The sequence below is a fragment of the Cetorhinus maximus genome, chromosome 32 (assembly GCF_964194155.1).
Source record: "Cetorhinus maximus chromosome 32, sCetMax3.hap1.1, whole genome shotgun sequence".
Lineage (NCBI taxonomy): Eukaryota > Metazoa > Chordata > Chondrichthyes > Lamniformes > Cetorhinidae > Cetorhinus > Cetorhinus maximus.
In genome coordinates this window covers 1,843,381-1,915,154 of record NC_135910.1, presented here as the reverse complement: position 1 = coordinate 1,915,154, position 71,774 = coordinate 1,843,381, and the positions used below count along the sequence as shown (strand labels likewise).

General features: G+C 45.2%; 2 protein-coding genes and 1 long non-coding RNA gene across 6 annotated transcripts; 2 read left to right on the top strand and 1 right to left on the bottom strand.

The window, feature by feature from the left end:
- Positions 1–2,427: 2,427 nt before the first annotated feature.
- LOC144671316 (uncharacterized) lies at positions 2,428–8,183 on the bottom strand. Of its 3 annotated transcripts, none has more exons than XM_078533140.1 (2): positions 8,036–8,183; positions 2,428–3,785 (listed from the first exon to the last, which is right to left on the bottom strand). In XM_078533140.1, the coding sequence occupies exon 2, from the start codon at positions 3,396–3,398 to the stop codon at positions 2,547–2,549; it is 852 nt and encodes a 283-aa protein (XP_078389266.1). In that variant the 5' UTR covers positions 3,399–3,785; positions 8,036–8,183; the 3' UTR covers positions 2,428–2,546. The 3 variants fall into 3 exon arrangements, with proteins under 3 accessions (XP_078389266.1, XP_078389265.1, XP_078389267.1); XM_078533139.1 differs by having other exon boundaries at positions 2,428–3,441; XM_078533141.1 differs by lacking the exon at positions 8,036–8,183 and adding an exon at positions 7,798–7,888 and having other exon boundaries at positions 2,428–3,441.
- Positions 8,150–19,980, top strand: LOC144671317 (uncharacterized). Its single transcript, XR_013573903.1, has 3 exons — positions 8,150–8,183; positions 8,712–8,884; positions 19,878–19,980. It is a non-coding gene; the product is annotated as an uncharacterized LOC144671317 (long non-coding RNA).
- A 16,804-nt stretch (positions 19,981–36,784) lies between these two features.
- LOC144671487 (uncharacterized) lies at positions 36,785–41,975 on the top strand. Of its 2 annotated transcripts, none has more exons than XM_078533431.1 (2): positions 36,785–37,653; positions 40,342–41,975. In XM_078533431.1, the coding sequence occupies exon 2, from the start codon at positions 40,567–40,569 to the stop codon at positions 41,155–41,157; it is 591 nt and encodes a 196-aa protein (XP_078389557.1). In that variant the 5' UTR covers positions 36,785–37,653; positions 40,342–40,566; the 3' UTR covers positions 41,158–41,975. The 2 variants fall into 2 exon arrangements, with proteins under 2 accessions (XP_078389557.1, XP_078389556.1); XM_078533430.1 differs by having other exon boundaries at positions 40,198–41,975.
- Positions 41,976–71,774: the final 29,799 nt, after the last annotated feature.

The following is a 71,774-nucleotide window of genomic DNA, read 5'->3' as shown; positions in this document are numbered from 1 at the left end:
AGAGAATACAGGCCCAGTTTCCTCAATCTCTCCTCGTAAAACAATCCCGCCATCCCAGGGATTAGTCTGGTGAACCTCCATTGCACTCCCTCTATGGCAAATATATCCTTAGAGAAGGAAACCAAAACTATACACAATACTCCAGATGCGATCTCACCAAGGGTCTTACAATTGCAGCAAGATATCTTTACTTTGGGCACTGCACCTCAGGAAGGATATGTTGGATAAACAATGGCCAGGACACCAAGGAGAACTGTTCCTCTCATCTCAGTAGAATTGCATGAGATTATTAGGTCCACCTAACAGGGCAGAGACGACATCCAGGGCTGTGATTTTTAACTTGCACCTGCACCAGGTCCCAACCCTGCCGGCAACACACTGCCAAGTCCTTCATTACCTGGAGATCGGAGGCTGGATTTTCATCTCCCAATGGGGGTGTGAAGTGGGTCAAGAAATGCTGAACTTTGTTCTTTTCAACAAGAAAAAGCTATTTTCCTTTGCCTCCCGACTCCACACCATTTTCCTGTGGCCTTGGGTCAGCAAGGTCTTGGGAGCAAAATCCACATCAGCACACACACCTCTCCCAGTGTCGCTTTCCCTATTGTGAGGATCACAGGAACATTGTATTTCCTCCCACACACTATTTTCATGTGCTGGTGTAAGTAACTGAACACACTTCCTTGGAGAGCTTGTGACCACTGGGAAGAGCCCGCTAAGGAGCTGGGAACATTGTGAAAGGCAAGTGTAAAATGGTTTGACACCTTCAAATGTGGATGTGTTTTTAATGCAGTGATTCATCATAGGGATCTGTCCCCAAAGATACCCTTACATTGACCAGCATTGTGTAAGTGTAACTTTCCATTGGAGAAAGTGACATGATGCGTTAAAAATGTAAAAAAATGAAGTCCTGTCAACCTCTCTTGTAATATTTTGTGATGCAATTCAAATCAACTGACACCATTGGCTGTTAAAAATACTTGCTTTTGAAAGTTGAAAGAAACTTCTGTACTTGCTCCCTTTCATTGACAAGCACTCTGCTTTGGCATGGAAATGGGACATCTGTTCTTGGTTTCAGGCAATGTAGCTGGAAGCTTTTGTTATGACAGCTGTGGCCATTATGAATGCTTGGCTACATCGCAAAAGCTAATTATGGCTTCAGCTCAGCAGGCAGTCTATTGATCCAAGAACAACTGAAACTCTTAAGAAGCCTTAAAACAAAATATGGCTTGATGTGACTTCTTGTCTGTTTACAAACCTAATAGGCACTTAAAGGATTACAATTTTCTTTGCACTAGCTTAGATTCTTCAGTATCAATGATGGTGTGTCTGAATTCAGGTTTTGTTTTAAGATGTTTAATTTTTCCCAATGATTTTAAAGTGTTTCCATTTGATATTGCATGGCTCCTGAGGGCTGTATATAGTGGATACTGGGTGAGTGGCTATGAAGGGCATGGTGATGGCATGACAATCTGAGGGGGCATGGACAATCTGAGGGGCACTGGGTGCCTTGGGGATGGTAAGGGAGCATTGAAGTGGCATGGGCGATCTGAGGTGGCATGGAGTGACATGAGGGGTGGCGGGGAGGTAAGGTTTAGGGGGCCTTTAAACGATTTTAGGAGCTGAGCTGCTGTCTTGGAGAACCGAGACAGGCTTTATTAGTGGCCCGCCTACGTACCAGACTCCTCACGTACTCCAGCGGCGCTTGCAAAATGCACTGCAAACCCAAACCAAGTGAAAAGACAGAAGTCCTGGGCAAAGTCACAGATGGGTCGGGGGTCGAGTTTTCCTGAGCCCACAGGAAAATCCGGGCCAAGGTATCTGTTGTATAATTGTACCAGCGGCTAACAGGCTCCTGTGAACTCATCTGCTACCTTAATGCAAACTTTAACCAATTTATCTTAAATGGGCTTATTTTAAATAAGTCAACTCCGGCCTTAGAGTGGTCGACTCGGGAGTGTCAAAAAACACGTTAAAACCGTCACAGAATAATTAACACAGTCATTTTCAGCCTGGAAAATTAAACATGTCGCTTCACTTTCAGCCAGGAACAGGTCACAGTTTTACACCAATTTCTGATTTCATGACACATTTCCAGTATTCATCACTGTTCTGACTCTAACTACAGTTGTAAAGGAGCCTTCAGTTACATGTCTGGGTGCTCTGAAACATGGAAGAGAGCGGCGGGGACACATTTCTTACATGCCTCAGGTATAACCTGCATGCAGACTATGCTGTCAGTGAAGACAGAGGAGAAAGACCAAAGTGCTGTTTCTCTAAGGGACTGCGTCCATGCTGAAGTTCAGTTTCTGCTGTATGACCTCCACCACCACCCCCCCAACCCACCAGGCTGTTCTTTCTGAGCTCTGGCCAGGTAATGCTGAACACCCAGATGGGAAAGACAACAATCTAAAACAATGTTTTCAAAACAGAGCTCGCTCATTTATTTAGAACATTAAATTCCAGCCCAGTTAAACAGGCCGTTAACAACAGCAGAAACAAACTTGGTTCAGTCTGGATGTGATCAACAGAGGATCCAACCCCTGCAGTTACAGGTGAAGTTGATGGTGTCTCAGCAGGTCGGAGGACTGAGTGAATCCTTTCCCACACAGGGAGCAGGAGAAGCGCCTCTCCCCAGTATGAGTTCGTTGGTGTTTCAGTAGATACCTTTTGCTTTTAAATTTCTTCTCACAGTCAGAACATTGAAAAGGTCTTTTATCAGTGTGAACAAGTTCGTGTTCAATCAGGTGGGAGGACTGTGTAAATCCCTTCCCACATCTGGAGCAGGTGAATGGCCTCTCCCCAGTGTGAATTTGCTGGTGTCTCAGTAGGTGGGACGAATCAATGAATCCCTTGGCACACACGCAGCAGGTGAACGGCCTCTCCCAAGTGTGAACTCGCTGATGTGTCAGCAAATCCTTTTTGCTTTTAAATCTCTTCTCACAGTCAGGACACTGAAATGGTCTCTTATCAGAGTGAATGAGTTTGTGTTCGCTGAGGTGGGGTGATTGAGTGAATCCCTTCCCACACACGGAGCAGACAAAGGGCCTCTCCCCAGTGTGAGCTCGCCGGTGTGTTAACAGGGCAGAGGACTGAGTAAATCCCTTCCCACATACAGAGCAGATGAATGGCCTCTCTCCAGTATGAATGCGCCGATGAGTTTCCAGCTCATAAGGGTAATTGAATTCCTTCTCGCAGTCCTTACATTTACATGGTTTATCTCCAGTGTGGCTACGCTCATGCCTGGTCAGGCTGGATGACTGACTAAAGCCGCGTCCACACACAGGACACATGTACGGTTTCTCTTTGCTGCGAGCAGGGCTCTTTGCTTCCATGTCCAAAGGACAATGACATTCAGCTCCTGAAGAACCAAGCGACTCTGTCAGATCCTGACGCGACATTTGGTTTGTGTTTTCTGCCGACAAATCCTCCCTTTCTAATACACTCTAAAATTGAATTAAAAACGGAGAAAAGGGAGCGTGAAAGAGAATCCACAAAAAAACACAAAGGCAGGTTTTGAAATTGAACTTAATCAATCTGCTCATTTGTGGAGTCAGCACTGGGAAAAAGTGACCATGAAAACTGCTTGATTGTTGTAAAAATTTAACTGGTTCACGAATGTCCTGCAGGGAAGGGAACCTGTCACCCAGTCTGGACCTACACAAGATTGTGGACTTGAGGAGTGAGAGAGAGAGGTGTGGGTCGAGCTTGTCAAGTATGAAGTCTTAACACATTTCTTTCTCAACCAGAATTTTGAGTGAGCCTCCCAAATCCATGGCTTTCAGCATCTGGAAAGGCAAGGGCAGCAGGTGAACAGAAACCATAGAACCATAGAAATGTTATGGTGCAGAAAGAGGCCATTCAGCCCATCATGTCTGTGCTGGCCAAAAAGAGAAAAAAGAAACTAGCCGCTCATTTTAATCCCACTTTCCAGCACCTGGTCCGCTACGGAAGTAGCCTTGCAGGTTACAGCACTTAAAATGCAGATCCAGGTACCTTATAAATGAGTTGAGCATTTCAGCCTCAACCACTAACTTAAGCACTGAATTCCAGACACCCACCACCCCCTGGGTGAAAAGGTTTTTCCTCATGTCCCCTCTAATCCTTCTTAAATCTATTCCCCCTGGTAATTGACCCCTCAGCTAGGGGAAACAAGTCTTTTCTGTCCACCCTATCTAGGCCCCTCATAATTCTGTACACCTTAATTAGATCACCCTTCAGCCTCCTCTGTTCTAAGGAAACAACCCTGGCCTGCCCAATCTCTCCTCATAGTTCCAATTTTCAAGCCTTGGCAATGTTCTTCTAAATCTCCTCTGCACTCTGTCCAGAGCAATTATGTCCTTCCTGTAATGTGGTGACCAGAACTGTACACAAAGTTCCAGTTGTGGCCTAACACCAACGTTTTATACAGTTCCATCATTACATCCCTGCTTTTGTATTTAATACCTCGCCCAATAAAGGGGAGCATTCCATATGTTTTCTTGACCACCTTGTCCAACTGTCCTGCCACCTTAAAGGACCCGTGGACATGCACTCCAAGGTCTCTCACTTGCTCAACCCCACTCAATAACTTCCCATTTATTGAGTATTCCCTTGCTTTGTTTGCCCTCCCCAAATGCATTACCTCACACTTTTCCTGATTGAATTCCATTTGCCACTTCTCCACCCACTCAACCAAACCAGTGAAATCATTCTGGAGTTGACAGCTATCCTCTTCACTATTAACTACACAGCCAATTTTTGTGTCATCTGCAAATCTCCCAATCATACTTTCCACATTTATGTCCAAATCATTAATATATAGAACAAACAGCAAGGGCCCAACACCGAGCCCTGTGGAACACCACTGGAAACCGTTTTCCATTCACAAAAACATTCATCAACCTTTACCCTTTGTTTTCTGTCACTGAGCCAATTTTGAATCCAACTCGCCACCTTCCCCTGTATCCCATGGGATCTCACTTTTCTGACCAGTCTGCCATGTGGGACCTGATCAAATGTCTTACTGAAATCCATGTAGACAACATCTACTGCACTACCCTCATCAATCCTCTTTGTTACTTCCTCAAAAAATTCTATTAAGTTAGTAAGACACGATCTTCCCCTAACAAAACCATGCTGACTGTCCCTGATCAGCCTTTTTAAGTGACAGTTATCCTGTCTCTCAGAATTGTTTCCAAGTATATTATGGTCACTATCTACAAAATGGTCCCCCACAGCTACTTCATCCACTTTCCCAGCTTCATTTCCTAAGATTAAATCGGGAATTGCACCCCCTCTTGTCGGGCTTGTTACGCGCTGGCTAAAAAAGTTCTCTTGAATGCAGTTCAAAAATTTTCTGCCCACTCTGCCCTTCACATTGTTTGTATCCCAATTGATATTAGGGTAGTTGAATTCCCCAATGATTAGTGCCCTATTGCTTTTGCACTCATAAATCTGTCTACATATTTGCTCTTCTAACACTCTTCCTTCCACACTATTTGGGGGTTTATATAGACTCCTAGCAGTGTGGCTGCCCCTTTTTATAACTTTTAGCTCAACCCATATGGCTTCATATGATGCTTCATTTATTATATCATCCTTCCTCACAGCTGTAATTGATTCTTTAACCAATAATGCTACACTCCCACCTTTTTATCCCACTCCCTATCCTGCCTGAAAACTCTATATCCAGGGATGTTGAGCTGCCATTTTTGCCCCTCCTTAAGCCAGGTTTCCGTTATAGCAACGATATCATGTTGCCATGTGTCTATCTGTGCCCTCAGCTCATTGGCTTTATTTGTTATACTCCTTGCATTTACACAAATAACTTTTAACACTGCCAAATTCCTGTACTGTGCACTTCTTAACCTGTGCTTCTTCTGTCTTTCAGAGTCACTCACTAATTCTCCATCTCCCGCTCCTTGCCCCAAATTTGCCCTCAGGTTCCCATTCCCCTGCCAATGTAGTTTAAACTCACCCTCCCCACCCCAAACAGCACTAGCAAATCTCCTTGTGAGGATATTCATCCCGGTTCTGTTCAGGTGCAGACTGTTTCCACCTACCCCAGAACCGGTCCCAATGCCGCAGAAATCTGATACCCTCCCTCCTACACCAGCTTTCCAGCCACATGTTTATTTGCTCAATTCTCCTATTTCTAATACTTGCACGTGGGACTGGGAGTAATCCTAAGATTACTGCTTTAGAGGTCCTGCTTTTCAATCTCCTTCCAAGCTCCCTAAAGTCTGCTTTCAGGACCTCATTCCCTTTCCTACCTAAGTCATTGGTACCAACGTGGACCATGACCTCTGGCTGATCACTCTCCCCCAGAAGAATGTCCTACAGCCATTCTGTGATAACCTTGGCCCTGGCACCAGGAGGCAACATACCATCCTGGAGTCACGTCTACGGCCACAGAAATGCCTGCCTGTTCCCCTAACGAATGAATCCCCTATCGCTACTGCTCTTCCCTTCTTCTTTCTCCCCTCCTGTACAGCAGAACTGCATGTGGTGTCACAAACTTGGCTCTGACTGTACTCCACCAGGGAACAAATGCCCTCACCAGTATCCAAAACTGAAAACCGATTGGTGAGCTGCAGCCCTGCACTATCTGCCTAATTTTCTTGGACTGCCTGGCGGTCACCCATTCCCTTTTTGCCCGCAGGCTCCTAAGCTGTGGTATGACCACCTCTCTGAACATGCTATCCATGTAGCTCTCAGCCTTGCAGATGCGCCACAGTGACACAGCCGCCGCTCGAGCTCTGAAACCTGGAGCTCGAGGTTCTGCAGCTGGTGACACTTCCTGCACATGTGGTCATCTAGGACAACGGTAGCGTCCATGACTTCCCACATATTACAAGACACGCATTCCACACGACCAAGCTGTCCTGCCATGGCTTCGATTTACTTCCCTTGCATTAACTTTATTTTTCTTTGGTTTACTTATGCAACTTTATTTTACCTGCCCTCAACTTAACTTTATTTCCCTATTACTTACGTTTCTTACTTAAATGTTTAGTAGTCCCTTCTTTTAAAAAGAAAGTGATTTTCTAATTCTCAGCTACTTGATGACACTCCCTTACAGCTGTTTCTCACCAACCAATGACCTTACGTTTCTCCTGAGATGTTAGGTGCTGCTGACTGCCTGGCCCATTAAAAAACCCATCAGGTTCACTAATGTCCCTTCGGGAAGAAAATCCTGACTCCAGACCCTTATTTGGCCTAGTAAGCCACTCAGTTCAAGGGCAGTTAGGGTGGCCCAGGTACGCAGAAGGCCAGGGACCGACTTCGGCATTCAACACCCACCCTGATTCAAACTGGCACTTAATCAATCCACCTGTGTTTCTGCACTCAATTCTGAGTGAAGCCAGCAATAAAACAAAAGTAAAATATCAACTGTAAAGTGAACACCAATCATGCTGCATGAGAAGAGAGTGCTGATTGGTAGAGGCATTGCCATGGAGAATGAATGGCTGGGTCTCTGGCCATCTCAAGCTTTTATTTAGTTGAAAAAGGTGCAATGCATGGACATGATCCTTTTGTCTGCAATGGATAGGGCCCTGTGTGTGGATATATGTAGCTTCTGGCACTTGTGAGTGAGCCACACTGTGAGCCAGACTGATAATCTTAAATTGGTTGTCAGTGTAATTCTTAGCACACAATCAGGTTTGTTTAGCATGTGCTGTCCAATCGTGGAATCACGTCTAATATCGGACACTTTGTTTTGAGTTTTGCAAGTATGGGCTGGTTGGGTAGTCAGTACTTTGCCTTTTGCAAACAGCCGAAGGGATGTGCAGTCATTGGGATGTGTAGTCTACATACCTGGCATCACACTGGCACTAAAATTCATATACTTGACAGCACATCTCTTTTTTCAGCAATAGTCAAGTTCTGTACTATCAAGCGATTAAAAGTAAAATACTGCGGTTGCTGGAAACCTGAAATTAGAAAATGAAAATGCTAAAAATACTCGGCAGGTCAGGAAGCATCCGTGAAGAGAGAAACTGAATTAACGTTTTCAGGTCGCTGACCTTCCGTCAGTCTGCAATTAAACACTTACCGACAGCTAATGAGTAATGGCGGCCACAATTCCCATAATCCCCCGCGTCCCAGAAACCGCTCCATCCAACGCGTTCATTTCCCCCAGCGCTGGCAGTGCGCATGCTCCAGAGTGCTAGCCGCGGGGCATTCTGGGCGGCTCCTTTCTTGTGAGTTGGACTCGGTGCAAACGGGAGAAGAAACTGGGAAGCGGCGGCTCGAACGGAATGGCGCTGCACCACCGCTTTAATGATGCCCCTCGCCCTCCCGGGACTCTCGCTGCACGTTCACCGAGACCCGCAGCTCTGATTCGGGCTCTTAGAGTCGATGAAACTCAACTTCACTCAGGCCGCCTTCGCTCCTGCTGAGGAGCGCGCATGCGCCGCGCAAACAGGCGGTCTCCAAGGGCGGGGCCATCCTGCTTTTGCGCACTGCGGCCCTTCTCATGGAGATAGGGCGTATTCTACCGCGCGAAGCATTCTGGGCTGGACCGCCATTTAATGTAATACAACCAAGAGGAAATTCATGGGTCATAATCGTAGAGAAATAAATTGGCAAAAACAGTGAACATTATCTACTCATTCCCACTGGTGTCACGCAAAATGAATATATTAATTACAAAGCATTTATTCGATTTGAATTTAAATACTTTAGTTGACAAACTGAACATGTTTCTTTTATTGTATTTTTCAACTCAGATTCATGGCCTCATTTTTTCTCTTTTTCTGAGCCTCTCAACTTCATCTGGCAGTAGTGATTCATTGTCTTGGGATCCAACAGGAAAGAACTCAGAGGCTGGAGGGCCAAGGGAGCAGCGTGTTCCGCAACCAATTGTGGTGTTTGAGCGGTGGAGCCTGAGTTGGCCAGTTAGGTGAGTCGGTGCAAACCCTTCGTAAATAATTCATCTTTTAAAAGTTCACTCAACATTTGTTTTCTCAACAAAATTGTTTAACATTTTTCAGTATTTGATTTTCCTGGAGTTCATGTTATGAGTTTGTGTCACTTCAGTGGCAAGTGGACCAGGTATTTAAAGGTCATTAATTTCTCTCTTTCCACATTACTGCTCCTTTTAAAGTTGCAGAGATTGATCTCCCCCTCAATCTGTATCTATTTGTGACATTTAGAGGGACAATGTTTCATCTTTCTGCACTTTCAGTAGTTAAGCTAACACCCTTTCCTGTTTAATAGTGAGTCAAATTCTGGTGGCTTCAGCATTTAAAATTCTCATCCATTTGTTCAAATCCTCCCATTTCTGTTACCACCTGCAGCCCTCCAAACTTCTGAGGTCTCTACGTTCCTCCAATGTGGCCTCTTGTGCCTAGGGCCAGGGAGAGAAATCATAGGCTCCAGTGCTTCTTCTGATTCTGAGCCCCTTATCCCCCTCCCATCTCTTTTAATCCTCTCTTTCACATCCTTCGGGTGCCCAGAATTGGGAACTATAGTCACAGTGGGGTTGAACTGTTTTATATAGGTTTAGCAAAATGTCTTGGCCTGTGTACTCTATGCTTCTATTTATGAAGCCCATTGAAAGCTCAGACTTTACAACCATGGCTTTGTCAGACAATTTCATACAACTTGCTCATATTAGGCAACCAGCTCTGCTTCTTTGAACCAGGCCCTATGCAATATACAGGCAGAAACATCCAAAGACTTGACCCTCACAAGCACCACAAACACCAATCCTATTTACAAATGAGAATATCTTCAACTAGTAGTGACATATTCTATTGGTGCATAACTCCTGGTTTCACTTCCAAGTTTAAAAATGGCAAAACCTTCCAGTAAGTTAGCACCAACCAATTCACCTCCAATAACTTGCTATTTCTATCTGCACAAGTGAGCTTTGTTAACATAAAAAGTACACTTTGCATTGAGTGATAAATATTTTCTAATTTTAAATTGAAACTAACCACTGCGCAGGCCAGGCAGCATCTGTGGATAGAGATAGAGTTAATGCTTCAGGTCCTTGATCTGCACTAGTTCTGACAAAGGGTCACTGACCTCTGTTTCTCTTTGCACAGATGTCACCTGATGTGCTGAGCATTTCCAACACTTGCCATTTTTATTGGACCAAAATAACCCCTTTTGCCAACCCTCCAAAAACCAACCGGACTTCTTGTCAGCTTCTCATTCCCTTTCAGCAAGTAACCCAGCAGCAGCTGCTTGAGATCTGGTTTGGCACATCATTAAACATGAAATGCAAAAAAAAATAGTTATGGTATGGGGAAAACATAAATAATTTTCTGAACAAAAAGAAATTCAAAACAAAAACAGAATTACCTGGAAAAACTCAGCAGGTCTGGCAGCATCGGTGGAGAAGAAAAGAGTCGACGTTTCGAGTCCTCACGACCCTTCAACAGAACTGAGTATAGTTAGGAGAGGGGTGAAATATAAGCTGGTTTAAGGTGGGCGGGGGGGAGAGAGAAGTTGAGGGGGGGTTTGGTTGTAGGAACAAGCAAGCAGTGATAGGAGCAGATAATCAAAAGATGTCACAGACAAAAGGATCAAAGAGGTGTTGAAGGTGGTGATATTATCTAAGAAAATGTGCTAATTAAGAATGGATGGCAGGACACTCAAGGTACGGCTGTAGTGGGGGTGGGGTGGAAAGACTGACAAGGTATTAGTTGTAGATTTTAAAATAATGGAAATAGGTGGGAAAAGAAAAATCTATATAAATTATTGAAAAAAACAAAAGGGAGGGGGAAGAAACGGGGTGGGGGTGGGGATGGGGGGAGGGAGTTTAAGATCTAAAGTTGTTGAATTCAATATTCAGCCCGGAAGGCTGTAAAGTGCCTAGTCGGAAGATGAGGTGCTGTTCCTCCAGTTTGCGTTGGGCTTCACTGGAACAATGCAGCAAGCCAAGGACAGACATGTCTGACACCTCTGACACCTTACGTCACATCAACAATTTCCAGTTCCCTGGCCCCAACCGCTTCCTCTTCACCATGGACGTCCAATCCCTCTACACCTCCATCCCCCACCAGGATGGTCTGAGGGCCCTTAGCTTCTTCCTTGAACAGAGGCCCAAACAATCCCCATCCACCACTACTCTCCTCCGTCTGGCTGAACTTGTTCTCACACTGAACAATTTCTCCTTTAACTCCTCTCACTTCCTCCAAATGAAAGGTGTGGCTATGGGTACCCGCATGGGCCCCAGCTATGCCTGTCTCTTTATGGGGTATGTGGAACATTCCTTGTTCCAGTCCTACTCTGGCCCCTTCCCACAACTCTTTCTCCGGTACATCGATGATTACTTCAGTGCTGCTTCATGCTCTTGTCGGGACCTGGAAAAATTTATTAATTTTGCTTCCAATCTCCACCCCTCCATCATTTTCACATGGTCCATCTCTGACACTTCCCTTCCCTTCCTTGACCTCTCTGTCTCAATTTCTGATGATAGACTGTCCACCAATATCATTACAAGCCTTCCAACTCCCACAGCTACCTCGACTACAGCTCCTCACACCCCGCTTCCTGTAAGGATTCCATCCCATTCTCTCAGTTCCTTCGCCTCCGTCGCATCTGTTCTGATGACGCTACCTTCAAAAACAGTTCCTCAGACATGTCCTCCTTCTTCCTTAACCGAGGTTTTCCACCCACGGTCGTTGACAGGGCCCTCAACCGTGTCTGGCCCATCTCCCGCGCATCCGCCCTCACGCCTTCTCCTCCCTCCCAGAAACATGATAGGGTCCCCCTTGTCCTCACTTATCACCCCACCAGCCTCCGCATTCAAATGATCATCCTCCACCATTTCCGCCAACTCCAGCATGATGCCACCACCAAACACATCTTCCCTTCACCCCCCCGGCGGCATTCCGTAGGGATCGTTCCCTCCGGGACACCCTGGTCCACTCCTCCATCACCCCCTACTCTTCAACTCGCACCTATGGCACCTCCCCATGCCCATGCAGAAGATGCAACACCTGCCCCTTTACTTCCTCTCTCCTCACCGTCCAAGGGCCAAAACACTCCTTTCAAGTGAAGCAGCATTTCACTTGCATTTCCCCTAACTTAGTCTACTGCATTCGTTGCTCCCAATGCGGTCTCCTCTACATTGGAGAGACCGAACAAAAACTGGGTGACCGCTTTGCAGAACACCTGCGGTCTGTCCACAAGAAAGACCCAAACCTCCCTGTCGCTTGCCATTTTAACACTCCACCCTGCTCTCTTGCCCACATGTCTGTCCTTGGCTTGCTGCATTGTTCCAGTGAAGCCCAACGCAAACTGGAGGAACAGCACCTCATCTTCCGACTAGGCACTTTACAGCCTTCCGGGCTGAATATTGAATTCAACAACTTTAGATCTTAAACTCCCTCCCCCCATCCCCACCCCGTTTCTTCCCCCTCCCTTTTGTTTTTTTCAATAATTTATATAGATTTTTCTTTTCCCACCTATTTCCATTATTTTAAAATCTACAACTAATACCTTGTCTTTCTTTCCACCCCACCCCCACTAGAGCCGTACCTTGAGTGTCCTGCCATCCATTCTTAATTAGCACATTTTCTTAGATAATATCACCACCTTCAACACCTCTTTGATCCTTTTGTCTGTGACATCTTTTGATTATCTGCTCCTATCACTGCTTGCTTGTTCCTACAACCAAACCCCCCCTCAACTTTTCTCTCCCCCCCCGCCCACCTTAAACCAGCTTATATTTCACCCCTCTCCTAACTATATTCAGTTCTGTTGAAGGGTTGTGAGGACTCGAAACGTCGACTCTTTTCTTCTGCACCGATGCTGCCAGACCTGCTGAGTTTTTCCAGGTATTTCTGTTTTTGTTTTGGATTTCCAGCATCCGCAGTAGTTTTTTGTTTTTCAAAACAAATTCAATGTCAAAGCAATAAATTGATAATTAAAAAAAATGTAATTAATAAAAATTACCATTAAAAAGTACCAAGCAGCAGAGCTAACTAATAAAACTGTTTTTGCCATTTCGCTTAAGAAACAGAGATAGAGATAGAGACTAGGCCCCAAGGCTTGATCACTGGGGAAGGGGACAGTGTCGAGCTAAGGAGTTGTGTTTAACTAACAACAACTTTGCATTTGCCCCTGCTTGTGCACATTCCAAGGTAGCCTCGGTGGAACTCAAATGAAAGTTGGGGTCAGAAGCAGGTTGGCTTTCAGTCTGGGTTATTCTCCTCTCCCTGCCTGCTATGTGGATAGGGTTTTGGGGAAGGAGAGGGGGAGGATGTGTATATGGCTGTGTGTGTCCAGTTCATTCCCAGTCTCAGGGTTCTCACTCTCACACTCATTATCAATGGAGGACCGAAGTTAGGAGGGAATATGGGAACATAGAAACCTTCGAAGAACACATTCAGAACCTGTGGAGGAAGTAAAGCCTGAGCCTGTATTGGAGAAGGAAGTTGCTGAAGACCCATAAGACCATAAGACATAGGAGCAGAAGTAGGTCATTTGGTCCATCGAGTCTGCTCAGCCATTCAATGAGATCATGGCTGATCTGATAATCCTCAACTCCACTTTGCTGCCTTTTCCCCATAACCCCTGATTCCCTTTCTGATTAAAAATCTGTCTATCTCAGCCTTGAATATACTTAAGATCCAGCTTCTACAGCCCTCTGTGGTAAAGAATTCCACAGATTGACTACCCTCTGAGAGAAGAAATTCCCTCTCATCTCTGCCTTAAATGGGTGATGCCTTACTCTGAGATTATGCCCTCTGGTCTTAGACTCTCCCACAAGGGGAAATAACCTCTCAGCATCTCATTCTTCTAAACTGCGATGAGTAGAGGCCCAACCTACTCAACCTCTCCTCATAAGAAAATCCTTCCATACCCAGGATTACCCTATTGAACCCCTGGGCTGCCTCCAATGCCAGTATATCCTTCCTTAGATAAGGGGACCAAAATTGTTCACAGTATTCCAGGTGTGGTCTAACTGGTGCCTTGAATAGTTTTAGCAAGACTTCCCTATTTTTATACTCCATTCCCTTTGAAATAAAGGCCAACCTTCCATTTACCTTCCCTATTACTTGCTGAACTTGTATGTTGGCTTTTTGTGATTCATGCATGAGGACCCCCAAATCCCTCTGTGCTGCAGCTTTCTGCAGTCTTTGTCCATTTAAATAATATTCAGCTCCTCTATTCTTCCTGCCAAAGTACATAACCTAAAATTTTCCCACATTATATTCCATCTGCCAAGTTTTTGCCCACTCACTTAACCTGTCTATATCCCTCTGTAGACTCTTTGTGTCATCCACAAACTTGGCGATAGTACATTCACTTCCCTCATCCAAGTTATTAATATATATTGTAAATAATTGTTGTCCCAGCACTGATCCCTGAAACATTCCACTAGTTACAGGTTGCCACTTTGAAAATGCCCTCCTTATCCCATCTCTCTGCCTTCTATTAGTTAGCCAATCCTCTATCCATGCTGAAAGCAAAATACTGCAAATGCTGGAAATCTGAAACAAAAACAGAAAATGCTGGAAAAACTCAGCAGGTCTAACAGCATCTGTGGAGAGAAAAACAGAGTTAACGTTTTGAGTCTGTATGACTCTTCTTCAGTCTTTATCCATGCTAATGTACTATCCCCAACACCTTGGGCTCTTATCTTATTATGTAGCCTTATGTGCAGTACCTTATTGAATGCCTTTTGGAAACCCAAATATATTACATCTATCCTGCTTGTTACCTCTTCAAAGAATTCTAATAACTTTGTCAGGCGTGATTTCCCCTTCATGAAGCCATGCAGACTCTGCTTGATTAGATTATGCATTTCTAAATGCTCTGCTATTACACCCTTTATAATAGACTCCAACATTTTTCCAATTACGGATGTTAAGCTAACTAGCCTTTAGTTACCTGCTTTTTGTATCTCTCCCTTTTTGAATCAGGGCATTACATTGGCAGTTTTCCAATCCTCTGGGAGTTTTCCAGAATCTAAGAATTCTTGGAAGATTCCTACCAGTGCATCTGTGTTTCCTGTACTTCCTTTAATATCCTAGGATTGAACCCATCAGGTCCCAGGGACTTATCGGCCTTTAGCCCCATTAGTTTCCCTAGTACTTTTTCTCTAGTGATAGTTATTGTATTTACTTCCTCCCCCCCCTTTTGCCCCTTGATTATTTACTATTTTTGGAAAGCTGTTAGTGTCTTCTATCGTGAAGACTGATGGAAAATATTTATTCAACTCTCCTGCCATTTCCTGATTCCCCATTATTATTTCTCCAGCCTCATTCTCATAGGGGCCTATGTTCACTTTGGCCTCTCTCTTCCTTTTTATATATTTAAAGAAGTTCTTACTGTCTGTTTTTATATTACTTGCTAGTTTAACCTCAAAGTTTATTTTCTCCCTCTTTATTTTTTTGGTCATCTTTCGTTGGTTTTTAAAACTTTCCCAATCCTCTGGTTTACCACTAATCTTTGTCACATTGTATGTTTTTTTTTCAATTTGATACTATCCTTAACTTCCTTGGTTAACCATGGTTGGTTTATCCCCTTCCTTGAATCCTTCTTCCTCACTGGGATATATCTTTGTTTGTGAGTCATGAACTATTTTCTTAAACGTCTGCTATTGTTCATCAACCATCCCAGTCCATTCCAGCCAATTCTGCCCTCATTCCTTTGTAATTACCCTTATTTAAGTTTAGCACAGTTGTTTCTGACTTAAGTTTCTCACTCTCAAACTGAATGCTACATATTATGGTCACTGTTTCCTAGGGCATCCTGTACTCTGAGATCATTTATTAAACCTGCCTCATTACACGTTACCAGATCCAAAATAACCTGATCCCTGGTTGGATCCACAACATATTGTTCTAGGAAACAGTCCTGAATACACTCTATGAATTCTTGCTCATGTCTACCCCTGCCCATTTGATTTTCTGATCTACATGAAGATTAAAGTCACCATGATTAATGTACTGCCTTTTTACAGGCCCTCTTATCTCCTGATTTATTCTCTGTCCGACAGAATAGCTACTGTCAGGGGGCCTATAGACTACTCCCACCAGTGTCTGCTTCCCCTAATGATGTCTTACCTCAGCCCATATGGATTCTACATCTTCCGATCCAAGATCATTTCTTGCTATCGTACTTATTCCATCTTTAACTAACAAAGCTACCCCACCACCTTGTCCTTCCTGCCTGTCCTTTCGAAAAGTCACATACCCCTGAATATTTAGTTCCCAGCTTTGATCTCCTTGTCACCATGTCTCTCTAATAGCCATAAGATCACACCCATTAACCTTTATTTGTACCGTTAATTCATTTATTCTGTTCAGAATACTACATGCATTTAAGAGCCATTAATTTTGCCTTTTTACCATTTTTTTCTCCCTTTGACCCAATTTGCTAATTTTTTAAATGTTTATACACTCTGTCCCTTCCTGTCACACTCTGAGTATTAAATATCTAAATAGCTGCCCTGCAATGCTGCCATATCCTATTGCTCTGTAAACCTACGTATCCCCTCTCCAGAACCCTCCCCCACTCTATTTGGTTTAAAGCCCTCTCTACAGCTTTAGTTATTTGATTCACCAGGACACGGGTCCCAGCACGGTTCAAATGAAGCCTGTCCCACTGGAACAGCTCCCTTCTACCCCAGTACTGGGCACCAGTGCCCCATGAACTGAAACCTATTCCTCCCACAGCAATCTTTGAGCCACGCATTTAACTCCTTGACTTTATTTACCCTTTGCCAGTTTGCCTGTGGCTCAGGTAGTAATCCTTAGATTATTATCTTGGAGGTTCTGTTTTTTAATTTAGCTCCTAACTGTGCAGATTCTTTCAGCAGAACCTCCTTTCTAGTCCTATTAATATCATTAGTACCACCGTGGACAATGACAACTGGATCCCTCCTCTCCCACTCCAAGTTCCTCTCCAGCCGTGGGGAGATGTCCTTAACCCTGGCACCAGGCAGGCAACACAGCCTTCGGGACTCATGGTGATGGTTGTGGGGAACGGTATCTATCCCCTACTTATACTGTCCCCTACCACTACATTCCAATTTCTTCCCCTCACTTGAATGGCTGTCTGTTCCATGGTACTGTGGTCAGTTTGCTCATCCTCTCTGCAGTCCCCACTCTCATCCTTGTAAGAACCTGGTAACTGTTGGACAGTTGCAAGGGCCGAGGCTCCTCGAATTTCCCCACCTGCCGATCCAGCACCTTGATCGGGCTGGGGATTCCAGAATGTTCTCCTGGGCTTCAGTAACAGAAAGAATCTGCCCGCGGGTGGCATTGTCCCCACTGGTGGCATTCTACCTCATGTTGTCAAATCCCTGACACCACAGCCTCAACTGGAGACAAAACCAGAAATACAGATTCCACCCCCAAGGCCTCTCGATCAGCAAATTCGGCAATGCCTGGTGTTCCACCATTGTTGGATGTAGCTGCAGCTGTTCAGAGACATCACAGCTGTTTCTCCCACTCAGGAACACTTTGACAGCCTGAGTTTGCAGAATAGACAAACCTATTTTCTGATATATTTTGACCTTTTAATTTATCTTATGTGGTGTTTGTTTGGTATGGCCTTAGAAAATAGTTAGAATACTTCGTCTTGGAGGCTTCAATTTACAGGATTCAATTGGAAAAAAAACAAAATTGTTGCCATCGAAACTGGCCAGATGTGCCGAGCCAGGCAAAGGAGAGGCAGTAGTTGCCGGGTTGAAGTCAGTCTGGGGTCCAGGAATTAGTTCCAGTGAATTGAAATGGAGAGGTTGAGCCCGAGGAGGAGGCCACTTACCTGTACTTTACAGGGTAAGAGATAGGGAATGGGTGAGGGAAACCTGCTCAAAACAAACTGTCACCAACCTGCTTGTGCTCCAGCATAAGACCATAAGACGTAGGAGCAGAAGTAGGCCATTCAGCCCATCGAGTCTGCTCAGCCATTCAATGAGATCATGGTTGATCTGATAATCCTCAACTTCACTTTTCCTGCCTTTTCCCCATAACCCTTGATTCCCTTACTGATTAAAAATCTGTCTATCTCAGCCTTGAATAACGACCCAGCCTCTACAGCCCTCTGCGGTAAAGAATTCCACAGATTGACTACCCTCTGAGAGAAGAAATTCCTCCTCATCTCTGTTTTAAATGGGCGATCCCTTACTTTGAGATGATGCCCTCTGGTCGTAGACTGTCCCACAAGGGGAAACAACCTCTCAGCATCTATCCTATCAAGTCCCTAAGAAACTTATATGTTTCAATAAGGTCGCCTCTCATTCTTCTAAACTCCAATGAGTACAGGCCCAACCTACTCAACCTTTCCTCGTAAGAAAATCCCCCCATATACAGGATTAACCTAGTGAACCTTCTCTGGACTGGACCAAAACTGTTCACAGTATTCTAGGTGTGGTCTAACTAGTGCCTTATATAGTTTTAGCAAGAGTTCCCTATTTTTGTATTCCATTCCCTTTGAAATATAGACCAACATTCCATTTGCCTTCCCTATTACCTGTTGAACTTGTTTGTTAGCTTTTTAGGATTCATGCACGAGGACTCCCAAATCCCTCTGTGCTGCAGCTTTCTGCAGTCTTTTTTTATTTAAATAATATTTAGCTCCTCTATTCTTCCTGCCAAAGTAGATAAATTCGCATTTTCCCACATTATATTCCGTCTGCCAAGTTTTTGCCCACTCACTTAATCTGTCCATATCTCTTTGTAGACTCCTTGTGTCATCCTCATCATTTGCCTTTACACCTATTTTTGTGTTGTCTGCAAACTTGGTGATAGTACATTCACTTCACTCATCTAAATCATTAATACATATCATAAATAACTGAGGCCCCAGCACTGATCCCTGCGCCACTCCACTAGTTACAGGTTGCAATCCCAAAAATGCCCTCCTTATCCAAACTCTCTGTCTTCTATTAGTTAGCCAATCCTCTATCCATGCTAATATACTACCCCCAACACCATGGGCTCTTATCTTATTAAGTAGCCTTATGTGCAGTACCTTATCGAACACCTTTTGGAAATTCAAATATGTTACATCTACTGGTTCCCCATTATCTATCCTGTTTGTTACCTCCTCAAAGAATTCTAATAAATCAGGTATGATTTTCCCTTCATTAAGCCATGCTGACTCTGTTTGCTTAGATTATGTACTTCTAAATGCTCTGCTATTACATCTTTATAGACTCCAACATTTTCCCAATGACAGATGTTAAGCTAACTGGCCTAGTTACCTGTTTTTTGTCTCCCTGCCTTTTTGAATAAGGGTGTTACATTAGCCATTCTTCAATCCTCTGGGACTTTTCCAGAACCTTAGGATTCTTGGAAGATTACTACCAGTGCATCCACTATCTCTGTAGCTGCTTCCTTTAATATCCTAGGATGCAACCCATCAGGTCCAGGGGTCTTATCAGCCTTTAGCCCCCTTAGTTTTTCTAGTACCTTTTCTCTTGTGATAGTTATTGTGTTTATTTCCTTCCCCCTTTTGGCCCTTATTTAGTATTTTTGGAATGCTATTAGTATCTTCTACCGTGAAGATTGAAGCAAAGTATTTATTTAACTCCTCCACCATTTCCTGGTTCCCCATTATTATTTCCCCAGCCTCATTCTCTAAGGAGGCTATGTTCACTTTGGCCTCTCTCTTCCTTTCTATATATTTAAAGAAGCTCTTACTGTCCATTATTATATTACCTGCTAGTTTCTCCCTCTTTATTTTTGGTCATCTTTTGTTGGTTTTTAAAACTTTCCCAATCCTCTGGCTTACCACTAACCTTTGCCACATTGTATGTTTTTTTTTCAATTTGATACTGTCCTTAACTCCGTTGGTTAACCATGGTTGGTTTATCCCCTTCCTTGAATCCTTCTTCCTCACTGGGATATCATTACCTAAATACCTTTGGTTCAAGGCTGCCATATCCTTTTGTTTTGTAAGCCTACATATCCCCTTTCCAGAACCCTCCCCCAGCGTCCCCAGCCAACTCAGAGAAGATTTAAGGAAGCAGCACTCCATGATGGCAAGACTCAAACAGAAGTCCACGAGGTAAGTAAGAAAGGAATCTGGCGTGTCCTACTACTTGACCAATGATTGCTGTTGTTCAGAACAACAGCAATCATTGGCCGATTAGCCTGTCAGATTGGCTGCTTTGGCCAATAAACATCCAGATTGACAGGCTACTTGGCCAATGAGCCCGGGCCCCCTAGAGGCATGGACACCAGTCATTAGCACCGTTCGCACTCCCCTCTTGTGGGCCCTGCTTGTGCCTCCCCCTCCGCCCCCTCTATTTTGTTGCATCATGAGTGACCATACGTTTCATTAACTTGGCCTAAAGACCAGGCTCCAATCTTTGGTCACCTGTCATAATGTCTTTCGCTCTGTGTCAGTTTTTGACTGGTTACTCTCTAGTATGGGCTCACATAGTAAGAAGTACCACTTGGGAAAGTACTGGAGGGTCAAACAGTGACTGGGACTGAACTTCACCATCACACAGCACCTTCTGGAGAGAAAGGAGCAAAATCCAAATCTGGAATTCAAACAGCGGGGATGTGGCGGGGAGGGTGAGCGTGTGTGGCGGGGAGGGTGAGCGTGTGTGGCGGGGAGGGTGAGCGTGTGTGGCGGGGAGGGTGAGCGTGTGTGGCGGGGAGGGTGAGCGTGTGTGGCGGGGAGGGTGAGCGTGTGTGGCGGGGAGGGTGAGCGTGTGTGGCGGGGAGGGTGAGCGTGTGTGGCGGGGAGGGTGAGCGTGTGTGGCGGGGAGGGTGAGCGTGTGTGGCTGGGGGTTTACTGCTTGAGAGAGGGAAAAGGAGGAAATATTCCAGAGAAACTGGACATGTCCATTCAGAATTTCTATTCTGTCCTTACAGTTGTAATTTTTGTAAAATATGAGGACAAGTTTCGTCGGCTATCTTATATTCCCCTGAATGTAGAAGATTAAGAGGTGACTTAATTGAGGTTTTTAAGATGTGATGATGGGACACATATGGAGAAACTCATTCCTCTCCAATCAAATCAGACTGGCAGGGGTAACATGGAAGACGAATTTGTAGAGTGAATCAGGGATTGTTTCTTAGAGCAATACATTGCAGAACCTACCCAGGAACAGGCTATCTTAGATCTAGTAATGTGTAATGAGGTAGGATTAATAAGAGATCTCGTAGTTAAGGATCCTCGAGCGGGTAGCGATCACAACATGGTAGGATTTCAAATTCAGTTTGAGGGCGAGTAACTTGGGTCTCAAACCAGTGTCCTCAACTTAAATAAGGGCAATTACAGGGTGATGAAAGAGTTGTCTAAGGTGGGCTGGGGAAGGTCAGTGGATGAGCACTGGCAGACGTTTAAGAGGCTATTTCATAATGCTCAGCAAAAATTTATCCCGGTAAAAATGAAGGACCTGAGAAGGATGAACCACCTGTGGTTAACAAAGGTGGTCAGGGAGAGTATCCGATCAAAAACTAAGCCATACAAAGCGGCAAAAACTAGTGCTAGGCCAAAGGATTGGGAATGTTTTAGGAACCCGCAGCAGATGGCTAAAAAGCTAATAAAGAGGGAGAAAATTGATTATGAAAGTAAATTGGCAAGAAATATAAAAACAAACAGCAAGAGCTTCTACAGGTATATAAAAAGAAAGAGAGTGGTTAAAGTGAGAATGGGATGCTTGGAGGATGTGACTGGAGAATTGATAACAGGGAACAGGGAAATGGCAGATAATTTAAATCAGTATTTTGCATTGGTCTTCACGGTGGAGGACACTATAAACATCCCAAAGATATCAGATAAGCAAAGAGCAAATGGGAGGAAAGATCTTGTAACAGTCTCTATCACGAGGGACAAAATATTTGACAAACTAATGGGACTAAAGGCAGACAAGTCACCAGGACCTGATGGCCTGCATCCAAGAGTTTTAAAGAAAGTGGCTGCAGAGATAATGGAGGCTTTGGTCGAAATATCCCAGAACTCACTAGATTCCAGGAGGGTCCCAGCAGATTGGAAAACTGCTAATGTGATGCCCCTGTTCAAGAAGGGACGGAGACAAAAAGCAGGAAACTATAGGCCAGTCAGCCTAACATCTGTCATTGGGAAAATGCTAAAGTCCATTGTTAAGGAAGAAATAGCAGGACATTTAGAAAAGCTTAACGCAATCAACCAGAGTCAACATGGTTTTGTGAAAGGGAAATCATGTCTGACAAATTTGCTGGAGTTCTTTGAGGATATAACAAGCAGAGTTGATAAAGGGGAACCGGTAGATGTAGTGTATTTGGATTTCCAGAAGGCATTCGATAAGGTGCCACATAAAAGGTTATTGCACAAGATAGGAGCTCATGGTATTAGGGGCAATGTATTAGCATGGATTGAGGATTGGTTAATACACAGAAGACAGAGAGTTGGGATTAATGGGTCTTTTTCAGGTTGGAAAGACGTAACTAGTGGAGTGCCATAAGGATCAGTCCTAGGACCTCAGTTATTTACTATCTATATTAATGACTTGGATGAGGGGGCAGAGTGTAATGTATCCAAATTTGCTGATGATACAAAAATAGGTGGGAGGGCATGTTGTGATGAGGACATAAGGAATCTGCAAGGGGATATAGATAGGTTGAGTGAGTGGGCAAACACTTGGCAGGTGGTGTTTAATATAGGAAAGTGTGAGGTCATGCACTTTGGTAGTCAGCCACATTGCTGTGGATCTGGAGTTGCATGTAGGCCAGACCAGGTAAGTATGGCAGGTTTCCTTCCCTAAAGGACATTAGTGATTTTACGGCAATCGATGATAGTTTAATTCCACCAGCTGCCATGGGGGGATTTGAACCCATGTCCCCAGAGCATTAGCCTGGGCCTCTGGATGACTAGTCCAGTGACATTACCACTGTGCTACTGTCTTCCCCGACTGTTCAGCAATGATATCTGGAAGCCCTTTTCCTCAGAAAGGCAAGTGGAAATCTGGAACTCTGTCACCCAGGAAGCCGTTAAGACTGTGGGTCAATCGGACATTTCAGAACTGTGTTTGTTAGCTTTATGTTGGGCAGGATTATTAAGGATTACAGAAGCAAGGTGATTAGCTGGAGTTAAGATACAGATCGACCATAATCTAATTGGATGCCAGAATGGGCTGAATGACGTCATTATGTTCCTAATTACTGTTATGAGTTTTGTAAACTCCCTTTACAGGGAATGAGAAGGGGAGGATTTGCAGACCACTGGATTCATCGGTATCTGAATGTCAGCAATCGTTGAACATAGGAGGAATGAAGAGAAGATTTCAAACACCAGTGTAACTGCAAAATCACAGAGCCCTACACATCCTAGTGAGATGTTCCAGTGCACCGAGTGTGGAAAGCACTTTGACCAGTTACCGAGCCTGAAAAAATATTGCACCATTCACAGCAGAGACAAACTCTTCACGTATTCTGTGTGCGGCTGAGGCTCCAACTGACCATCTAACCTGGAGAGAGACAAGGACATCCGGACCACGGAGAAACCGTGGAAATGTGGGGACTGTGGGAAGGGATTCAATTATCCATCGCAGCTGGATACTCACCGACGCAGCCACACTGGGGAGAGGCCATTCACCTGCTCTGTGTGTGGAAAGGGATTTACTAAATCATCTGGCCTTGTGACACACCAGCGTATTCACACCAGGGAGAGGCCATTCACCTGCTCCTTGTGTGAGAAGGGATTCACTGAGTTGTCCAAACTCCAGATTCACCAGCTTGTTCACACTGAGGAGAGACCTTTTAAATGCTCTGACTGTGAGAAGAAGTATAAAAGCAAACAGCATTTGCTGACACACCAACGTATTCACACTGGAGAGAGGCCTTTCACTTGCTCCGTGTGTGGGAAAAGATTCTCTTGGGCATCCAACCTGCTGAGACACCAACTCGTTCACAGTGATGAGAGACCTTTTAAATGTTCTATCTGCGAGAGGAGCTTTAAAACTGCAAAGGATCTTCAGACACACCAACTTGTTCACACGGATCAGAGACCTTTTAAATGTTCTGACTGTGAAAAGCGCTTTAAAAGCACAAAGGATCTGCTGACCCACCAACGCATTCACACAGGAGAGAGGCCGTTCACCTGCTCTGTGTGTGAGAAGAGATTCACCCGTTCATCTGACCAGCTGAAACACCAGCGAGTTCATATGTAACTGCAGGGATCCAATTTTCTTTTTACTCTTTTCATGAGATGTGGGCGTCACTGGCAAGGCCAGCATTGGTTTCCCATCCCTAATTGCCCTTGTTCAGAGGGCAGTTAAGAGTCAACATTGCTGTGGGTCTGGAGTCACATGTAGGGCAGACCAGGCAAGATTGGCAGGCTTCCTTCTCTAAAGGACGTTCGTAAACCAGATGTTTTTGCGACAATCAATGATAGTTTCATGGTCACTATCACTGAGACTAGCTTTATATTCCAGATTTCTTAACTGAATTCAAATGTCACCAGCTGCCCATGGTGGGATTTGAACCCATGTTCCCAGAGCATTAGCCTGGGCCTGTCAATTATTGGTTCAGTGGCATTACCACTACGCCAGCGTCTCCCCTAAATCACAGCCAACACTGAACCTTCTTCATTCTGCCACTTAAGGTTTGTTTCTGATGTACAAACTCCAGCCTGGATAGAGGAGTTATTATTCTGGATAAACTGGGGTTTAACCTGTCAGCACAGGTCTACCGGTGAATGATGTCTGACTCCCAGAACTGATCTACGTTGAAACTAATTCAGAATCTCTAAATTCCAGGAGTTTTTTTTTTCCTTTATTCTTTCATGGGATGTGGACCTCGCTGGCAAGACCAGCATTTGTTGCCCATCCCTAATTGCCCTTGACCTGAATGACTTGCTAGTGGCCATTTCAGGGTAGTTAAGAGTCAATCACATTGTCACATGTCGATCAGATTTCCTTCCCTGAAGGGCATTAGTGAACCAGATGGGGTTTTTTTTTTACAACAATCAATGATAGCTTTAATAAAACTAGCCTTAAATTCCAGATTTATTGATTTAATTTAAATTCCACCAGCTGCCATGATGGGATTTAGACCCATTTTCCCCAGATTGTTCGCCTGGGTCTCTGGATCACTAACCCAGTAACATTATCGCGATGCCACCATCTCCCCTGCTGGAATCTGTAGTTTCAAAGCTTGTACTTTTTGAGCCAGACTCTTAACTGAAACTTCAGCTAACTGAAAGGAAAATTGAACCTTTAGATTTCAAGGAAAACTAAAACTGACACAGAAACTGACACTGTTTGGAACTAGATCAAAAGACACAGTTATTTGAGCTCAGATTTGTCCAAGAAGCTTGACAGCGTCCAGGACAAAGCAGCCCGCTTGATTGGCACCACATCCACAAACATTCACTCCCTCTACCACCGACGCACAGTAGCAGCAGTGTGTGTACCATCTACAAGATGCACTGCCGGAATACACCAAGGCTCCTTTGACAGCACCTTCCAAACCCACGACCACTACCATCTAGAAGGACAAGGGCAGCAGATAGATGGGAACACCACCACCTGGAAGATCCCCTCCAATCACTCACCATCCTGACTTGGAAATATATCACCATTCCTTCACTGTCGCTGGGTCAAAATCCTGGAACTCCCTCCCTAAGAGCACTGGGTGTACCTACACCACATGGACTGCAGTGGTTCAAAAAGGCAGCTCACCACCACCTTCTCAAGGAGGGCAGTTAGGGATGGGCAATAAATGCTGGCCCAGCCAGAGAAGCCCACATCCCGTGAATGAATAAAAAAAATCCCAGTGGTGCAGTACAGGCAGGCTGAATAAAATGGCGACTGGATCCAGGAGCTGGGAATAGTCAAATACACAAGTACTTGACATTAATATTGGTGGATCTACTCCATCCAGACTGTTATGAGCAGAGCTGGAGGTTTAATAAACGTGTGCCATTTTTTGTGAAGACCGTGCCTGTGGAACCCGGGTTGGTTGGGTGTTGCTGTCGGCTGGGAATCAGGCTAAACCCTTGAAGAAAAGGAACTGGAATTCTACAGAGGAAAGTTCAGAGCTTTGAAGGACTTTGTGGTTGAAATTAGTGCCATATATGCTGAGTGGACTGCCTAACATATCTGTGAGATCCATTTTTGTTGTATTAGTTATTTGAAGTGTAATTTATGGTTTCTAATGAATACAATTTGCCAGTTAGTTCATACTTAATCAATGTTGGTTTGGTTTGATTGTTACAGTAAAAGTTTTAAACTGTGGAATCTTGTTCATTGGGTTTTTCCATTGGGGTCATTTGGGAAGTTTGAGCTTTCACACGTTGGTCTCCACAGGGTTTGTTACACAGGGATATAGGCCTCATCCATGACTCCTGTCCTCATAAGGTAACCCTGTTTTCTTAGTGCTGAATCTGTATTTCTCCCTCTCCAGGGCCATTATATCTTTCCTTTATCGATAATGAGGAAACCCAGCACGTCAACTCAGGAGAGGCTGCTGTGTCTTCTAAATTCCACTGGATACAAGCCTCACTTATCCACCCTTTCCTCATAAAACAACCTGCCCATTCCTGGTATTAGTCTAGTAAACCTTCTCTGAACTGCTTCTAATGCATTTACATCTTTCTTTAAATAAGGAAACCAGCACTGTACACAATATTCCAGATGTGGTCTCACCAATGCCCTGTACAACTGAAGCATAACCTCCCTACTTTGGTAATCAATTCCCTTTGCAATAAATGATAACATTCTATGAGCTTTCCTAATTACCTGCTGTACCTGCATCTAACCTTTTGTGATTCATGCACTAGGACCCTCAGATCCCTCTGAATCCTCTCACCATTTAGATAATAAGCTTTTTTATTCTTCCTGCCAAAATGAACGATTTCACATTTGCCCACATTATACTCCATTTGTCAGATCTTTGCCCACTCACTAACCTATCTATGTCACTTTGTAGCCTCCTTAAGTCCTCTTCACAATTTACTTTCCTACCTAAATTTGGCTTGTCAGCAAATTTAGCCACCATTCCTTCGGTCCCTTCATCCAAGTCATTTATATAAATTGTAAAAAGTTGAGGCCCCAGCACTGATCCCTGTGGCACACCCCTCATCACATCCTGCCAACCAGAAAAATACTCATTTCTTCCAACTCTCTGCTTCCTGTTAGCTAACCAATCTTCTATCCAAGCCAATATGTTACCCCCTACACCATGAGCTTTTATTTTCTGCAATAGCCTTAGATGTGGCACTTTATCAAATGCCTTCTAGAAATCTTAGTACAGTACATCCACCAGTTCCCCTTTGTCCACAGCACATGTGACTCCTTCAAAAAGCTCCAATAAATTGGTTAGACATGATTTCCCTTTTTCAGAACCATGTTGACTCTGCCTGATTGCCTTGAATTTTTCTAAGTGCCCTGCTATAACATCTTTAATAATAGCTTCTAACATTTTCCCTATGACAGCTGTTAGACTAACTGGCCTATAGTTTCCTGCTTTCTGTCTCCCTCCCTTATTGAACAAAGGAGTTACATTTGCTCTTTTCCAATCTAATGGAACCTTCCCCGAATCTAGGGAATTTTGGAAAATTAAAACCAATGTGTCAACTATCTCACTAGCCACTTCTTTCATGTCCTTAGGCTGAAGTCCATCCGAACCTGGGGATTTATCAGCCCGCAGCCCCAACAATTTGCTCAATACCACTTCCCTGGTGATTGTAATTTTCCCGAGTTCTTCCCTCCCTTCCATTTCCCGATTTACAGCTATTTCCGAAATGTTACTTGTGTCCTCTATAGTGAAGACCGAAGCAAAATACCTGTTTAATTCATCTGCCATCTCCCTGTTTTCCATTATCAGTTCCCCAGACGCACTCTCTATAGGCCAACACTCACTTTGTTAACTCTTTTCTTATTTAAATATCTATAGGAACTCTTACTATCTGCCTTTATATTACAGGGTGGACGTGAAGAGGATGTTTCCTCTTGTGAGAGAATCTAGAACTAGGGGTCACTGTTTAAAAATAAGGGGTCGCTCATTTAAGACAGATAAGGAGAATTTTTTTCTCTGAGGGTTGTGAGTCTTTGGAACTCTCCCTCAAAAGGCGGTGGAAGCAAAGTCTTTGAATATTTTTAAGGTAGAGCTAGATGGATTCTTGATTAACAAGGGAGTGAAAAGTTACCGGGGGTAGGCAGGAATGTAGGATTGAGGTTATATTCCGATCAGCCATGATCCTTTGAATGGCAGAGAGGGGCCGAGTGGCCTACTCCTGCTCCTAATTTGTATGGTGGTGTGCAATGTAAGCTGAGTGTGCACGTATGGTAAAGGCTGAGGCAAATGTTAAGATTCGTGAAGTAAAAGAGGTCTGGAGGGAACAAGTTAGTGAACCTGGGGAGTCACAGTCTTTACTGACCTTTGGTGTGACAATAGATCCCATTATAAAGCAGTAAATAAATGTATCACTGATTTTAATGAGAGTCTTTGCTGTGTCCCAGATCCTCGGGTTGGCGTACGGGTGCAACGGGTTAGAACACATTTGAATTAACCTCATCCACGGATGGGATAAGAGGGCTCTGTGGGGTCGTGAATTTGCTTTGTGAAGTATTTATTGTTGAAAGTTTTTCAAACTTGCCTGTGTGATCTGCATCCCAGCAGCTTTTTCTGGACTCTTAACCTTCAGGTCAGCACTCTGCAGTGAGGAATCTTTTCTGGGCCTGCAGGTTTCAGGAAGCCTTCCCTTAGCCTGGGAATGGGAGCTGATCTGTCCACTGGAGGCAGTTCCTCTGAGGAGGAAGGGAGGGCTAGAAGGGGGAGGTGGCCAGGAGTGCACACTCAGCCTCCAGGGGAGCCACCTTTGGGAGGACAGGCGCAGGCACAAGGGGTGCAGGGCCAAGAAGTAGTCCAAGGCGGAAGGGGCCGCAGAAGACGCCACTATCCTGCTGCCGGGGTTTACAGGCGGAGAAGCAGCTACCTCAATATGTCTGAGGTGCAGTGCCGAAGGAGGCTCCGACTATCAAGGGAGACAGTTAACTATATCTGTCAGATGACTGGCCCTGAGATCTCCCCTGTGTGGGTGGACACCTCATGCCAGTGGCTCTGAAGGTCACAGCTGCCCTCAACTTCTATGCTTCTGGCTCCTTCCAGGGCTCGATGGGTGATCTTTGCGGTGTCCTCACTTGTGTCAAGCAGGTTACAGACGCTCTGTTCAGATGCGCATTGACCTTCATCCACTTCAGTTGGGACCAGGCAAGTCAGGCACAGCGAGCCAGAGGCTTCGCAACTATTGCTGGCTTCCACCATGTCCAGGGTGCTATAGACTGTACACATGTGGCTATCAAGGCACCAGTGGGTGAGTCTGGTGCCTTCGTCAACAGGAAGACTTCCACTCCATGAACGTGCAGATAGTGTGTGATCACAGGATGCTGATTCTACAAGTCTGTGCAAGGTACCCAGGCAGCTCCCATGATGCCTACATCCTCAGACACTCCCAGGTGCCAGAGCTCTTCAGTGCTCCAGCCCGGCTGGATGGATGGCTGCTGGGTGACAAGGGCTATCCCCTCAGAAGGTGGCTCATGACGCCTCTCCACCATCCAATATCAGAGGCTGAGCAGCGGTACAATAGGAGCCAGGGCACCACAAGGGCTGTAGTGGAGAGAGCCATTGGTCTTCTCAAGATGCGCTTCAGATGCCTGGACCGCTCAGGGGGCGCACTCCAGTACCCCCCAGATCGTGTGTCACTGATAGTGGTTGCCTGCTGCACTCTCCACAATCTGGCGCTGGAAAGGGGGGACGCAGTGGACAATGAAGATGTCGACCCAGTGGCTGTGGCTGCACTCAACAGTCCAGCAGTGAGTCCGAGGATGAGCACACACAGGGAAATGCTGAGGGGGTAGACCCGGGATGCTTTAATCCAATGAACCTTCAGCTAGCCCACCACATATGGATCACCAGGACAAGCCTGGGCTGCCGCCTCGATACTTGACACCTAAGTGCAAAATCTCCCAGGTCAGCAGCACTAACTAAGGGCCTTGTAAATAAAGCTGAATGTCCAACAAATCACTCATTACACTTTTGTCAACCATACACATGCAGAAGAAATGAGGCACCCTCAGACATGGTCACACATCTGCATTTAATGTGTGAAGCAAAAGAACATAAAGAGAAAGCAATAGTGTTAATAATCAAAAAGAAATCATAAGGACCTCATCTCAGGCCAACACAAAAGCACCAGTGAGAAACCCGTGGTGTGCCTTAGGTACCTTATGTTTATGTTTCCGGGTGCTACGTCTTAGTGCTGACCCATCGCTGGGAGTGGTATCTGAGACAGCCTGCTGACTCTGCTGTCCTGTTGGTCTCGATGACCTTGGCAGCCGTCCTCTGGCCCGTGGAGCCTGTGCTGACCCCGCCTGGGAGGGAGCTGCCAGTTCCACAGCTGGCATCTCCCCAGTCACCGCAGCCTCACAGGATGCAACGGTCACTGGCAGAGGGGCGGAGGAGCTGCTGCCCTCATCCGGAGTGCCCTGAGAGGAGCCCGCAGAGACGACAGGCAGCTGCTGCCCTCATCCGGAGCGCCCTGAGAGGAGCCCGCAGAGACGACAGGCAGCTGCTGCCCTCATCCGGAGCGCCCTGAGAGGAGCCCGCAGAGACGACAGGCAGCTGCTGCGCTGACATGAGGTCGCTTCGGACCTCCCTGCTCACCGTGGGTGGATGGTCAACGAGCTGGGAAACTTGGTGCCCAGACCATCTCCCACATTGGCAATGACCAGCTGAGGTCAATGCCGATGTGAGGGCTTGCTGGTCTGAGCGCATCCCCAGGAAGCCCTGGGGGATCTCCTGGACTAGGCTCTCCACGAGAGTTGCCACTCTCCATGTTGCTCACTGCTTCAGTGAGTGTCTGTGTAGACTCCTCCACCATGGACACCAAGCCAAGCATAGCCTCATGTATCTCCCCCAGATGCTCCCACACACCCGGCCGCATTTCCTGCAGCTGCTGTGTCGCGGACGACTCCAGAGACACATCATCAGGCACCGACTGAGCATATGCCTGGTCCCCTGCAGTCCTCCGACTGCTGGCACCATGGGCATTCTCTGTCTCTGCCAGCTCCTCCAGCGACTGTGAAGTGCCCTCACCGCTGTGCCCCAAGACACTAGCCAATGTTCTCACTCCCACCGAGGTGCTAGTATCTGCGCTGGTGCCTGCCTGGCAGAGATGGTGTGACGCTGGTGAGGCTTCAGGGCCCTCAGGTGTGAGAGGGGGTCTCTGCTGCTCTTCCTCCCGGCCCTGCTCCGCTGATGCTGAAAGGAAGAACAAGGACATTGGATCAGTTAACGTGGAGACAATGTCAATGTGCATCCCTGACCCCCGGATCATTATGCGCTCATCCTTCCATAAGCAATGGTCAAACCATGTTGCAAACTTCAATCACTGAACATTCAGCACTGCCATGGCTGTTGGGAGAACAATGGTGACCTCACTGCTGGGCAAACATACCTGCCCGTGGCACCCCAGCCTCCCCGACACCGGTGGACCTGGGCACATGGAGCCGCTCCAAATCCAGGGTCTCCCGCTCGAACCGGCTGAGAATCGCTAACTGTACCGGCCCTCCGCCAGTCCTCACCCTCTCGGGGGCATTATGTCCATTCTTCTCCTGAGAAGGAGAGAAGAGCATTGATTAGCGCTACTTGTACCTGGACCCTCTTCACGGACGGCCCACCCCAACCAGAGTGGGACATGTCAGAGCTCCAGTGTCTCCTCACTCCGCTGCTGCCCAACACTCACACAAAGATACCAGGCCTGTCCCCCTCCCCCACCACCCTCTTGGCCAAATGCTGCCTACATCACATTAGGCACCACACGGTCTAACCTTCCATCGCAAGGAGGCACAAGCATGTGGAGTGCAGAGGGCAGCAGATCGATCGGTGCCAACACCTCCTTGAAGCTTCCCTCCCAGCATCTCATCGCCCTGACTTTGACATGTCCTGGAGTTCCAGCTCTGTGCCCAGGTACAGCTCCTCCAGGCTGCCCCCAAAACAGTCATGTGGGTCTCAGTGTACCACATGCTGCGGGGGCAGAACCCATCTCTTCACCACCCTCTCAGGGTGACCTCGGCATGGGCAATATCTGCTGGCCCACCCAGCGAAGGACACAGGCCGTCAATGATTCAATGCAGTCACTACACTCAGACTTGGGGTGGGGGGGGCAGAGGGTAAGGCTACCCACTGGGTCAAATGCCCAATGCCAACAGGGTACTCACCCTGTCAGAGTGCAACAAATTATTGAAGCGCTTTCGACACTGGATCCAGGTGCACCGCACCACGTGGCGGGAGCTCACCCCCCCCCGCCACCTCCTCCCAGGCACGTTTGGTCATGTGGGGGGGCCTCCTCCTCCTCCCATCCTGAGGGACTAACACCTCCTGCCATGCTGCCACCTCCTCGAGGAGGGCAGTAAGGCAGTCATCAGAGAAACAAGGGGCACACTTGCCCCCCCGCTGGCCTACCCTCCAGCCTGGCCTGCTCACCCAATCCCCTCTGCTGCGGCCTAGCACTGGCCACTGTGAGCAGCCTACAAAAGGCTGCCAGGCCTTCTCTTAAACAGACTGCTGGGCCGCCATTGGACCCGGTGGCCTGTGCACACCCGCTGCCGCCCGCACACCCCTGCTATCCTCGGGAGATACGCGGGGTGGCCTTAATTGGCCCGCCCGTGTAAAATGGCGGCACGGGTCCGCCCCCACCCCTCCCCCTGCCAGATGGAAAATTCTGCCCTATGTTCTGGAACCAAGCAGGGAACGGGCTATTTTAGACCTGGTGATGTGTGATGAAAGAGGATTCATTAATGAAATAGTAAAGGATCCTCTAGGTAAGAATGATCGTAGCATGATAGAATTTCACATTCAGTTTGAGGGTGAGAAATTTGGGCCTGAGCCCAATGTCTTAAACTTAAATAAAGGCGATTACATGGGCATGAAGACAGTTAAAGTGGACTGGGAACATAGTGTCTGAAGCTCAGAATCCAGCTCAAGCCGAAGTTCCTCAAGCTGCAGGCACCTACTGCAGATGTGGTTGCTGTGGATCATGCAGGTGTCCACCAGGACCAACATGCTCCAGCTGCAACACATCACCTGCCCTGCCAATTTTATTGTCTTTTTTAAAACTAATTAAGTTTAGAAATATCACTCAACAATCATCTGCAGTTATATCAAATAGTTTAACACATTTAGCTCTACATTTAATGCAATACTTATATCTCCCCAGTACCAGTTTCAACTACTGCACACCATTTGGAGAAAAAAAACTAAAAACTCACGAACCATTCACCTACCTGCTCACCCAGTTAATGCTTCTAGGCTTCAGCCTTCATGTCCTGCTGCTGGTCTCTGGCTTCCTCTCTCAACCCACTCCTTTTATGTAAAAAGTCAGAACAGCACCTCCTCTCTCACTGCACTGAATTCTCAAGCTCACACTCTGTGTCGAACTGCACTCAGTGACGAGCTGCTATCTGCATGCTTGCTTACTTTATTCGTTTAGCAAGACCACCTGTATTTATACCAGCTGAAATTCTACAAGAGATGAATCAACACTGTTCGCTAGAGAAACCAGTTCGAAGTAGCCACCTAATTAATAACTGTAGCTGCCTCTCCAGGAGGGAGCTTGTTTATTCTTAAGACTGAAAACTTAACTTTTACAGACTAGATTTTAGAAAAAGATTAACCTTTAAAATTAACCCTTAAAATTCCCTCATTCACCAAATTCCCAAGCTCACACTCTATATTGAGCTGCACTCAGTGAGGAGCTGCTATCTTTGTACTTGGTTACTTTTTATTTCTTCTTTATTTGAAGACCCCAAGACTGTTGTACAGTTGTGCCAATTCAGCTGTGAACTCCTCCATGCAGACTTTGAACTATGTTAAATTAGTTAACGCTTGACTTTATAAAGTAATGGTTAGACTTCACTTGGAGAACTATACTTAATTCTGGGCATCACTCTTTAGGAAAGATGTCAAGGCCTTAGACAAGGTGAATACGAGTTTAACCAGAATGGTACCAAAAATGACAGACTTCACTTAAATGGAAAGATTGTAGAAGAATTTCCTCACAGCAAAACAGAATTAAGAGGAAGTATGATAGAGGTTTTCAAAATCATGAACATTCTTGACAGATTAAATAAGGAGAAAGTGTTTCCAGTAGTAGAAGGATTAGTAACCAGAGGACACAGATGTAAGATTATTGCCAAAACAATTTTTTTAAATACAGTGAATTATGATCGGGAATGCACTGCCTGAAAGGGTTGTGGAAGCAGAATTATAGAATCCCAGAACAGAAAAAGGACTTTCAGCCTGGAACTATAATATCATAGAATACTTACAGCAGAGAAAAAAGAGGCCATTCAGCCCATCGTGTCCATGCTAGCTCTCTGCAGGAGCATTTCACCTAATGCCAGTCCCCACCTTTCCCTGTAGCCTCGCAAAATTTTCTTGTTCAGGTAATTATCCAATTCCTTTTTGAAAATCATGATTGAATCTGCCTTCAACACACTCTCAAGGTAATTAATTCCAGATCCTAACCACTTGCTGTATAAAAAATGTTTTCCTCATGTCACCATTGCTTCTTTTGCCAATCACCTTAAATCTACATCATCCAGTTTTGAACCTTCCACCAATGGGAAGTTTTTCACTATATAATTTGTCCAGACCCCTCATCAAATTTTCTCCCAATTTTCACTTCTCCAAGAAGAATAGTGCCAGCTTCTCCAATCTATCTATGTAATTGAAGTTCCTCATGCTTGGAAACGTTCTCATGACTCTTTTCTGCACCCTTTCTAATGCCATCACATCTTTCCTAAGGTGTGGTGCCCAGAACTGGAGGAGGCCAAACCAGTGCTTTGTATAAGGTTTATCATAACTTCCTTGCTTTTGTACGCTATCCCTCTGTTTATAAAGCCCAAGATCCCATATGCTTTATTAACCTTGATCTCAACCAGTCTTGCAATCTTGAATGATTTGTGCACATATATCACAGAATCATAACAGCACAGGAGGCCATTCAGCCCATTGTGTTTGCACCGGCTCTCCAAATGAGCATTATGGCCTAGTGCCATTGCCCTGCCTTTTCCCCATTGTTTCTAGTCAAATAATCATCTAATGCCCTCTTAAATGCCTCAGTTGAACCTGCCTCCACCAGTCTTCCAGGCAGTGCATTTCAGACCCGAACCACTTGTTGTGTGAAAAAGTTTTTTCTCACATCACATTTGCTTCTTTTGCAAATCACTTTAAATCTGTGCCCTTTCATTCTTGTTCCTTTTAAGATCTGTCCAGCCCCCTCATGATTTTGAACATCTCTATCAAATCTTCTCTTAGCCTTCTTCTCTCCAAGGAGAACAGTCCCTAATCTATCCAATCTATCCCCATAGCTGAAGTTTCTCATCCCTGGAACCATTCTTGTAAACCTCTTCTACACTCTCTCCAATGTGTTCACATCCTTCCTATAATGTGGCACTCAGAACTGTACATAATACTCCAGCTGCGGTTTAACAAGTGTCTTTTATAAATTCAACGTAACCCCCTTGCTCTTGTACTCTATGCCCCTATTAATAAAGGCCAGGATACTATATGCTTTATTAACTGCTCTCTCCACCTGTCCTGCCACCTTCAATGATCTATGGACATATACACCCAGGTCTTTCTTCTCCTGTACCCCCTTCAAAATTTCACCCCTTATTTTACATTGTCTGTCCATGTTCTTCCTACCAAAATGCATCACCTCACACTTCCCTATTTGAACTTCATCTGCCACCTATCTGCCCACTCCACCAACTTGTCTACATCCTTTTGAAGTTCTACATTGTCCTCCTCACAGTTTACAACACTCCCAAGTTTTGTATATCCGCAAACTTTGAAATTGTCCCCTGCACACCAAGATCTAGATCATTAATATATATCAGGAAAAGCAAGGGTCCCAATACCGATCCCTGGGGAACTCCACTACAAGCCTTCCTCCAGCCTGAAAAATATCCACTGACCATTACTCTCTGCTTCCTATTTTTCAGCCAATTTTGTATCCACGTTCCTTCTGCCTTTTATTCATGAGCAATAACTTTTCTCTCAAGTCTGTTGTGTGGCACTGTGTTAAATGCCTTTTGAAAGTCCATGTACACTACATCAACAGCATTACCCTCATCGACCTTTTCTGTTACCTCTTCAAAAAACTCCAGCTAGTTAAACACTATTTCTCCTTTAGAAATTCATGCTGGCTCTTCCTTATCAACCCATATTTTTCTATGTGACTACTAATCCTATCCCAAATAATTATTTCTAGAATCTTGCCTACCACTGAAATTAAACTGGATGGTCTATAATTGCTGGGCTTATCCTTACAACCTTTTTTGAACAAGGGCGTAATGTTTGCAATTCTCCAGTCCTCTGGCACCTCCCCCGGGTCTAGGGAAGACTGATAGATTATGCCCAGTGCCCCTGCAATTTCTACTCTCATTTCCTTCAATGTCCTTGGATGCATCTCGTCCGGTCCCGGTGCCTTGTCAACTTTAAGTACTGACAGTCTATTCAACACTTCCTCCTTATCAATTTTGAATCCTTCTAGTGACAGAGTTTCCTCATCTGTCACCATGGCCTGGGTAGCATCTACCTCCTTGGTAAAAACGGATGCAAAATATTCATTTAATACCTCAGCCATTGCCCCTTCGTCAATGTGTAAATTCTCTTTTAGGTCCCTAATCGGCCCTACTCCACCTTTTACCGCCCTTTTACTATTGATATGCCGATAGAAGACTTTGGGATTTCCCTTTATGTTGGCTGCCAGTCTTTTCTCATAATCGCTCTTCGCTTCTCTGATATGCTTTTTCACCTTCCCTTTGAACCTTCTGTATTCCGCTTGGTTCTCAATAGTATTTTGTAGCTGACACCTGTCATAAGCACACTTTTTCTTCTTTATCTTAATTTCTATCTCCTTTTTCATCCAGGGAGCTCTGGATTTGTTTGCCCTACCTTTCCCTTTCGATGGAATATATCTTGACTGTGCCCGAACCAATTATTTTTTGAAGGAATACCCCAGGTACATCTAATCCTGCACCCCCTTTAGAATTCTACCCTTTATTTAATATTGCCTCTCCATTCTTCCCACCTTTCTTCACATTTTTCCGCATTACGTTTTATCTGCCACCTGTACACAGATCCAGCAAGATAGCATTGGATAAGAAGTTGAAAGGAAGTAATGTACCAGAAATGTATCAGGAGATTGGGATTCATTCGATGGCTACACTAAACAGCTGGCACAGGCATGAAGAGCTGGCCACCTGAAGGTAATGGCTGACCTTTCTACCCAGATTACTCCGCGGGCTAGAATACAGCCCAGCGCCATGAGAAGGGCCGCATTGCGCAGGCGCAAGAAGGCCCTGCCCCTCAGAAACCACCTGTCGGCGCAGCGCATGCGTGCCGCTGAGCTCGAGCGAGCGCGGCCTCATCAAGATCGAGTGGCAGCGGCTCTCACAACCCGAAACAGAGCCCTGGGCCCGGGCAGACAGGCGGCGAGGGTCCCGGGAGATCGAGGGGCATCATTAAAGCGGTGGTGCAGCGCATGTCCCATCCGAGCCGCCGCTTCCCAGTTTCTTCTCCTGTTTTCATCGAGTCCGATTCACAACAAAGGAGCCGCCCAGAATGCTTCGCGACTAGCATTGGGGAGCATGCGCACTCACAGCGCCGGGGAATGAACGCGTTGGATAGAGAGGTTTCTGGGGCAGAGAGGATTGTGGGAACTGCGGCCGCCATTTCTCAGCAGCTGTCGGTAAGTTTTTTTTATTGCAGACTGAACAGGAATGGCGATCGAGCTGAAGCTGTTTGGTTTATAACCCCAAGTTCTTGTGAGCCCAGCAGTGTCCTATATGTTCAGATGTGAAATTCTTAAGGGAGATAGTTTCTAGGAGAGGTTAGGTTGCTAAACATACACTGTCCCTGTGATCTAAAAAAGGTATTGGTTTAGGTGCAAATATTTTTGAAGAAGCTTTTAATCCATTTTACATATACAGATTTTAAAAATTAGTTTTGAGTATTGCAGAAAAAAAGAGACATGCTTTCAAATCCTTTTGCCCTGTACTCTTCAGGACAGCTTAAAGTAAATACCAACAGTAAAGGGAACAACAACTTTTACTGTTGGCAAGTGGATTCTGATTGGTAGAGGCCATGGGGAAGCAGCAGGAAACAGTTAACTGCCAAGCTTTTTGTTCAAATTCACACCAGGCAGGTTGACTTTGACTGGTCAAGGTGTTGCCATGCAAAAAGAACCAGGGAATGGCTGTTCACCAAGCTTTTGTTTAATTGAATGGATGGGCTCCATCTCTCTGAAAAGGACCTGGCCTTGTGCCTGAATATATGTGGCTTCTAACTTGTGTAAGTGAGCCATGCTGTGAGCCTGACCAATCTTAAACTGGTTGTCAGTGTAATTCTTAGCACAATCAGGATTGTTTAGCAAGTGTTGTTCAATTGCAGAATATCATTTATTTGTTAGACACTATGTTTTGAGTTTTGCAAACACTAGCTGGTTGGGTACATTCAGTGCTTTGCCTGTTGTGAACAGCCAAAGGGACTTGCTATTGGATACAATCCGCCAGTCATTGGAATGTACGGCCCTGAATATCGATAGCAATGCCATGTACATGTGCTGCTTTGACATTGCTAGCCTGTTCACCAGTGCACTGCTCAAGGAAGCCATAGACATTTGCACCACGGCACTATATCATGGTGATCTAGATGCACTGCCAATGTCTGAATCTGTATTTGTTGAACTTATGAACTCAGCAACTCGTGCAGTTGAGTTCGGTTTTAACAACACTATGTATACCCAAATAGATGATGTTGCCATGGGATCCCTTATAGGTCCCGCTCTCACAAACATCTTTGTCAGTTTACGTGAGCAACGCATCTTCAATGGAATGACACCAAGCCTCCTATCCCTTCCTTTTTCCGCAACGCAGATGATGCGTTTTCTATATTTGAACCTGCAGCTGCATTAAGAATTTTCTTACACACTTTAATTGCCTCCATCCTATGCTCATATTCACCTTTGAAATGCAGTCAAATGAGCTCTCTTTCCTCGACATACTAGCTGAGAAATCTGCCAATGGGTTCTCGACTACTGTCTGCCGCAAGCCTTCATGGTCAGTATAAGCATTGGGATTCTTACAGTTCCACACACTATAAGATTAGCAGCCACCTCGTAAATAGGGCCCAAGCCATTTGCTCGCCCTGTAAGCTTGATGCTGAAATAGGGCGCATCAAAGACATCCTGTAGGATAATGACTACCCTGGTCAGATGTATATCGTGCAAACTCATGAATGGGCCTAAGGTCCCCATGTTCGGTCCTGAAAAGTGCTCAGATTATCCTGGAAGGGTAAGGTGCTCAAAAATTTGAGCAGCAGGTAAAGCTAGCTGTTTCACGCTGCTACAATGCAGCAGCAACACGAGTGGCATTCACCACTAACAGGACGCTGCCGTCAACCCAAAAAGACGTTCTGCTAATCACACAAATGAGTAATATGGCATATTAATTTCAGTGCCGCTGTGATGCCAGGTATGTAGACCATGCATGCCAATGACTGCTGCATCAAACAGCATGCCCATCTGGCTGTTTATAACAGGCACAGTACTGACCGTACCCAACCAGCCCATGCTTGCAAAACTCAAAACATAGTGTCCGACATTAGATGTGATTCTGCAATTGGACTGGCGCAGACACGATGGGCTGAATGGCCTCTTCCTGTGCTGTAACTTTTCTATGGTTCTATGGTTAAACACTTTCTAAACAATCCTGATTGTGCTAATAATTATATTGAAAATCAATTTAAGGTTATCAGTTGGGCTCGCAGTGGGGCTCACTTTTGCATGCTAGAAGCCACGTGTATTCACACACAGTCAACCTGCCTGGTTTGAATTTGAACAAAAAGCTTGGCAGTTAACTGTTTCTTGCTGCATTCCTCATGGGAATACCTCTACCAATCAGAGTCTGCTTGCCAACCAATCAGCACCCTCTTCTCATGCAATATAAATTGTTGTTCCTTTTACTGTTGGTTCTTTCTTTTGAGCTGTCCTGATGAGTGCAAGACAAAAGGCTTTGGTAGCATGTCTCTTTTCAGCAATACTCAAGTTCTGTGCTACCAAACAACTATAAAAATGTGTTTTTTGTATGTGGGTTTCTACAACAACCTGGCAGCTTTCATGTTTTTCAAACTCCAGCCCCACAAATTCCCATTCCATTAAGTTCAACTGCACAACCTGCTTTTGTATTTTTGTTCCCTCTCACTCCCTTTGTCCTATTCCAAATTAATTTTACAGAATATTAGAAGGGGAGCATTTGGAGACAGGAAACTCAAACCTAACATCGTCTCAAGATCTGATAGAGTCACTTGAATTATCAAGACTTGAATATTGTTGGCCTTTAAATCTGGAAGGAAAAATGTTTGTCTGTTCTGTCTCTAGGAAAAGATTTCAAACATCAGCGCGACTGGAAAAGCACCAAGATACACACACACTCAGGTGAGAGTGTTCCAGTGCACTGACTGTGGAAAAAGCCTTTTAAATATTTACTCAGCCTGAAAAAACCACTGCACCATTCGCAGTGCGGTCAAACCATACACATATTTTGTCTGTGGATGAGGCTTCAACTGATCATCCAGCCTGGAGAGACACAAGGATACCCGCACCATGGAGAAACCGTGGAAATGTGGGGACTGTGGGAAGGGATTTAATTATCCATCAAAGCTGGAAACTCATCGGCGCAGTCACACTGGGGAGCGACCGTTCACCTGCCCTGTGTGTGGGAAGGGATTCACTCTGTTGTCGAACCTCCAGACACACCAGAGAGTTCATACTGGTGAGAGACCATTCACCTGCATAGAATGTGGGCAGGGATTCACTACTTTATCCAACTTGCTGAAACACCAGCGCATTCACACAGATCAGAGACCTTTTAAATGTTCTGACTGTGAGAAGAGCTTTAAGAGCAGAAATGAGCTGCTGACCCACCAACGCACTCACACTGGGGAGAGGCCATTCACCTGCTCCCTCTGTGGAAAGGGATTCACTCAATTATCGCACCTTCTGAGACACCAGCGAGTTCACACTGGGGAGAGGCCATTCAGCTGCTCAGCCTGTGGGAAGGGATTCGCCAATTCATCTGAGCTTCTTAGACACCAGCCAGTTCACACTAGGGAGAGACCGTTCATCTGCTCCGTGTGTGGGAAGGGATTTACCCGATCATTCACCCTACTGAAACACCAACGAGTTCACAAGTGACAGCAGGGGTTGGATTCTGCTGTTCTCACTGTTATTAATCATAGCCTGGACTGAATCAGGTTCATTGTGTGAATTTCATTGTGTTAAAGGAACATGGGAACAGGAGTAGCCCTTCAGCCCTTTGTGCCACCATGGGAGACGGTGGGGTAGTGGTAATGTCAGTGACTTGTAATCCAGAGGCCCAAACTAATGCTTTGGGGACACAGGTTCAGATCCCACCATGGCGGCTGGTGGAATTTAAATTCAATTAATAACTCTGTAATTAAAAGCTAGTCTATGAAACTGTCATAAAAACCCATCTGGTTCACTATTGTCCTTTAGGGAAGGAAATCTGCCGTCCTCACCTAGTCTGGCCTACATGTGACTCCAAAGTAATGTGGTTGACTCTTAACTGCCCTCTGAAATGGCCTAGCAAGCCACTGAAATCCAGGGCAATTGTCCTGGCAACGCCCATATCACATGAAAGAATTAATAAAAATTGATAAGATCATGGCTGATGTGCCCTAATTCCATATACCTGAATCTGCCTCAAATCCCTCAATACATTTCTCCTGACCCTGGAATCCAGGGAGGCTTTACAAGCACCCAATGCGGCTCAGGCCCAAATCAAAAACTGTGAATAACCTGGAGAGAGAGAGAGAGAGAGGAGAACCAGTCAATGTAGAACTGAACCCAGCCAGAGTCAGCACTGTATGGTGACAAGAGGTACAGTATCGAGGGAGCTTTATTCTGTATCAAACCCAATGCTGTACCTGCCCTGGCAGTGTTTAATGGGTCAATGTAGACAGAGCTTTACCCTGTATCTAACCTGTGCTACAGCAACCTTGTAAGATAGTGGATGCACTGGTAGTAATCTTCCAAGAATCCTTAGATTCTGGAAAAGTCCCAGAGGATTGGAGAATGGCCAATGTAACACCCTTATTCAAAATGGGAGAGGGACAAAAATCAGGTAACTATAGGCCAGTTAGCTAAACATCCGTCATTGGGAAAATGTTAGAGTCTAATATAAAGGATGTAATAGCAGAGCATTTAAAAATGAATAATATCAAGCAGAGTCAGCATGGCTCCATGAAGGGGAAATCATGCCTGACAAATTTATTAGAATTCATTGAGGAGGTAAGAAGCAGGATAGATGAAGGGGAGCCAGCAGATGTAATATATTTGGATTTCCAAAAGGCGTTCGATAAGGTACTGCACAAAAGGCTACTTAGTAAGATAAGAGCTCCTGGTGTTGGGGGTAGTATATTAGCATGGATAGAGGATTGGCTAACTAATAGAAGACAGAGAGTTGGGATAAGAGGGGCATTTTCAGGATGGCAACCTGTGACTAGTGGAGTGCCTCAGGGATCAGTGCTGGTGTCACAATTATTTACAATATATATTAGTGACTTGGATGAGGGAAGTGAATGTACTATCGCCAAGTTTGTGGATGACACAAAAAGGGGTGGGAAGGCAAGTGGTGAGGATGACACAAGGTCTACAGAGGGATACAGACAGATTAAGTGAGTGGGCAAAAGTTTGGCAGATAGAATTTAATGTGGGAAAATGTGAGGTTATGCACTTTGGCAGGAAGAATAGAGGAGCTGAATATTATTTAAATGGAGAAAGACTGCAGAAAGCTGCAGCACAGAGGGATTTGGGAGTCCTCATGCATGAATCACAAAAAGCTTACATACAAGTTGAGCAGGAAATAGGGAAGGCAAATGGAATGTTGGCCTTTATTTCAAAGGGAATGGAGTATAAAAATAGGGAAGTCTTGCTAAAACAATACAAGGCACTAGTTAGACCATACCTACAATACTGTGAACAGTTTTGGTCCCCTTATCTAAGGAAGGATATACTGGCATTGGAGGCAGTCCAGAGAAGTTTCACTAGGTTGATCCTGGTATGGAGGGATTTTCTTAGTTGAGTAGGTTGGGCCTGTACTCATTGGAGTTTAGAAGAATGAGAGGTGTCCTTATTGAAACATATAAGATTCTTAGGGGGCTTGACAGGGTAGAAGCTGAGAGGTTGTTTCACCTTGTGGGGGAGTCTAGTACCAGAGGGCATAATCTCAGAATAAATAAGGGGTGGCCATTTAAGATAGAGATGATGAGGAATTTCTTCTCTCAGAGGGTAGTGAATCTGTGGAATTCTTTACCGCAGAGGGCTGTAGAGGCTGGGTCATCAAGCATATTCAAGGCTTAGATAGATTTTTAGTCAGTAAGTTAAATAAGAGTTATAGGGAAAAGGCAGGAAAGTGGAGTTGAGGATTATCAAATCAGCCATGATCTCATTGAATGGCGGAGCAGACTTGATGGGCTGAATGGCCTACTTCTACTCTTACTTATGGCAGGAAGAATAGAAAAGCATAATGTAAAGAACATATCTTTTTATTTCTGTTGGACTGTGGATTAAAATTACAATGGCTGCAGTTTGAAAGACATGTCCACTGGAACAGTGTAAGGGATATGTATAATGTTGCTGTTCTGGAACAGAATGTGCCATGAAAGACAGGATGGTGCCGAGGAGGAGTCTGGTCTAATGGGGAGCTGCCTGGCAACAACATTTTAATTGGCTCCTGACCAGTAATCAGGGTTTGTGTGACAGCAGTGCAGCAGAATAGCTCCTATCCTGAAAGAAAAAAGCCTCTCTAAAACCTAAAACTTCTCTCTCCTGTATGTGTAAGATTCCAGTAATTCTATAATAATAGCTAGCTATTATTTCTCCTCATATCTATAACCTGCTCTCTCTGAAAACCCCAGTCAAGAGGAAAAGGGGAAAATCACCGTTAGAGACATTGCATAGGGAAAGTACTCAACCAGTGAACTAAAGACTGAAAGTACCAGGAAGACCACTTCGTGTCAGCAACAAGGAACTGAAAGAAATTTGGAAGACATTGATCAAAATTGACCCATCGAATCCTATTATCCAAAATTGGTTCTATTAAACTGTTTTATCCCACCCTTAAAATCCATGTTTTTGTGTGTCTTATGTGTCTTGTATGTGTGTGTATAGGGATTTAGTAGGGTTTAGGTTATATAGTTAGAAATTAGCAGTTCATATTTCTTTTGCCACAAGTAAAGACAATTTGTTCAATAAACAGTTATTTACTTATTAAGTTTACAAACCTGGTGCTCATATTCTGTCAACCCAAACTAAATAATTAGGTGAGTTAATTCCACATTGTGGCTCGGGGAGCAGTGGCGCTTGCTGTTGCCGTGCACTATCCCCAGTGAGTCGTGACAAAGTTTGGGGGCTCGGGTCCCGGATATTTTGAAACAAAGGAGAATGATGATTTGGGTGTAGATTTAGTAAGTAATAAAAGCTAAAAGAAACACCAGGTTTTGGACTGTCAAGAATAAGATGGCACTGGAAATTGCTAAAGCTTTCCTGCAAGTGGAAGAGATGTCCCTGATGATTTTACACGGGATCCCAAAAGCCAGGTTAATCGAATTGGCAAGTAAATTAATAGTAGGATTGCCTGCCAAAGTTAGGAAGGCAGAGATAATTGAAGGGATGGCACAGCATTTGAAATTGGAAAGAATACCCGAAAGACCAAGTTCTCTGGGCAGTTCATTGGAATGGGTTCAAATTCAGTTGCAAATAAAAAATGGAACTAGAGGCAGTAGAATAAGAAAGGACAGAAGCATTTCAAAGGGAGTTAGAAATGGCAAGGTTAGACAGGCAGGAAAGAGAAAGAGAGAGAGAATTCCAGCTTAGAATGCTGGCAGTTAATAAAGAGACACCAGTAGGTGAGGAGGTGAGGCAGGGCTTATTTCCAGATCAGAACCCAGTGGGGAGATGTGTAAATTTGTACAAGCTCTTCCAAGGTTTGAGGAAAAGGATGTTGAAGCATTCTTTATTTCATTTGAGAAGATAGCTAAACAGATGAATTGGCCAAAGGAAAATTGGACATTGCCCATGCAGAACAAATTGACAGGTACAGCACAGGAACTTTATGCTTCACTGTCAGACGAGGCCCCTGGGGATTATGATGTGGTTAAAAAGGCCATTTTGAGTCCATATGAGTTGGTCCCTGAAGCACACAGACAAAAGTTTCAAAATTTAAGGAAACAGCCTGAGCAAACTTACATTGAATTTGAAAGGATTAAGCAAAGTAGTTTTGACAGGTGGATACGAGCATTAGGAGTTGAAACTACCTATTAAGTTCTCAGAGAGACCATTCTTTTGGAAGAATTTAAAAACTCCCTACCTTCTGTAATAAGAACCCATGTTGAAGACCAAAGGGTTGCAACTGCTAGACAGGCAGCAGTAATAGGACCATAGAACCATAGAAAAGTTACAGCACAGAAGGAAGCCATTCAGCCTATCTTGTCCATGCCAGCCCGAGGACGCCCAGGTGCCCTTTCTAATCCCACCTTCCTGCACCCGGCCCATAGCCCTGCAGCTTACAGCACTTTAGGTGCAGATCCAGGTACTTTTTAAAAGAGCTTAGAGTTTCTGCCTCTACCACCAACTTGGGCAGCGAATTCTAGACACCCACTACCCTCTGCGTAAAAAAGTTCTTCCTCATGTCCCCCCTACACCTTCTGCCACTTATCTTGAATCTATGTCCCCTGGTTCTAGAATTCTCCACCAAGGGAAACAGTTTTATCCTGTCCACTCTATCTATTCCCCTCATAATTTTGTACACCTCAATCAAGTCACCTCTCAGCCTTCTTTGTTCTAAGGAAAATAACCCCAACCTATCCAATCTCTCCTCATAGCCACACTTTTCTAACCCTGGCAACATTCTTGTAAACCTCCTCTGCACTCTCTCCAGAGCTATTACATTCTTCCTGTAATATGGTGACCAGAACTGCACACAATACTCCAGTTGTGGCCTCACCAGTGTTTTATACAATTTCAACATTATATCCTTACTTTTATATTCTATACCTCTGCCAATGAAGGAGAGCATTCCATATGCCTTTTTACAACCTTGTCTACTTGAACTGCTGCCTTCAGGGACCTGTGTACTTTTACGCCAAGATCTCTCACTTCATCTACCTCTCTTAGTATATTCCCATTTATTGTGTAATCCCTGTAACTGTTTGACCTCCCTAAATGTATGACCTCACACTTCTCTATGTTAAAATCCATCTGCCACTTTACAGCCCACTCCACCAACCCATCTATATCATTTTGGAGATTATGGCTATCCTCTACACTATCCAGTACTCGGCCAATCTTTGTGCCATTTGCAAATTTCCCAATCGTGCCCCCCACGTTCACGTCCAAATCGTTAATATATAACACAAACCGCAAGGGTCCCAACACCGAGCCCTGTGGAACACCATTTGAGACAACTTTCCATTTGCAAGGGCATCCATCGACCATTACCCTTTGTTTCCTGTTACAAAGCCAACCTTTTATCCAGTTTTCCACATTACCCTGAATCCCATGGGCTTTTACTTTCCTGACCAATCTGCCATGTGGGACCTTGTCAAATGCCTTGCTAAAATCCATGTACACAACATCCACTGCACTACCTTCATCAACCCTTCTTGTCACTTCCTCAAAGAATTCAGTCAAATTTGTGAGGCAAGACCTTCCTTTAACAAATTGACGCTGACCATCCCTGACTAGTCCAAGCCTTTCCACATGACAGTTAATCCTATCTCTCAGGATTGACTCAACAAATTTGTTCACCACCGATGTAAGACTAACTGGCCTATAATTGTTTGGCATTTCCTTTGATCCCTTTTTAAACAATGGAACTATGTTTGCATTTCTCCAGTCCTCCGGTACCTCCCCTGTATCTAGTGAAGATTGGAAAATCATCCTCAGAGCATCTGCTATCTCCTCCCTGACTTCCTTCAGCAGCCTCGGAAACAATCCTGGTGACTTATCAACTTTCAAGGATTTCAATCCTTCGAGTACTTCCTCTCTCTTTATGACGATCCCGTCCAATATTTCACAGTGTTCCTCCTGGACTACTATATCTACATCCTCCCTTTCCTTTGTAAGCACAGAGACAAAATATTCATTCAAAACCCTTCCCATAGCCTCTGCATCTACACACAAGTTTCCATCTTCATCTCTGATAAGTCCCACTTTTTCCTTAACTAACCTTTTAGCATTAATGTATTGGTAAAACATCTTTGGGTTATCTTTAACTTTACTTGCTCATCTTTTTTCATGCCCTCTCTTTGATTTCCTTATTTCCTTTTTTACTTTGTCCCTGCACTTCCTATATTCGTCTAGGCTACCTGCAGTGCTTAGTTCTTTGTGCCTATCATACGCTTTCTTTTTCTGTTTGATCTTCCCCTGTATTCCTCTGGACAACCAGGGAGGGGGTCTAGATTTGGCAGTACCACTCTTATTTTTGTAGGGGACATGTCTACTTTGTACAATTAGGATCTCGCTTTTTAGTGCTTCCCACTGGTTTTCCACTGTTTTATCCTCCAGCAGTGCTGTCCAGTCCACCTCAGCCAAGTCCCTTCTCATTTCTGCAAAATTTGCCTTCTCCCAGTTCAAGAGTTTTTTTATCTCTGTCCTTTCCATGGTAATGCTAAATCTAACTGAACTGTGATCACTGTCCCCGATATGGTCGCCAACTGTCACTTCACCCACTTGCCCTTCTTCGTTCCCCAAGACTAGGTCTAGAATTGCATCTCCTCTCATTGGTTTGTCACAAATTGGTTGAAAAAATCTTCCTGCACACACTGCATGAATTTTTCTCCCTCAGTACCCCTTATATTGTTTGAATCCCAGTTGATATTAGGATAGTTGAAGTCTCCTACTATTATTGCCCTCTTGCTCTTACAAGCAGAAATTTGCCTACATACTTGTTCTTCTTTCTCCCTTTCACTATTTGGGGGTCTGTAGTATACTCCCAGTAGTGTGACTGCCCCTTTTCTATTTCTAAGCTCAATCCATAAAGCCTCGTTTGTTGATCCATTTAGTATATCATCCCTTCTCACAACTGGAATTGATTCTTCAACCATTAGTGCTACCCCCCCTCCTTTTTTATCTCCTCCTCTATCTGAAGACTTTATAACCAGGGATATTAAGCTGCCAATTTTGTCCCTCCTTTAGCCAGGTCTCCGTTATATCAATGACATCCTGCTGCCATGTGTCTACCTGTGCCCTTAACTCATCTACCTTGTTTGTAATACTCCTTGCATTGAAGTATAAACAGTTTAACCCCGTGATTTTCCCTTGCTGGATACTTTGTAAACTTTGCTTCTCCTGTAACTCCATGTCTATCACAACGTCTCTAGCTAATGTTCTACCTCCATTTTTCTGATCTGAATCTGACCTATCTGACCCTACTCCTGGGATCCCATCCCCCTGCCATACTAGTTTAAATACTCCCCAACAGAACTAGCAAAAGCCCCCCCAAGGACACTGGTCCCAGCTGTGTCTGGGTGCAGCTCGTCCGGTTTGTACAGGTCCCACCTTCCCCAGAACTGGTCCCAGTGCCTCAAGAATCTGAATCTCTCCCGGCTACACCATCTCTCCAGCCACATGTTCATTTGGTCTATCCTCTTACTCCTGCTCTCGCTAGCATGTGGAACTGGGAGTAATCCTGAGATGATTACATTTGAGGTCCTGCATTTTAATTTATCTCCTAACTTCCTGTACTGAGCTTGCAGGTCCTCATCCCTTAGTTTACCTATGTCATTGGTACCAATGTGTACCACGACCACTGGCTGCTTACCTTCCCTCCCCAGAATGTCCTGCAGCCGCTCCGTGACAGCCTGGACCCTGGCACCAGGGAGGCAACATACCATCCTTGATTCACGTTTGCGGCCACAGAAGCATCTGTCTGTGCCCCTAACTATTGAATCCCCTATCACTATAGCCCTGCCACTTGTTTTCCTCCCACCCCTCTGAGCAGCAGAGCCACCCACGGTGTCGTGAACTTGGCTGTTGCTGCTTTCCCCTGATGGCCATCCCCCTCAACAGTATCCAAAATGGTATATCTGTTAGAGAGGGGGATGACCACAGGGGACTCCTGCACTACCTTCCTGAGTCTTTTACTGTTACTGATAGTCACCCATTCCCTTTCTGCCTGTGTAATCTTCACCTGCAGTGTGACCACCTCGCTAAACGTGCTATCCATGACTTGCTCAGCATCGCGGATTCTCCACAATGAGTCCACGCACAGCTCCAGCTCCGAAATCCAGTTAGCTAGAAGCTGCATTTAGACACACCTTCTGCAGCGTCCCTCATTTCCCACGTCCTGCAGGAGGAGCATATCACGGGTCTGAGTTCTCCTGCCATGACGTCCCTCTCGATTAAGCTAGTTACTCCCTTAAAAAATACGCTAGCTCGGGGCCTTATTTATGTTAGCTAGGAACCTTTGTCTTGACTAATTATACTTGTACAGTACTACTCTATACTTTTTTTTAGCTCCTAGCTCAGTATTAAGCAATGATTTACTTTAAAAGATTGAAAAAAAAGACTCACCAGGATTTACTCACCAATCAGCTGCTTTTAAAATCCACTTTCAGAAGAGTGTCCCTCGCAGGTCAGGTGCATTCCTGAAGGTACTGCCTCTCCCTCTCTCTCTCTTTTATTTTGGTTTGAGGAGGAGGGAGGGTTGGAAACACTACAGTAATGTAGTGTTTGGGGCTATTCTGTTCTTTGACAGTGGGTCCTCCCCGATCCCCTTCTGAGTTGTGATGACTGCACTGACTTCTCCCAGAATGCTTGTTTTTTTTTTGAAAAATATACTTTATTCATAAAATATCTGGAAGAACATTCCAAACCATTTCAAAATCACCATCACATAAGTACAATCAGATTCAACTTTTACAACATATATCACAAGGTGCATCAATACGATCAATGAATATTACAATCGTGTCAATATGCTCATTACAGACAATCAGACAATGGGATTGAAGTTATCAACATACATCATGTTACGCTCTGAGGTGCTTCAATACAATTATAATACAATTAGTATTCAATGCAGACATTCATTGTGAGCTATACAGCCCGAGGGGCTCTGAACAATTCCCAGCCCCTCGGTGCACTGTGGCAGAAAGGTCTTAGACAGCGACCCTTCCCCATTGCGCCTTTGCGGGGGCTGCCCCAAGCTTTAGTGTGTCCCTCAGCACGTAGTCCTGGACTTTGGAATGTGCCAGTCTGCAACACTCGGTCGGGGACAACTCTCTGCGCTGGAAGACCAACAAGTTTCGGGCAGACCAAAGAGCGTCTTTCACCGAGTTGATGATCCTCCAGCTGCAGTTGATGTTTGTCTCGGTGTGTGTCCCTGGGAACAGCCCGTAGAGCACAGAGTCCTGTGTCACAGAACTGCTCGGGATGAACCTCGACAGAAACCACTACATCTCTCTCCAGACCTTCTTTGCAAAGGCACAATCCACAAGGAGGTGAACAACAGTCTCGTCCCCACCACAGCCACCTTGAGGGCAACGTGCAGAGGGGGTGAGACTCCTGGCGTGTTGGAAGGATCTGATGGGGAGTTGAAGGATCTGATGGGGACTGCCTTTCTCACCACCAACCAAGCTACGTCTCGGTGCTTGTTAGAAAGTTCTGGCGATGAGGCATTCTGCCAAATGACTTTGACAGTCTGCTCGGGGAACCATCCCACAGGATCCACCCTCTCCTTTTCCCGCAGGACCTCTAAGACATTACGTGCCGACCACTGCCTGATGGACTTGTGGTCAAAGATGTTTCTCTGCATAAATTTTTCCACGAGGGACAGGTGGTACGGCACGGTCCAACTACTTGGAGCGTTCCGCGGCAGCGTGGCCAGACCCATCCTTCGCAACACCGGGGACAGGTAGAACCTCAGCACGTAGTGACACTTGGTGTTTGCGTACCGAGGGTCTACGCACAGCTTGATGCAGCCACACACAAACGTGGCCATCAGGATGAGGGCGATGTTGGGTACATTTTCTCCCCCCTTATCTAGAGGCTTGTACATCACGTCCCTGCGGACACGATCCATTTTTGACCTCCAGATAAAGCGGAAGATGGCTCGGGTGATCGCCACCACGCAGGAGTCTGGAATGGGCCAGACCTGCACCACGTACAGCAACAGCGAGAGTGCCTCACACCTGATGACTAGGTTCTTACCCGCAATGGAGAGGGAGCGTCGCTCCCACATGCCCAGTTTTCTTTTCACCATAGACACTCGCTCTTTCCAGTTTCTAACACATGCCCCGGTCCCTCCGAACCATATCCCCAGCACCTTCAGGCCGTCAGCCCTGACAGTGAAAGGGACAAAGGATCGGTCAGCCCAGTTCCCAAAGAACATGACCTCGCTCTTCCCACGATTTACCTTGGCTCCTGAGGCCAGTTCGAACTGGTCGCAGATGTGGATCAGTCTGCGCACCGACAGTGGATCCGAGCAGAAGACGGCGACATCGTCCATGTACAGGGAGGCTTTGACCTGAGTGCCTCCACTGCCTGGGATCGTCACTCCTCTTATGCCCGGATCCTTCCTGATGGACTCAGCAAAGGGTTCTATGCAACACACAAAAAGGAAACGGGAGAGAGGGCAGCCCTGCCTGACTCCAGATTTAATAGGAAAGCTTTCTGATTCCCACCCATTGATTGAGACTGCGCTACTGATGTTAGTGTAGAGCAGTTGGATCCAATTGCGAATTCCCTCCCCAAACCCCATTTTGGAGAGCACATCCACCATGTAGGTGTGCGATATTCTGTCAAAGGCCTTCTCCTGATGCAGGCTGATGAGGCAGGTATCCACACCCCTGTCCTGCACATAGGCAATCGTATCCCTGAGCAGCGCGAGGCTGTCAGAGATCTTCCTGCCCGGCACAGCGCAGGTCTGGTCAGGGTGGATCACCAATTCCAAAGCAGACTTGACCCGATTGGCGATGACCTTGGACGGAATCTTATAGTCCACATTCAACAGTGAAATGGGTCGCCAATTTCTAATTTCCTCCCTTTCCCCCTTGTGCTTGTAGATGAGGGTGATGATGATGACTTCTCCCAGAATTTTTTTTTTTTTTTGCAAAAATATACTTTATTCATAAAATATCTTCAACCACGTTCCAAACCATTTCAAAAACACCATTACAAAGGTACAATCAGGTTCAACTTTTACAACATGTATCACCGGGTGCATCAGTACAAACAATAATACAATCATTTGCAGACATTTATTTTGAGCTGTACAGCCCGAGGGGGTTTAAACAATTCCCAGCCCCTCGGTGCACTATGGCTGAAAGGTCTTAGACAGCGACCTTTCCCCATTGCGCCTTTGCGGCGGCTGCCCCAAGCTTTATTGCGTCCCTCAGCACGTAGTCCTGGACTTTGGAATGTGCCAGTCTGCAACACTCGGTCGGGGACAACTCTTTGCGCTGGAAGACCAACAAGTTTCGGGCAGACCAAAGAGCGTCTTTCACCGAGTTGATGATCCTCCAGCTGCAGTTGATGTTTGTCTCGGTGTGTGTCCCTGGGAACAGCCTGTAGAGCACAGAGTCCTGTGTCACAGAACTGCTCGGGATGAACCTCGACAGAAACCACTACATCTCTCTCCAGACCTTCTTTGCAAAGGCACAATCCACAAGGAGGTGAACAATGGTTTCTTCCCCACCACAGCCACCTCGAGGGCAACGTGCAGAGGGGGTGAGACTCCTGGCATGTAGGAAGGATCTGGCAGGGAGGGCCTTTCTCACCACCAGCCAAGCTACGTCTTGGTGCTTGTTGGAAAATTCTGGCGATGAGGCATTCTGCCAAATGACTTTGACAGTCTGCTCGGGGAACCATCCCACAGGATCCACCCTCTCCTTTTCCCTCAGGGCCTCTAAGACGTTACGTGCTGACCACTGCCTGATGGACTTGTGGTCAAAGGTGTTTCTCTGCATAAATTTTTCCACGAGGGACAGGTGGTACGGCACGGTCCAACTACTTGGAGCGTTCCGCGGCAGCGTGGCCAGACCCATCCTTCGCAACACCGGGGACAGGTAGAACCTCAGCACGTAGTGACACTTGGTGTTTGCGTACCGAGGGTCTACGCACAGCTTGATGCAGCCACACACAAACGTGGCCATCAGGATGAGGGCGATGTTGGGTACATTTTCTCCCCCCTTATCTAGAGGCTTGTACATCACGCCCCTGCGGACACGATCCATTTTTGACCTCCAGATAAAGCGGAAGATGGCTCGGGTGATCGCCACCATGCAGGAGTCTGGAATGGGCCAGACCTGCACCACGTACAGCCACAGTGAGAGTGCCTCACACCTGATGACCAGGTTCTTACCCGCAATGGAGAGGGAGCGTCGCTCCCACATGCCCAGTTTCCTTTTCACCATAGACACCCGCTCCTTCCAATTTCTAACGCATGCCCTGGTCCCTCCGAACCATATCCCCAGCACCTTCAGGCCGTCAGCCCTGACAGTGAAGGGGACAAAGGATCGGTCAGCCCAGTTCCCAAAGAACATGACCTCGCTCTTCCCACGATTTACCTTGGCTCCTGAGGCCAGTTCGAACTGGTCGCAGATGTGGATCAGTCTGCGCACCGACAGCGGATCCGAGCAGAAGACGGCAACATCGTCCATGTACAGGGAGGCTTTGACCTGAGTGCCTCCACTGCCTGGGATCGTCACTCCTCTTATGCCCGGATCCTTCCTGATGGACTCAGCAAAGGGTTCTATGCAACACACAAAAAGGACAGGGGAGAGAGGACAGCCCTGCCTGACTCCAGATTTAATAGGAAGCTATCTGTTTCCCACCCATTGATTGAGACTGCGCTACTGATGTTAGTGTAGAGCAGTTGGATCCAATTTCGAATTCCCTCCCCAGACCTCATTTTGGAGAGCACATCCACCATGTAGGTGTACGATATTCTGTCAAAGGCCTTCTCCTGATGCAGGCTGATGAGGCAGGTGTCCACACCCCTGTTCTGTATATAGGCAATCGTATCCCTGAGCAGCGCGAGGCTGTCAGAGATCTTCCTGCCCGGCACAGTGCAGGTCTGGTCAGTGTGGATCACCAATTCCAGAGCGGATTTGACCCGATTGGCGATGACCTTGGACAGAATCTTATAGTCCACATTCAACAGTGAAATGGGTCGCCAATTTCTAATTTCCTCCCTTTCCCCCTTGTGCTTGTAGATGAGGGTGATGATGCCTTTCCTCATGGATTCTGACATACTACCGGCCAGGAGCATACTCTCGTACACCCCTAGCAGGTCTGGGCCGATCCAGTCCCACAGAGCCGAATACAACTCCGCCGGCAAGCCGTCGCTTCCGGGAGTTTTACTCTTCTCGAAGGACTTAAGGGCCTTAGTCAGTTCATCAGGAGTTAGCGGTTTGTCCAGGCTCTTCCGTGTACTGTCGTCTAAGACCTCCGTGATAGAGGACAGGAAGGACTGGGAGGCCGTGCTGTCCGTCGGCTTCACGTCATACAATCCGGCATAAAAGGATTTGCTGATCCTCAAAATGTCGGACTGCGATGACTTTACTGAGCCATCTTCTTCCTTCAGGCTGCTGATCACAGAGCTCTCTCTGTGTACCTTTTGGAAGAAGAAACGTGAGCACGTCTCATCCTGCTCCACGGAGAGGACTCTGGAACGGAAGATGATCTTGGAGGCCTCCGAGGCAAAGTGCGAGGCTTGCTGGCTCTTCACCTCTTGGAGTTCCTCCTTGACATCGACCCCCATCGACTGCAGCCGGAGCAGATTCTGCATGTTTTTCTGGAGTCGAGACATTTCCCTCTGTTCCCTTCTAGCTTTCTGGGTGCCTTTGAGGATGATAAACCTCTTGATGTTTCCCTTGATCGCTTCCCACCAGTGTGTCAGGGACTCAAAGAGGGGTTTCACGGTTCTCCAACCTTTGTAATCCTTCTTGAGCTCCTCAATGTTCTCTGGGGTCAGCAGTTGCACGTTTAGCTTCCATGCCCCCCTGCCCACCCTCTGGTCCTTCTCTAAGTGGCAGTCAGCCAGTAGGAGGCAGTGGTCAGAGAAAAACACCGGCTTGACGTTGGTGGATCTGACTGTGAATGCACGGGACACAAACTGGAAGTCTATCCTGGAACAGATGGACCCGTCTGGCCGCGACCAGGTGTATCTACGCTGCGCTCCATCTGCAGGGTTGCTGAAGACGTCGTGCAGCTTGGCATCCTTAACTGTTTCCATCAGGGATCTGGACGTAGCGTCCAATCTGCTGTTGGCCCTGCTGGATCGTCCAGCCGCATCGATGATGCAGTTGAAGTCACCGCCCAGAATGACCGGCCTGGAGGTCGCCAGCAGCAGTGGGAGCTGCTGAAAAACCTCCAGCCGCTCAGCCCCTTGTGACGGGCCATACACGTTAATTACCGGAGTGGAGCGTTCTTGTACATTACGTCTGCTACGAGGAGGCACCCGCCCACCACCTCCTTAACCTGGGAGACGGTGAAGTTGCCTCCCCGCAGCGGAATACCCATGCCGGAGGAACGAGAGTCATTTCCGCCCGACCAGATCGATGGCCCATGGGACCCACCATCGTGACCATTGCCTGTAGGAGCTGAGGTGCGGTATCGCACACTCCTGCAGAAACAACAGGTCAGCTTTGACCTTGGTAAGGTAGTCCAAGGTCGCAACACATCGCGTAATAGATTTAATGCTACGCACATTTATGGATACAATCTTTAAACCCATTTTAAAGCATTTATTCTCCTACCAAACCTGTTGTCTCTGAAAGTCCCAGACCTATAGTCTGCTCCTTCATACCCATAGTGAGCTCAAATTCCTTCACTTTGGATGGGCTGAGGAAGTCCTCATTGGCAATGTTCTGCTCGGGTGGCATCTGGGAGTTCGTGCAGAGAGCGGGATTTGAAATGTCCTTTGTTGGAGAAGCTTCTCCAATCCTCTCCCCCTCTGGGGCGTTGCTGCTCCCGGCTTCCCGGAGCTGGGGTGCGCTGAGCGCTTCACTGCTCCCAGATTCCTGGGGCTGGGGTGCGCTGGCCTCTTTGGGTTGTGGGCAAAGTTGGGGTGCGCTGGTCTCCTCATTGTCTCCAATGTTCTGGAGCTCGGGTGTCCCATCCTCCAACTCCCTAGAGCTTTGCCGCTTTTTCTGTCGGTGCCGCCCTGTCACTTCTTCGTCCGAAGAGCTGCTGCCCTTGTCATCCGTGTCGGATGGGAGACGCCTCTTGCCACTTGTCTGGGAAGTGGCTTGGTTCCTTCTTAGCTCCTTCTTCCTTTTGGCTCTCTTCACCGTCTGTCACTCCCCCTGCTGCTTTTCCACTGCTGCCTCCTCCTCCATTGATTCGCTGTCCTGAGGAGTGGGAGGTTCAGGGGGTAGTGCTGTTGATTGGCTATCTGTTGCCTCAATCTTTTCCTCCACCTTGTCTCTCTCTGTGTCCTCCTTTGTCCCGTTGTTCTCCCTGGGGGCCTTGGTGGTTGGAGTGTTGCAAGTGTCCTTGGTAGTAGTGACACGAAGCATTTCTTCTGCTTCCCCCTCGTTGGCTTTGGCTGCCTGTGCGTAAGTGAGGCAGCGTTTGGGGCAGGTCCTGTAGAGGTGACCTGCCTCGCCACACAAGTTGCAGCACTTAGTCTGTTTGCAGTCCTTTGTCTGGTGCCCTTCCTGTTTGCAGTTCTTGCAGAGGGAGGCGCTGCAGTTGGCAGCCACATGACCAGCCTTGCCGCATGAGCGACAATGTTTGGGTTGCCCAGCGTAGACAAGGTAGCCACGGCTTCCCCCGATAGCGAATCTGGAAGGAGGGTGGAAGATGGCTCCCTTACCGTCGGTCTTGAACGTGACCTTAAACTGGCGTTTGCCTGTCCAGATCCCCAAATCGTCTCTAACCTCGGTGCAGCTCCCAACCTTATCGAAGTACCTGGTGAGGAAGATGAACACGTCGGCGACAGGGACGAAGGGGTTGTACAGATGCACCGTCACCACACGGTCCCGTTGCAACGGCAGAGCAAAGAGCGGCTCTGCCGTCAGGATCTTCATCTCCGGCTGGTCTCTCTTCTCCTCGAACACCTTCAGGAGCTGGACGCAGTCTGACACTCGCTTGAACGACACATCGAAACATCCAGCGCTGGGGAAGTCCTGCAGGGTGTAGATCTCCGCAGCTTCAAAACTGCACACCTTCAACAAGATCCTCCTGGCGAAGAAGGCCCGATCCATAGGTGCTCCTCCTTCACTGTCCTTCACCGTGACTCGGACGGTGTTTGATACCCCATGGTATGGGGTTCGATTGGTTATAGCATTGGCTTCACGACCTTGCCCTAGCAGAACTATGATCATGGTCTCTCCCCTGCCAGACTTCTCCCAGAATGCTTCTCAGTCGCTCCTCAGTATCGCCCTCTGTTGGAAGCTCTTCCTCCTGTTGAGTGCAAGGGTCCTTCTCCTCGATCCCCTTCTGAGTTGCAGTGACTGCGCTGACTTCTCCTAGGATGCTTCTCAGTCACTTCTCACTACCGCCCTCTGTAATGGCTGACAATTATGAAGTGATCCTTAAAATTAAATCTTTTTTCCATCGTCCCCATAAATTTGAAAAGGATAGGAAGGTGGGAGTGAAAGGAGGGCAAGTAGCCAGGGTAAAGAATGGATAACTGGGAATACCTTGAGATCTACTCTCCAGATCAGGAAGGAAGGTACTGAGGGTGGAGGTGAAACTCGAAGGCCTAAGTGTTTCTATTGTAATAAAGTGGGACATATTCGTTCAGAATGCTGAAAGTTTCAAGGGAAGCCCATGGGACTTACTGGAGTTTGTAAGAGAGAGTCCGAAAAGGGAACTCAAAAAGAAAATGTCACGGATCAAATTGTAGTTTTAACTACAATAAGGGTCTGGGGGTTAAACACTGCTGTGAATGCAGCTGAAGTAAATAAAGTAGATGAGAGATATAAAGGGTTTTGGTCCAAAGGAAAGATAACCCCTTTCTCATCAAATGATGCAGCTAAACCCGTAACTATATTAAGGGACACGGGAGCTACTCAAACTCTTTTTCTGGAGAAGGACCTAGTTTTACCTCCAGAGGGTTCAATGAAAGCTAAAATATTGGTAAAGGGGATAAGTGGAGAGTATAACCCGGTTTCATTGCACAAAGTACAATTGGAGTGTGATTTGTTGTCTGGATCAGTGGTTCTGGGATTTCGTACTATTTGCTCCCAGAGATTCTCTAAATGAATCTACGTGGATTTAGTCCATTTGAATTGATCTATGGTCATGAAATGAGAGGCCCATTAAAAGTGATTAAGGAAAAGTTCCTAAAGCAGGATGAGAAATCCCCCATGCTGGATTTTGTGTCCATGTTTCTAGGAAGACTCACAGGAACATGTAAAGTAGAACGAGAGTATTAAAATATTTCCCAAGCCAAAATGAAAGAATGGGCAGAGAAACATGCTACAACCAGAACGTTCCAAGTGGGAAATGAGGTATTGGTATTATTGCCTTTGCAGTGTGAAACCCTGAAAGAGAAATTCAGTGGCTCCCACAAGGTAGTTAGAAGTGTTAGTAAAATGACTTATCTGATAGATACTCCTGAGCGTAGGAAAAAGAAACGTTTATGTCACATAAACATGTTGAAGCAATATCATCGCAGAGAAGGTGATGGGAAAGAGCAAGTATGCCAGGTGGTAGGAGTAATGGGGGATGACAGAGACAGTAAGAGTAAGGTAGAGGGAGAAGTAGAAAGTGCACAGAGCGAACCTCCTACAATTCGACCAGCCAATACAACATTACTGGGACAGTTAGACACTGTGCTCTCATATTTAGAGGAAGGACCACAGGAAGATCTAATAAGGTTACTTAGGAAGTATAAGGGAATTTGTATGGACACACCTGGATGTACTATGTTAGCTAGACATGATGTGAATGTAGGGGACTCAGTGCTGATAAAATGACATCCTTATCAGCTGAGCCCAGAGAAACAAGCTCAGGTAGGAACAGAGATCCAATATATGCTGGAAAATAAATTGATTGAGCCTAGCCAATACAGCTTGAGTTCACTGGTAGTGCTGGCTCCTAAGATGGATGGATCAACTCGATTTTGTATAGACTACAGGAAAGTGAATTCAGTAATGAGAACAGATTCATACCCAATTCCTCAATTTGAAGATTGCATTGATAGGATTGGCAGTGACTCATTTCTTTCCAAAATTGATCTATTGAAGGGGTGCTGGCAAGTGCCATTAACATCAAGGGCTAAAGAAATATCCACCCTTGTTACACCAAATGGATTGTTTCAATGTCGAGTCATGCCATTTGAGTTTAAAAACGCCCCAGCTACATTCCAGAGACGTATGAATCAAGTCAGTGCTGAAGTACATAACTGTGTGGTTTATTTAGATGATGCTGTAATATATAGTAACACAGGAGAAGAACATGTAAAGCAATTAGAGGATCTGTTTCAGCAATTGCAGTTGGCTGGCTTAGTCATAAATCTGGCCAAAAGCAAATTTGCAAAAGCAAGGGTAACTTATCTAGGTCACATGGTAGGACAAGGGCAAATGTTGCCAAGAACATCAGAAGTTAAAGCTCCAATAGAATTCCCCATTCCTAAAACTAAATGAGAAATCATGAGGTTTTTGGGAATGTGTGGATTTTATCGGAAATCTGTGCCTAACTTCAGCGCAATAACTGTACCTCTCACCATTTTGTTAAGAAAACAGGCAAAAGTGGTTTGGTCAGCAGAATGCCAAGCAGCCTTTGAAAAGCTGAAGGCAATCTTAACAAATAAACCAGTGTTGGCCACTGCTGACTTCACCAAACCTTTTAAAATGGCAATTGATGCTAGTGACTTGGGGGTAGGTGCAGTCCTATTGCAAGATAATCAATTAGGGATAGAGAAGCTGGTGGGGTACTTTTCCAAGAGGCTAAATCAATATCAGAGGAAGTACTCTACAATAGCAAAAGAAACTCTAGCATTGTTGTTGTCTCTTCAACACTTTGAAGTTTATGTCCGACACGATAACAAGGAAACACTGATCTACACTGACCATAATCCGCTGGCGTTCATTGAAAAGTTTAAAACTGAAATGCGAGACTGTTTAGATGGAGTCTATTCAATGTAAAGATTGCACATATTGCCAGCAAAGATAATGTGACCACGGTTGCATTGTCCTGGGTGTAAAATACTGAAATAAGTTTAAGGGGGTAAGAAATGCTGACGATTGTATAAGGTTGTATAAGGGGGAGGAAGGATGAATGGAAGTAAGTCTCGTGTTTTGTTGTCTGTGTGTCACATACCTTGTGATGAAACACATTTTAGAAATGGCGTTTCATCTCTTTTAAGGGTGGAGACATGAAAAGAACACATGTTTTTAGTTCTGTTGGACTATGGATTAAATTTACAATGGCTGCAGTTTGAAAGACATGTCTATTAGAACAGTGTGAGGGATATATACAATGTTGCTGTCCTGGAACAGAATGTGCCATGGAAGACTAGATGGTGCCGGACAGGAGTCCGGTCTAATGGGGAACTGCCTGGCAACAATGTTGTAATGGGCTCCTGAACAGGTGACTAGGGTTTGTGTGAGAGCAATGCAGCAGAATAGCTGTGTGCGTAAGAATCCAGTAAGTCGACAATAACAGCTAGCTGGATTTTTCTCCTCATATCTCTGTAACCTGCTCTCGCTTTGAAAACCCCTGTCAAGAAGAAAAGAGGAAAATCACTTTTATAGACATTCAAAAGCAACTGCTCAACCAATGGACTAAAGACTGAAAGTGCTGGGAAGACCACCTCGTGTCATCAACAAGGAACTGAAAGGAATTTGGAAGACATCGATCAAAATCAACCCATCGAATCCTGTCCTCTGGAATTGGGGCTATTGAACTGTTTTATCCCACCCTTAAAATCCATGGTTTTGTGTGTCTTATGTGTCTTGTATGTGTGTATAGGGGTTTAAGAAGGGATAGGGTTTAGGTTATAGAGTTAGAAATGAGCTGTTCATATTTCTTTCTTTTGCCACTGTTTAAAGATAATTTGTTCAATAAGTTATTTACTTATTAAGTTTACAAACCTGGTGCTCGTATTCTGTTAACCTAAATTAAACAGTTAGGTGGGTTGATCAAACTTTTTCACATTTGTCTTGGCTCAGGGAGCAGTGGAGTTTGATGTTGCAGCACACTATCCCCAGTGAATCGTGACAATAATCTTACTTAAATGGAGGGAAACTGCAGAATGTGACAGTATGGAGGGATATGGGTGTTCTTGTACATGAATGCATGCAGGTAGAGGAAATAATTAGGAAGGCAAATGGAATATTGGCCTTTATTGTAAGGGGGATGGAGAATAAAAGTAGGTAAGTCTCACCACAACGAATGATACATGGGCTAAAAGAGTTAAATTGTGGGGACACATCTCATTGATTATGCTTGTATCCCAGTGAGTATAGAACATTAAGGGGTGATCTAATTGTAATATTTAAGATTAAAGGATTTAATGTGGTCGATAAAGAAAAATCATTCCCTGTATTGGGGGGAGTCCAGAACAATTAGATCACCCCTTAATGTTCTATACTCACTGGGATACAATTTAACTCTTTTAGCCCATGTATCATTCGTTGTGGTGAGACTTACCTACTTTTATTCTCCATCCCCCTTACAATAAAGGCCAATATTCCATTTGCCTTCCTAATTACTTCCTCTACCTGCATTCATTCATGTACAAGAACACCCAGTGCATACAAGGCATTGGTAAGGCCGCACCTGGAATACTATGTACAGTTTTGGTCTCTTTACTTAAGAAGGGATATACTTGGTTTGGAAGCAGCTTAGAGAAGATTCACTCGTTTGATTCCTGGGATGAAGTAGCTGTTTTATAAGGAAAAGAGAGCCAGTACAGACATGACAGGCCGAATGGCCTCCTGTGCTGTAACCATTCTGCCATACTGTGAGGTTTAACCTTTACTCATCGGAGTTTAAAGATCTTTTTGAAACACGTAGGGTTCTAGGGGGCTTGACAGGGTCGATGCTCAGAGGATGTTTCCCTTACGGGGGAATGTAAGACTAGGGGGCACAGTTTAAAAATAAGGGGTCTCCCATTTAAGACAGAGCTGAGGAGAAATTTCTTCTCTCAGAAGGTCGTTAATATTTAGAATTCTCTTCCACAGAGAGCAGCGGAGACTGAGGCACTGAATGTGTTCAAGGCTGATTTAGACAAATTCTGATCAATGGAGGATTGAAGGATTATGGGGACAGGCAGGAAAGTGGAGATGAGGCTACAATCAGATCAGCCATTATCTTATTGAATGGGGAAGCAGGCTCGAGGGGCCAAATGGCCTACTCCTGCTCCTATTTCTTATGATCTCATGCTCTTATCTTATGATCAGTCTTCCCTTACTTGTTATTACATTTCAATTAAGGTGACTAGTGTATGTTCCCATGGGAACAGAGCAGTTTCTGCTCTCTGTCCTATTGTTTTTAATTGTTAATCTTTGAAGTTAACTGGCTACGATACCCATCACCTCGATTTTGATTGTCCCAGTTATCCTACATCCCTAATGTTATCCACACCTACAAGGCAGTAAAGTCTCTTAGGTGAGAGAAAGGTAAAAGAAAACATGTACACATGTCTGGATATTCTTGGGTTTACAGGGTAGCAGTATTCAAAAGGCACATTTTCTAATTTAGTACTTATCCTAATAAGCCAATACTGAATATACTGGAGGAAAAAGTACCTGGATGAGCACATGGCATGTCATAACATTCAAGGCTATGGGCCAAGTGCTGGTAAATGGGATTAGGTAGGTGGGTCAAGTGTTTCTCACGTGTCGGTGCAGACTCGATGGGCCGAAGGGCCTCTTCTGCACTGTGTGATTCTGTGACCCTAAATAGCCTGACACCATCGTCTCACAGTTTTGAGGCTAAGATTATCATTCAAATGACAACACATACTGTGGCCGCCCATTGTTCTCCTGGACTAATATCACCTCACAGTCGGGCTCCTGTGCCTTTGAAGTGGATGTTGTTGCTCTGTCTATACCATCCTGAATACCCGTGCTCCGTAACTGTCAGGGACAGAAGGTGCCGGTTTTGAGAGAACAATCTTGGGGCATCAGTCTCAGTGATCCTGTAAAATAGAGGAACACGTAAGGGGGAGGAGGCCATTCAAGAGCTTCCAGCCCGTTCCACCATTTAGTTACATCATGAATGATCCGTGTCTCAACTACATTTACTCAGTTTTGGTAATCCCTTACCGACAAAATTATATTAATCTCAAATTTTGACATTTTCAATTTACAGCCAGACTGAACAGTGTTTTGGGGGACATGAGTTCCAGATTTCCATTACCCTTTGTGTGAAGACATACTCCCTGAACAGCCAAGCTCTAATTATAATGTAGTGTTACATTGTTCTGGACTCCCCCCAATAGAGGGAATGATTTTTCTTTATCGACCCCATTAAATCCTTTAATCTTAAATATTTCAATGAGATCATCCCTTAATGTTCTATCCTCACTGGGATACAAGCATAATCAATGAGATGTGTCCCCACAATTTAACTCTTTTAGCCCACGTATCATTCAGGTGAATGTGTACTGCACTCCCTCCACAGCCTCCCTGAGGTATGGTGCTCAGATTTGAACAGTTACTCCAGATGAGGTGTATCCAGAGCTTTATCCAACTGTATCATTATTTTCACCCTTTTATATTCCAGCCCTCATCAGATAAAGGCCGACATTCCAGTAATATTTTAATTCTTTTTTTCCCACCTGTCTGCTAGTTTTTAGTGATTCCTGTACTTGGACCCCAAAATCTCTCTGTCCCTCCACAGTTCCTAACTTTTAGTCATATGAAAAATACTCTGAACCATCTTACTTAGATCTAATGTGAATGACCACACTGAACCCGTCACAGTTTCAACCATTCATTAAATCTATCAATGTCCCTTTGCAACTTTTTGCTCCCATCCATTGTCTTGTTTCTGGTTTCGTTTTTTAATGATGCACACAGGCTGTTGACATTGTAGCTGAGCTAACTTTATTGATAACACATTTTCCTAACATAAACACATATCTGCAGTGTCTGAACTCTATCTAGACAGGTTCCAACATGGGCTATCTGACCTTCAACTCCCAGGTCAGGTGACCCAGTATGCAGCACAGAGTACTGTACATTATCTAATACTGGAGTTCACAAGCACAGTTTGCTATTATCATGACATTTCCTTTTTAAAAAAACTTTTATACAACTCAAGTATACAAAGTCTCTTATCTATTCTTTCTCACTCTGTCTTTCACTCATCTCTGTACCTCTGTGGTTTTTTTCACAATTCCTCCACTGGATGTTCTGAATGGTGACAGAAGTGATTTTGAAGGACAAGGGGCCTTCTCCAGCTCTGTGTCACTATCAGCCCTTGGGTAGTTTTCAGGACTCTCAGGCTTTGTCTGGTTATCTGTTGCTTCATTGGTGCATTCTGGATTTTGATCTTCAGCTACACTTTCTGGTTCAGAGCAGGGTTGTGGTTCATTTGTTTTCTGTAAGAATTTCCTGTGCTGTTGTCTGCTTGGAGTCTGTACTATGTAAGACCTTGGTTCCCCTGTGATTCCTGTGACAACAGCAGGATTCCAGATCCCTTCATGCTGAATCCTCACTGTCTCTCCCATGTTCAGGTCAGGCAGAGGTCGGGCACCTCAATTGAAGTACTGTTTCTGCTTTTGCTGTCTCAGTTTGAGCTGGTCTTGCACGCTGTAGCTCACTGGCTGTGGAAATAACAGTAGGGGTGCAGTTGGAAGCTGAGTTCTTAGTCTTCTTCCCCTCAGGAGCTGTGCTGGAGATGATCCAATGCCCTATAATGGAGTATTCCTGAAATCCAGCAGAGCCAGGTAGGGGTCTCTCCCGTCTGCCTTTGCCTTCTTCAACAGGTGTTTCCAGGTCTGCACAGTACGGTCCACCATTCCATTGGATTGTGGATATTTGGGACATGACGTAATGTGGCAAAACTCCCAGTCCTGTGTGAATCTGTGAAACTCAGTGCCTGAGCGTTGTGGACCATTATCTGAGGCGTGCACTTCAGGTATGCCGTGGTGAGCAAACATTGATTTTCAATGATTTATTACAGTGATGCTCTTACAATCATTTCTCAGCAGCACAGACTCAAAAAAACATTGAGTAATAATCTCCTGCTAGTCGGTGTTCACTGTCGTCAAACGTGAACAAGTCCACTCCAATTTTCTCCCAGGGCCTCTCTGGAACACTGTGTGGTTGAAGAGGATCTTTTTGTTGTGATTTACTGTACTTTTGGCACACTGCACAGGCATTCACCATTTCCCCGATTTGTGCTCCCATTCCAGGCCAATACATTACATCCCGAGCTCCTCTCCTGCATGTCTCTATGCCGAGGTGACTTTCATATTTGCGCTGCAGCATTTCTTTCCTCAGTGTTGCAAGAATTACGATCTTTTCTCCCTTGGAAAGTACTCCTCCTGCTATATGAAGTTCCTCATAAAAGCTCCAGTCCTCTTGTACAGCTGTAGGGGCTCCACTCCGGTGTGCGGGTCAGTCAGTTTGCACAATCTGCTGCAGTTTTCTCAGGGTGGGGTCGCTCTTGGTCACTTCCCTAATCTCATCTAATTTGGTTACAGCCACAGGTAAGTTCTTTGTCAGTATGTGAACCTGTGCTTCAGTTTCTTTATCCTCTTTCTCCGTGATGGGTAAGGTATGTACATGACAGAGTGTCTGCGATATACATTTTCTTGCCCAGTTTGTATTTAACTCTGACCTGGTACTTCTGCAGACGCATTAGTAAATATTTGGATTCTTGATGGTGCACAGTTCAGAGGCTTTTTAAGTATAGCTTCCAAAGGCTTATAATCAGACTCTACCTCCATGTCTTTGCCATAGACAAACTGGTGGATGCGTTCTAGGCCAAACACAATTGCTAGCATTTCTTTCTCTATTTGGACATAGTGCCGCTGTGTTTCAGTCATTGCCTTTGAAGTGTATGTCACTGGTGCCTCATTTTGCAAGAGGAACAACTCCCAGGCTAGTCTTTGAAACGTCTTTGACTGGCTGACTGACATTGTAATACTTTTAACACTGGTGCCTGGGTCAATGTTCTCTTCAGACTGGTCAAAGCTTCCTGGTGACTTTGTTCCCAGTCCCATTCCCATTCCACATCATTTTGTAGAAGTTCTCGGAGAGATGCTGTCAGGTCTGACATGTTTGGAATGAATTTCCTAAGATAGGTCACCATTCCCAAAAACCTCTCCAAGTCTTTCTTACATTCTGGGGGAGGCATCTTCACTATTGATTCGATTTTACTCGGGTCCGGCTTCAGTCCCTCACTTGTTAGCTCATGTCCCAAGTACTTGATTTCATGAAGACCTATTTTTCACTTTTCCTTCATCAACTTGAGGTTCCTTTCTGGCCAGTACCTGCCTCAGTCTGTGGTCATGTTCTTCTCGTGAGGGTCCCCAGACCAGCACATCATCGATATAAGTTTCCGCGTCCTCTAACCCTTCAAACAGCTGCTTCACTGTCTGTGGAACACCTCCAGAGCTGAATTAATACCAAAAGGAAGCATAAAAACCTGTATCGCCTGTATGGTATGTTGAAGGTACAGAGATAGGAGCTGCATTCATTCAGCTTGACCTGCCAGAAGACTGAACTCACATCCAATATTGAATGGTATTTAGCATCAGCTAGTTTACACATGATCTCTTCTACTGTGGGCAGCTGGTAATGCTCTCTTTGTACTGCCTGGTTTAGGTCTCTGGGATCCAGACAGACTCGCAGATTCCCCTCTGAATTTCCTACAATTACAATTGGATTAATCCACTTTGTCGGTTCTTCAACTTTCTTGATGATGTGAAGTTTCTCCATTCTGTCCAACTCTGCTTTCAGTCGCTCTCTCAGCATTACTGGTATTTTCCTGGGCGGGTGTATTTGGGGTGTCACAGTTTCGTCAATCTTGATAAAAGCAAAATATTGCAGATGCTGGAAATCTGAAACAAAAACAGAAAATGTTGGAAAAACTCAGCAGCATCCTCAGAGCTCTGAAGAAGGGTTGTATGGACTCAAAATCTTAACTCTGTTTCTCTCTCCACAGATGCTGCTAGACATCCTGAGTTTTTCCAGCATTTTCTGTTTTTGTCAATCTTGTTGGTGTGTTCTCCTTTTAGGCTGCCCTGGAACACATCTTTATACTCACTCAGGATGTCATCAGTGGTGATGATCATTATTCTCTTGATTAGCTTCAGATTTGCACACGCTTTGATTCCAAGAATAGGTTTTGCATCAGTTTTCACCACAATGAATGGAAGCGCTTTAGACTGTTTTTTGTAGTTCACTTTAAGTGTGAACTTGCTTTCTACAGTAATTTTTTCACCTGTATAAGTTGACAGCTTCACTTTTGTTTTAGTTAGCTGTTTTTCTTTGCTTATTTTACGATAGAGGCTTATGGGAATGACATTCGCTTGTGCACCTGTGTCAAGCTTGAAATTCACCATCATGTTGGCAATTTTTAAATCAACCTTCCATTCGTCTTCTTTGGAATTTGTTGTTACTGCACCAGCAAGAAGTTCAATTTCAGTGTCTGTGTCAACATCTGCAATTGTGTACTCTTCCTTCGATTTACACATCTTAGCAAAGTGATTTAGTTTATCACAGTTCTTACACTGTTTTACGTAGGCTGGACAACTACATGGTAAATGCTCTGTTCTGCATCAGCTGCATTTAAATGTTTTAATAGCAGTTTTGTCCTTTTTACCTTCAGGCTGTCTATTTGTTCTTTCCTGAGGTTGTTTCTGTTTAACTGCATCTAATTGCTTGACCATGTGCAGCTTATCACCTTGTCATCTGTTTAATATGGCATTTCATTATCTCTGCCGCTCTGCAGATATTTATTGCTTTCTCCAGCGTGAGATTAACTTCTCTCAAAAGCCGTTCTCTCAGAGAGTCATTTGTGATCCTGCAAATTATTCTATCTCAGGTGAGGGATTCTTCAAACCCTCCAAATTCTCACCATTTAGCTCATTTTCTCAGCTCAGTTACATACTGACTAATGTTGTCACTGCCTTGCAAGTGTGTAAACAATGAGTATCTTTCATACGTGATGTTTCTCTTAGGGCTGGAGCAGGCTCTGAATTTTTCCATTATTTCTTTCAAGTCATTTTGTTTCTCATCACTTTCAAACGTGAATGTGTTATAGACTCCTAGGGCTTCTTCCCCTGCTACGTGAAGAGAGATGGAAGACTGTACCTGAGGGTATTTTTTATCACTACCCGTCGCTGTGAGGTACAGCTCGAATCGCTGACAGAACCTCCTCCAGTTTCTGGTGAGATTTCCCTCCAAACTAAACTCTAGTGGTCTCAGAACCTCCATTGTTGCATTTAGTTTACTTCTGACACCATGTCTTGTTTCTTGTTTCTCTTTTTAATGGTGCACACAGGCCGTCGACATTGTAGTTGAGCTAACTTCATTGGTAACACATTTTCCTAACATGAACACACATGTGCAGTAACTGAATTCTATCAAGACAGGTGCGATCTGACCTTCAACCCCCAGGTCAGGTAACCCTGTATATAGTACAGAGCACCGTATAGTATCTAATACTAGAGTCCACAACTACAGTCAGCTATTATCATGACATCCATAATACTCTGTGGTGTCTTACAATCTTACTTTATTAACTGAAGTTTTTTTTCAAGAACCAGTGTACCTCCTGATTAATTCCCCTAAACCTCAGCTAGAGGGAGCCAGATTCAAAGATGTGTAACTGGGTTCTCTGTGTTCAATTCAAACCTCAGCTAAGGGAGTGAAATCAACCAAGATTGTTATCTTATTCCTGATAGTCTTACTTACAATTAGTTTTTAGTCAGATTGTAATTTTCTGTGATATTATAAGGGTCAAGATCCTGAGGGGTATGGACAGGGTAAATAGTGAGAAACTGTTCCCACTCAAGAGAACATTAAGAACTAGAGGGAACAAATTCAAATTAATTGGCAAAAGGGGTAAATGTGATGTGAGAAAATTTTTTTTCACCCAGAGGGTGGTTGGATTCTGGAACAAACTTCCTGAGAGGGTGGTAGAGGCAGGTTCGATCGAGGTATTCAAAAGGGATAAAAGCAAAAAACTGCGGATGCTGGAAATCCAAAACAAAAACCGAAACAGAAATATCTGGAAAAACTCAGCAGGTCTGGCAGCATCGGCGGAGAAGAGCAAAGTTGACGTTTCGAGTCCTCATGACCTGTTTCGAGTCCTCATGTTCTGTTCAAGGGTCATGAGGACTCGAAACGTCAACTGTGCTCTTCACCGCCGATGTTTCCAGACCTGCTGAGTTTTTCCAGGTATTTCTGTTTCTGTTCTTATTCAAAAGGGAATTTGGTTGCTACCTGAAGAGAGAGAATGTGCAAGGTTACAGGGATTAGGCAGGGGAGTGGGACTAGGTGGAATGCTCTTTCAGAGAGCCAGTGCAGATTCAATGGGCCAAATGGCCTCCTGCACTGCAAAGATTCTGTTTTTGTGTAGTTCTGGTCACCACATTACAGGAAGGACATCATTGCTGTGGAGAGAGTGCAGAGGAGATTTATAAGAATGCTGCCAGGGTTTGAAAATTGCAGCTATGAGGAGAGATTGGATAGGCTGGGGTTGTTTTCCTTAGAACTGAAGAGGCTGAGAGGTGACACAATTGAGGTGCACAAAATTATGAGGGGCCTACACAGGGTGGACAGGAAAGACTTGTTTCCCCTAACTGAGGGGTCAGTTACCAGGGGGAATAGATTTAAGGTGATTGGTAGAAGGATTAGAGGGGACATGAGGAAAAACCTTTTCACCCAGAGGGTGGTGGGTGTCTGGAATTCACTGCCTAAATCGGTGGTTGAGGCTGAAATGCTCAACTCATTTAAACGGTACCTGGATCTGCATCTGAAGCGCTGTAACCTGCAAGGCTATGGACCGGGTGCTGGAAAGTGGGATTAAATGAGCAGCTAGTTTCCTTTTTTCTCTTTTTGGCTGGTGCAGACATGATGGGCTGAATGGCCTCTTTCTGCACTGTAACATTTCTAGTTCTATGATTCTGTGGGTCGGGGTGAAATTCCCCATTACATATTCCCCCCACATTAAGGGCACAGGAGTCCGGCTCAGAGTCTTTGATACACGGGACTAAATGAAACAATTTAAGCTTTAAGTACACACAAATTTACTATCATAAAGAAGCATGCAATTTGGTGGTTATCCAAAAAGTATAAATTGCAACGCAAGATAAATCCTGAAAAAAGATAGCCAATTCTTATTTCTTTAAGAGAACCCAAGCTTTAGATTTTACTTGTTACAGATACAACCTTTTTAAAAGGAAGTAAATCTCCCGTGAACAATGTATTTGTGTGTGTACTTTCTTACCCGTGGAGTGAGAAAATCAATTTAAAATAACCCAGTAGCAAAGCATTACTTAAAATGGAAAAGGTTAGCTTACTTCACTCTGTTGCGCTGCTAGTTACCTAAGAAAAGGTAAAGTTACTAACACATACACACACAAAGATTAGTTACAAATAAACATAAAATGACGTCATAATACTTACGAATGTAAATCAGGATGACTCGATATTCACTGCAGACCTGATATGTTTTAAAGTTGAGATGTTGCGTTTTCTGAAGTGAAGGTCTTGAGGTTGTAGAGTTGTCTCTGCAGCTGTGATGGCTTCCACTGTTGAATTGCTGGAGGTTGCTTTAATAGGTGAGCTTAGTAGGTGGAATCAAGGTTTACAGGGGGGAGAGAAGGTTCCTTTCTTCTGGTTCTGCAGACATGGCACTTTCAAACTGCCCATTTGCAGCAGAAGCCAAGGCTGTTTCTGGATGCCTTTCTCTGCCTCTCCCTGTGTTGATGTTGGTTCTCTGTAGATCTACCCGCTCCCTGTCCTTTTCAATGCTTCCTGCAGGTAAGGCAAGATGGCCATAGTTATCATGTGACCTGCACAAGAATGCCGAGTCACTTACCAAGTAGTAATTCCATTACAGTTATCCGAAGTCTCCTTATCCCCTGTAGTGATAAAAAGGGTCAAGGTTGTTCACACTTTACAGTGGCTTATCAGTTAGTGTCCTCATGTTTGGAGGAAAAACCATCAAGTCAATGAGTTTCTGTTTACTCTTTTGGAACACTTATGGAATTTTAAATGTGCATGTCTGAGGAATGGCATCTTTGTCTCCCTGGGAGGTAAGAGAAAGATGATTGAAATCCACAATTCCATCTGGTAGCCTGGAGCCATTTTGAGAACAGTCTTTAATCTCAGATCAAGGTTTTTTAAAATGTGACCTTCAGAGCAGTTTTTAACTAAAAAATTGTAACATTATAACTGTGCACTGTAACATGTCAGGCATAGATTTAATCTTTATCTCTATCTTCCTTTCTTGTGCTCTCCTCCTGGCTTTCTTCCTGTTTTTCTTTGAGTCTCTGTCTCCCTGTGCTTCTGCTTTTGTTTTGTCCAAATTTCTGTATCTTTTTGTGTGTCTCTCATTCCCTTTCATGTTTATGTCTCAGTCTTTCTCCCTCGGTCTCTCATTCTGTCACACTCGTTCGTTTTGTTTCATAGAATGATTGCAGCACAGAAGGAGGCCATTCCCCCTCTCCACCCCAGTCTGTACCAGCTCTCTGCATGAGTAATCCACCTAGTGCCACACCCCTGCCTTTTCCCACAGCTCTGCAAATTTTTCCTCTTCGGATAATGATCCAATTTTCTTTTGAAAGCCATGGTTGAATGTGCCTCCACCACAATTTCGGGCGTGTGTTCCAGTTCCTAATGATTCTTCTCCCCCCATGTTGC

What these genes read in the sequence shown, in the direction of transcription:
- LOC144671487 (XM_078533431.1), top strand. Translation starts at nt 40,567, where the DNA reads ATGGAGAAACCGTGGAAATGTGGGGACTGTGGGAAGGGATTTAATTAT.
- LOC144671316 (XM_078533139.1), bottom strand. Translation starts at nt 8,100, where the DNA reads ATGGAGCGGTTTCTGGGACGCGGGGGATTATGGGAATTGTGGCCGCCA. An exon ending in CCATTACTCATTAGCTGTCG is followed by an intron (nt 3,442 to 8,035) that starts GTAAGTGTTTAA and finishes TCAATTTTAGAG; the next exon opens with TGTATTAGAAAGGGAGGATT.